The 70,840-nt window shown below is 49.6% G+C and overlaps 2 protein-coding genes across 2 annotated transcripts; both read left to right on the top strand.

The window, feature by feature from the left end:
- Positions 1–28,308: 28,308 nt before the first annotated feature.
- On the top strand, positions 28,309–33,946 carry LOC148812630 (interferon-induced very large GTPase 1-like). The gene has a single exon (XM_088908549.1). It carries the CDS (start codon positions 28,549–28,551, stop codon positions 33,271–33,273), a length of 4,725 nt encoding a protein of 1,574 aa, XP_088764675.1. The 5' UTR covers positions 28,309–28,548; the 3' UTR covers positions 33,274–33,946.
- Positions 33,947–37,072: 3,126 nt separating this feature from the next.
- On the top strand, positions 37,073–66,352 carry gnl1 (G protein nucleolar 1). The gene is made up of 12 exons (XM_088908570.1): positions 37,073–37,301; positions 41,945–42,104; positions 42,424–42,560; positions 43,220–43,371; positions 44,282–44,353; positions 45,159–45,366; positions 47,220–47,318; positions 50,072–50,275; positions 50,909–51,087; positions 56,224–56,386; positions 56,585–56,725; positions 65,812–66,352. Exons 1-12 carry the CDS (start codon positions 37,229–37,231, stop codon positions 66,069–66,071), a joined length of 1,848 nt encoding a protein of 615 aa, XP_088764696.1. The 5' UTR covers positions 37,073–37,228; the 3' UTR covers positions 66,072–66,352.
- The last annotated feature ends 4,488 nt before the right edge of the window (positions 66,353–70,840 follow it).

Raw genomic sequence — 70,840 nt, 5'->3', positions numbered from 1 at the left:
TTTGTCATTTGTTTGACACTGCAATACGAAAACAAAATATTAACTTTCATTCATATGCTGATGACACTGAAATATACATTTCGTTTACACCTAACGACAACTCGTCTATTATCACTTTATTTAATTAAATAAATTATTTAATGAAGTAAAGACTTGAATGTGTGAAAAATGTGTGTTACTCAACTCTGATAAAACTGAGGTTCTGTTGTTTGGAGGCTACAATACTGATCGGACTGCTATAACTTCAGCACTTAACTCAAAATTTGCCTCAAAGACTCTTGTTTAACTCTCATGTTAAAACAGAATCAGAAACATGCTTCCTACAGTTAAGAAATATTGAAAAAGAAAGACAGTTTCTCTGCGCTCAAGACAGAGAAATTAATACATGCTCTTGTAAACAGCAGGTTAGACTACTGCAATGCCCTACTATCAGGGAGGGAGCACCCACCACTCTTTCAACACCTTACAGCGAATTCAGAATGCAGCAGCAAAAATTGTTATTAGGAGCAGAAAATACGACCATATAACCCCCATACTTAGCTCTCTTCATTGGCTTCCTGTCAGGTACAGGGCGGACTTCAAAATCCTTCTACTTACAAGGCTCTCAGAGGTCAGGCACCTGTCTATCTAATGGAACTGATTAATGTTGACCATCCAAGTCGCCTGCTTAGATCACAGAAGGTCTTCTGCAGGTCTTCTTCATATTCCACACATTAATAAAAAAACAGTTGGCAGTAAAGCCTTTAGTTACAGGGCCCCTAGCTTATGGAACAGTCTCCCACCCCATGTTCAGGATGCCGAGTCAATCTCAGTGTTCAGATCTAGACTGAAGACCCATTACTTCAGCCTACTCACACCTTACATCATAGCCTGCTGCCACCATGGCTGCTGGTGCTGCTGTACATGCTATTGTGTGTTGCTGTGTTGGCCCACCAGGTAGATACATTTGTTCTGACCAAACTATCCTACTCTCCTCCTAACATGTCCAGATGGTGCCCGGGCTGGGTACCATCTGAGTTGGATGCTGCATCACTGCCGTGTATCCAAGAGGGACATTATGGATATAGCTATCGTTTAGGAGGAATTTACTGGTCTTCAGAGATCTGCATAGAGTACTAACACACAGTAGACATGATGGATGGATGGATTAATACCCTCATCGTTTCCTTTTTTTTAATTATTAATTGACTTTGGACCCCTAGAGTTTTTTTTCTCCTTATTAAGGAGTTTTTGGTTCCTCTCCTCCCTTGTCTTCTGGTCTTCTGTTCTGTATTAACAAATCGCATTTTTAAGCGCCTTGGGGCAAACCTTGTTGTGAAAGGCGCGATATAAAAATAAATTGAAATGAATTTTTTGAATGAGTGACGAAAGAGGTATGTAAACTCTGCTGAGGCCACTAAATGAGGACCTCGGTTTATCATCCGCAGGCAAAGGTAGCATTTTAATAAACATTAAAAGGTTAAGCTGTTACTGTTACTGATTTTTCTGTCTGCTTTCAACGAGGTCCCTCAGTTACCTACAGATTTATTTTCTTATGAGCTATTGTATTTTGGGACATCTTTTAGTTCTGCTCAATATTTCAAAAGATTTGTGAGAACAACAGCTCTAATTAAACATGAAACAGATGAGAGAATGTGAGAAAAAGAACAAAGGAGAACTTTCATAATCATCAGGCTACTTTATGACAGCTTCAATCTCTCAACTCTTTGTCAACCAAGAAAGTCTTCATTACATATCATATATATTGAGGTGAGAAAATAAGTACAACCCCTTAAGATTTAATGGTTTACCCTTTTTAGACATATTTGCAGAGTAACTGGCAGATTTGTGTTTTGCCTTTACGAGCAAATTATTTGGATTTTCTTGAACATGCAACAGCACAATGATCCAAAACACACAAGCCAATGACATCATGGCTCAAAAAGGAGAAATGTTTTAATGGTCAAATCAAAGCCCAAACCTAAACCACATAAAGATGGCCAGACCGAAAGAGAACTGTCCATATGAGCTCTCAAACGTTACAGAGCTAGAGTGGTTCTAGGCGATGTGAAGAAATGTTTAATTAATGCTATTGCAGCTCGAGTGTGCCACTCAAGTCACTGCATCAAAAGGTGTACTTACAGCATACTGTATTTTCACACAAACACATTGAATGCTGCTGACTTTTTAAATAAATAATAACGAAGTAGAATTTTTGTGTGTTGTATGTCAAATGAGGGTAGGTTTATCTACTATTTTAAGTAAATGTCAAAACAAAAATATAATATTCCTTCTCTTTTGTGGGATTCAACTTGAAATACTTTATCACTCAGTAGGCTGCAACTCCCTACTACCTTTTCTGCTTTTCCACAAAGCTCCAGTCCAAGCCAGTCTAGGTTCTAGTGTTACCACCTGTTCGGTAATATGAATGAGGACCCTATGCATCAGTGGGGAGGAGAGCAGAGTGATGAAGCCAATTCATAGATGGGGATTATAAGGGTGGCCTGATTGGTAAAGGCCAAAAGGAAGTTTAGCCAGGACACCAGGATAACACCTACTCTTTTTTCAAGAAACACGCTGGGATTTTTAATGACCGCAGAGAGTTGTGACCAATGTTCCCGCTAAGTTGTGCGCACACACAAAGGTTATAAAATTGGCGCACAGAGGAATTTGAATTGCGGACAAAAAATCCAATTCCAAAAAAATATGATAATAATAAAACAAAAACGGTGGCCATCAATTGAAAATTGCAAAACTGAGACTGGCTGCGAGAGGCCTAACTTGGCTGTGTGCATTATTCTTGCTACTCGATGTAGTTTGTTTTCACTGGGACATATTTGTGCACACAGGTCATCAAGAATTAGAGGGAACATTGACATTGTGACCTCAGTTTCACGTCTCACCAGCCCCTAATACCTCTTCCACCAGCAACCTTAACTTTCCCAGGAGTACTGACCTGGCTCACTCCTGCTGAGCTTCAGTGGGCTGTCAGTTGTGTGTATATTGCAGGGTGATATAGCTGCTGGCTTAAGCCAGCTTTGAATCAATTACATATGTAACTGGAAGCTTTGAGAAGTGAAAGAGTTAAGGCTGATACCATTTGGATACCAGCTGTAGGACAGATGGGGAAGGAACCCATTTCTGTAGCGGCCTAGGCCTGTGCATGGGACAAAATAGGGATGAACAAATGCAGACTGACTCCATGCACCCTTGTCAGCAAGGCGGAGTAGGACTCAGTGACTGCAAAAGAAGCATTAGGGTGAAGGGAAAGACTGTAGGTGCAGAAGGCTGGATGTTGAACCAGAAACAGGAAGAGAGAAGACGTAAGGGAAGAAAATGGAGCAAGAGAGAGTAGAAAAAGAGAGAGAAGGGAGGAATAGTTGCCATCGTTGCTGGGAGATTCTTGAGGTTTGATGACATCAGGAGGCCTGAAAGAAAAACACAGATCTGCTGTCTTTTGAGTGAAGCATTAAGGCTGAAGAGACAAGAACAACGTTTGTACTGGACAACGGCCAGCAACACTTAACGTGAGATATAAATCTGACAAGGACAAATATACAAATATTTGTTCTCTATAAACAACACAATCTACTGTACAGTATGTGTAAGGTGATGAGATGTGGGGCACAGCTGGTGGTTAGACCCTCGCTGCCAGTCTGCTGCACTCCTGACAATCCTGTGTGAGGTTCTCCTGACTGGGCACAATCAACTGTGAAACTACCAGATCTGTGAAGGACCTCCTAGACTTCACCTAGACTTCACCACAGCAGGCTGTAACTGTGGTGGACTGTGATATCAGGAAGTCGAGCAATGCATCTTTCTCATCCTTTTTCCCTCCAGTCCTCCTTACCCTACAATTTTCTTTGTATTTATTTTGTGTTCTACCACCCTTGGATGATTTTCCTTTGTTAAGGTTCCAGTGATAAACTAGGAAGTGAATCTCCCTGTTTGTAACGCCTCTTGTCTACAGCCAGGATTTCTAAATTAGGGCTTGCAGTGAGGATGATAATGACAATCCTCATTAAATCCTCATTAAAACTTTACGTCCGACTGTAAAGCAATGGTTGAATAAGACATATCTCATTGTTTTATCATTGTTATATCTCAACTGTGGTTGCCATAATCCTGGATTAACTCATGAGAATCTTGTTCAAAAGATCATCAAATTGTGACATTAAAGAATCTGATTATCATAACCCATTTATGTATCCGGGTAGCTTTCAATTATTTTAATGCACTCCCCTCTGAGAAGGATAGATGGAGAAAAACAATGACGGAAAAACTGTCAGGAAAACAATTAAAGGAAAATTAAGAATATCAATGCTAATGCCATCCAGCCGCCAATGAAAACTGACAACGCTTAGATTAGCAAATACATTATCATTCCAACTTGCAAAAGTTGGTTATAAACTGTAATTGTCACGCCCAGTACACCTAGAGGGCGCTCTACTTCTCTCCTGTTCCTAGTTCCCTGTGATTATTCATGTCTTTCTGGTGTGTCTTGTTGTGTAGCCAATTGACTTCCTGCTTCTGCTCTGCTCCTTCACTCTGCACTGAGGTTCAGATGTCCTGAAACACTCAGCTGCCCTGAGACCCGCTTAGCACCAGGTCGCCCCACGTCCGCTACCTGAGGGCATAGGTTTCTATACGGCATTCCCTGAGCAGCTGAGCCCGGGCTAACCCCTGTCTGGCCGCTACGCATAGGGTCTTGATCACTCTCCTGCCATTCCACGGTTCATCCCCGCGAGCGTTTTTTTTTTCCTTTTTGTTTCCTGGCTTTTGGATTTTCTTTTCTTTACTCCTGGTTCTGGGCTTCCATGCTCCCTGCTCTTCCCTGTCCGTTGTGGGTTATTTCTTTCACGTGTTGTTTGTTTCCCTGTTCCTTCAAGGTTTCTATCCGTTGCGTGTTTTACCTCTGTCCCTGGCTCCCACGCCCTCTGGTCTCCCTGGCTCTGGGCTCTCATGCCCCCCGGTCTCCCTGGCTCTGGGCTCCCATGTCCTCTGGTCTGGGCTTCCATGCCCTTATGTGTTATTTGTTCTCCTGTTCCATCAGGGTTTATTTTCATTGTTGAGATTTTTTGCTTGTTTGGTCTGGTTTTTTGTCTCGCTCCTCCGGAGCCCAGTCCGGCCCCCCATTCCTCTACTCAATAAAGGTGTTTTACCCCGGAGGAGGGGGTAGCTCTCAGCCGTGGGCTCCCAGAGGTTTCCTTTCAGTTAAATGAGGTTTTTCCTCCCCCCAGTGCTTTGCAGCTCTTTTTTTGGGCATCAGGAGCCGCCCTTGAAGGGGGGGCGGTGTTTTGTCACACACAGTACACCCAGAGGGCACTCTACTGATGTAATTAGTGGTGTAGATGTAGGGTGTAAATGTGATCAGGTGTGCGGTGATCTGGTAAGAAGCCAATCTGACTCTTGCTCAGGACATTGTGTTCAGCAAGGAAGACCAGTATTCGTGTATTTAGGATACTGCAGAATACCTTCCCCAGGTTACTGTTCACACAGATGTCCGGTAGTTGTTGGGATCGAGTTGATCTCCACTCTTATAGATGGGCGTGATCAGTCCTTGGTTCCAGGCCTCGGGGAAACATCCAGCTGTCATAATGAGATTGAGGAGTTTGAGCAGGGCTTGTTGCAGCTTCGAGCTGCTGTGTCTCAGCATCTCATTTATGACTCCATCATGGCCACAGGCTTTGCGTGGTCTGAGGGCCTGGAGTTTGTCCAAGAGCTTCTTCTCATTGATCAGGGATCTAAGGGGTTTTGATTGCCTTTAATAGCCAATTCCTGATTCCTGAAGTCTGATTTATTTGTATTTGGGAGCATTAGGTACTGTCTTGGGATTATCTTCTGGAGCTGAATTGTGATGTAAACCCCCTAGAATAAAAGGATTAATCTGTAGTTTTGCCAAGCACAAACTGAAGGGCTCATGATTCTGAACACTTGAATTACTTGTACTAGTAACCTAAAGTGTGGGGCAACATTTATACTGTCTACTGTAAATACTTAACGGCTAATATAAGTGACTATTGAAGTATGTTTAAGAATCTGGATACAATGGGAAACTCTTGGCTTGTGTCAACATTACCAGGTCTCAGAGCATCAAAGCAAAGAGATATTTGCAGATATTCAGTCATCAAAGTAATCATGGAGTTTTCCTCAGAATGCCTTAGTTAATTGTGTTCTTGGTAAGCCACAGAGTGTCACCAGTAGCACTGCTTAAAAAACAAACAGGTGCAGAGAAAGGGAGAGAGACGAAAGACACAGAGCAGGACAGGAGAGGAAGACTGAAGGTGAGAGCTCCTTCTCCAGATCATCTGGAATGACTGTAAGAGGTGTTAATGTGACCAGTAGGGGGCGCTCATCCTCTGGTTTGTGTGGGCCCTAATGCCCCATTGCAGTAAGGGGACACTATACTGTAAATAAAGTGTTGTCTCATGATCCAAGTGGTTGTGGTGGAGGGGAGTCCCCGTTACCTGCAGAGTGCTTTGAGTGGAGTGTCGAGTGAAGTACAATGTAAGTGTAGGCAATTAGTTTTTATCTGTAATAATAATAAATGCCACAGAAACATACTGAAAGACTGCAGACACTTAAGTGAGCACACTGGTCATGTGCTTTTCTGGATAGGCTGCATTGTATTTGCCTACATTTCAGTTGGCTTCCCTCTCCCGAACATTATCTCAGAACTCTCCATCGTTGACATCAGCCTCTAAAGCATTAGTAGGTGCGATACTGATGACTCATTTCTACAGTATATAATTTAAACATGGGTTAGTGTATTGTTTGTTGGAGTTTGGTTAAATGTTACAATAAGTTTCACAGTGACATAGCCTTAAAATCATTACTGTAATATTAGTCATATGCTGCTATTTCATTCAAAACTTTCTCATGAGATCTAATGTTGGCTTAGTACAGTACTTAATTGCTTAATTGCAAGAGTGGTACTGTACTAATTTAGTCCTGTTCTTTAGGGTCCTCTAGAGGGCAGCAGATAGCACTTTGATTTCTTTGCAGTGGAGAGGATTTTCAGCAAGGAGCTGGGGACTGTCTTCAACCTAGCACAGCTCTTGTTGCTTTATTTGTGAAATATTGAAGCAGTAATTCATTGTTATATACATAATATATTCCACACTTTCAAAGCAAAACCAAGAAAAAGTAAATAATATAAAGAAACATGGAAAGATAAAGCCTTTACTATGGCAAACCTACATTGAATTAGGTAATCAGATTCCTAATAAGTCACTCAATTAGTTGGCTGGAAACTGTCTGGGTGCAATAATAGTGTTTCACATAATTTCAGAATAAATTCATCTGTCTCCGGTCCAGTGGCTGAGATTTGAGAGCATGTCTCTGTGTCCACAATACCCATCGCTCTACTAAGAGGCCTGAAAATAAAATCCCAAGTCACTCATGGGGCTTTTAACTCAGCACAAAGTAAACCTGCAGGCATGTGTCAAAATATCTTGCACTCTCTTACTAGCTGTGCTAAAACTCCCTAATGTTTCTGAGAACTTACAGCCTTTCTCACCATTTGACATGTGTGAGTACATGCAGGATGTGCAGACTACAGCCCTAAGTACAGACATAATAACCACAGAGAAACATGCCACACGATGTGCTTCCCTTTCTCTGAGAATGAAAGTGAAACAGGAGAGGTGTGTGACAGTTACAAGCCTACTGTCTACCTTTTAGTATTTTGTAGTTTACAATCATATTGAAAACCCTGCACTTGTCTAGTTTGAAATGTAATCTTCCATGTGCTCTCTCGGTTTTGATTTAATCTAAATCTTTTTCCATTTAATATGCTGCCTGTGGAGGATGTGCTAATTCTTCTTTGAACTGCACTTAATTTGCTAAGTGTACCAGAGTGCCTGGTAGGAAGACACCCTCTCTCTGATGTTTCAGACAGGATTAACAATGCAGCATTTAACTCCTATCAGCATTTGCTAAACATCCTCAGGATCCTCAACATTTAGAAATACATGATCAGTTATACCACAGCTGCTCTTTCTTAGGTCATCTCCCTGCATCTAAAAGCTTCAGGTCTCCAGCTCATGATCAGAGTCTTACTGTCCTGTCTCTACTAGTTCTCCTCATCGGCTGGGCTGGTGTGGGGTCAACAGATTGTGCTTCTTCTCATCATTGTTTTTATTAGAACTTTTCCTTCACATATTAATATCACTGTTATCAGGTTCAACAAGTGAGGATTGTGGAACTTTTACAGTGCAATTAACAGGGCTGACTGCAATACTAAACTCTGATCTATAGTGAAGGACATGGAGAAGTCAATCAAGTGTCTCAAGGTCACTCACCCATCTAGATGAGCACTCAGTGTCCCCCAGGTGTTTGATACCCTGTCACTCTGAGAGACCTGTGACAGCTTGGAGCTCTCACTGGTGTCTGTGCCAGCATACACACAGTTACACCGAGCTGGGACTGTCCTGCAGGACAGACACACTGCTGCGGTCTCCCAGCTCTTATATACAGTACAGATACATGTATACAGGAGACAGTCAGTGCAGATTAAGTCTGTATTGAGCTCCATACAGACAGTAACACAGAGCTGGGACTGTCCTGTAGGACATCCAGAGTCCTGTAAGCTTGCAGAATTTGTGACATGGAAGCAGAATGGAGAATGGAGCCTGGCCTTTATTTACCCTTACAGTAGGGCACTTGGGAACAGCAGTCATTTATACAGCAGAGCACTAAACTTACAGGAGAAGGTTTGCAAGAGGTATCTTGTTCAAAGGGTGCAGATATCAGATTATAAAGAGAGTTCCTCACCTGTTCAGAGTACAATTGTGTAGAGCATCATGTAGATATTGCAGAATTACTATCAGGGAAAATCTTGAAATTAAAGTAATTTGTGTCAGTCCACTTCGCATTAATATCTGACATTCCTCAGTAAAACCTGGACATTCTGGTACATTTCAATTTCTGACAACTGTATTCAAATTAGGATGGTTTTGAAATCATGGTCTCAGGGACCTTCTTGACTTTGCCTGTAGCAGACGAGGAAAGGAATTCCAGTATTCACAAGCAACAGGAACATTATTAAAGTGTAGCTCGGGGTGAGGAGTGTCAGTCTGTATTCACATCTTGATCTAGCTGTGGTTTAAAGACAGCACTGTGAAATATTTTGCAGGGCCCTTTTCTATTCAGGGGAACAGACTGTGTTCTGTCTTAGCTTGTGTCCTCCCTGAGCCCTGCTGTGACCTGTGTGGTTATGTCCTTGGTGCGACAGGTACGGACGTTTCTGAGCTGGCATGGCTATGTTTAGTCAGGGTCTCTAGGAGTCAGGGCTCTGATGGGAGTGTTTTTGAATTTTTCTGTGAATAGAGAAGTACGCTGCACAGGGTTAAAACAATGACATCATGTCAGACAGGAGGTCAGAGAAGAGAAGAGGCTGGCTGATGTTGATACAGCTATAGTTAGGCTCTGTCCTCACTCTGTATGGCTAGTTTCTGGAAATGTCCCTATGGCCATGTAGACACTCCTCTGGTCGACCAGTTAAGGCCAAAGTAAACAGCCATTCTTGACATACTGATTGCTTTAAACATCACATCTTCTAACCTGAGTGTGAGGAGGTGTGGGTTTTGACGTTACATCTGAACGGGAAGGCCAGGCGTTTCCCTGTATAAGACCTGTCAGACCACCATGAAGCAGGCTTGCATCCTGAGGTCTGGCTGCTTGTGCTCATAAATGACCAGCTCTGTACACGACACTTGTCCATACTGCCCCTTTGTGCTTGTTTCTCCCTTTCTCTTTTGTTCAGATGTGTTATTTGGTCCTAATGCTCACAGAAGGAAGCAGGAAGATCGTCTGCTGAAGCCTTTTCTTCTTTTCTTCTTTCCTTTCTGCACTGAGAAAGTTTGTTTCTCAGTTAGGTTGGTGTGTTGGACTGCAGTATATTGAGACAGAAAAGAGAAGGTTTTTGTTTTCTTTCTCTTTGAAAAAGGGGCAATAAAGGCCAGTGTTTCTTATATAAAACGTCCTTGTTTTTGTTTTATGTTTCAGCTTGTGTTATACCTGTGACATTATAACAGACCCAGGGCTGAGCCCATAACATGGTGATTTCCAAGAACAGTCAGATATACCCATTCATTTTACTCTGTCAATATAGCATAATTAAAAAATATATATTTTAACACTGAAATGTATTCAAGAAAATTCTACATTTTAGTAGTTATTACTTAAAAGGTAATGGGAATGCCCTATACGAATTTAGAACACAAATTGTGGCAAGCTGTAGTGATCTGTTCTTACTCATTGGCTATTTCTTTAAACTGTATTTAGACATTTTTGCCATTTGTAGAAAATGAGAAAGCCACTTTTAGTGCTTCTTATTGTATATCTGTGTGACAGTTTTCAATCACATGTTCTCAGTCCCCTTGTGTGTAATCAGTTACTTGTGAAAATGAGTCCACAAAAATACACCCTCTCCCCTGGTTAAGTAAGGGTTCTGTCTGGCAAGACAGTTGCAGGTGAACCTTTCTTAGTCACACAGCAGCAGCTGCTATTGCAATCCATTAGGCAGAGAGAGAAAGGAAACTTTGTCCTTTAAACAGGGTGAGCAGTACTTAAGTAGGGTGAGCCGTACTTCAGACACTTGCATGAAAGCAAAGAGAGACTAAAGTGTTAAAGAGCTGGAGATAGCAGATCACTCACTCTGCACTATTCTTTTACAGAAGGACCTACTTGATCTCTGTAATGTGAACTCTCCTCTCCTAGACAATTTCATTATCTGACTCACAGTCAAGTCTTGAGTGACCCAGGAGAGAGAGTATACAGTACATACAAATCATCTCGAATCTTTAACGGTGGCATTAAATTTCATCACAACAGCTAAGAAGAGGTGAGCCAAGCTTGTTTTCCTGGGTGCGATTATCATTTCACACTTGCAACCATCTTGCAACAACATGGGGACGACATAGACAGCATGGTGGACTGTGTCACTGACTACGTTAACTTCTGTGTAGCCAACACCATCCCCACCAAAGACGTACACTGCTTTTCCAATAACAAACCCTGGATCACCAGCGACCTGAAGGCTCTTCTGAATGACAAGAAGAGAGCCTTTAGGAGGGGAGATAAGGAAGAGGTCAAGCGTGTACAGAGGGAGCTAAAGCAGAAGTTAAGAGAGAGCAAGGACGCCTACAGGAAGAAGGTAGAGGACAAGCTGTAAAGGAATAGGGTGAGAGATGTATGGAGCAGCATGAGAGAGATCTCTGGCTTCAAACAGGCTGGGGGTGCAACAGAAGGGAACCTGGAGATGGCCAACGAGTTGAACCAGTTCTTTAACAGGTTTGATTCTGGGTCCTCTGTGGCGCAACACCCATCCCCCCACAGCCACACGCTCCCTAACCCTTCACAGCTGCGACTGCCCAATACCTCCTCCATCCCCCCACAAACATGGCCGCCTACAGCCACAACCCCCGACGGCTACTCACCCACCCATCCCCCACAGCTGCCACTCTCCAACACCTGCAGCACTGAAAGCGCTATGAGCACCATCCCCCAGGCCAGGCTGACCATCACGGCTGACCAGGTGAAGAAGGAGCTGAAGAGGCTGCACCAGGGTAAGGCCACAGGACCAGACAACGTCTGTCCCAGAGTTCTGAGGGCCTGTGCTGATCAGCTGAGCGGAGTGCTCCAGCGACTGTTCAACCTGAGCCTGCGCTTGGAGAGAGTCCCAGTGCTCTGGAAGACATCATGCCTGGTCCCGGTACCAAAGAAAGGGAGCCCCCCTGTCTTCAACGACTACAGACCAGTTGCACTGACTTCTCACATCATGAAGACACTGGAGAGGCTGGTCTTATCCCACCTGAGACCCCTGGTCAGCTCATCACTGGACACCCTACAGTACACCCTCACACCTGAAGAAGGCTCCACGGCCGAAACGTTGTGTTCTCTTTCTTCTTTTTTTCAGCATGGAATAAACCTATTACTTGTTCCTTTGCACCCTACAGTTTGCCTACCAGCCCAGTGTTGGTGTGGAGGATGCGATCATCTACATGCTGCAAAGGGCCTACTCACACCTGGACAGGGCTGGCAACACTGTAAGGATCATGTTTTTCGACTTCTCCAGTGCCTTCAATACCATCCAGCCCTTACTTCTAAGGAGGAAGCTGGAGGAGATAATAATAATAATTGCTTATCTGGACAGTCCACTCAAAGCACTTTAAAGGTAACGGGGACTCCCCTCCACCACCACCACTGTGCAGCCCCACCTGGATGATGCGACGGCAGCCATAGTGCGCCAGAACGCTCACCACACACCAGCTCTCAGTGGGGAGGAGAGCAGAGAGATGAAGCCAATTCATAGAGGGGGATTGTTAGGAGGCCATGATTGGTAAGGGCCAATGGGAAATTTGGCCAGGACGCCGGGGTTACGCCCCTACTCTTTTCTAGAAACACCCTGGGATTTTTTAATGACCACAGAGAGTCAGGACCTCGGTTTTACGTCTCATCCGAAGGACGGCGCCTGTTTACAGTATAGTGTCCCCGTCACTACGATGGGGAATTAGGGCCCACGTGGACCGCAGGGTGAGAGTGCCCCCTGCTGGCCCCACTAACACCTCTTCCAGCAGCAACCTTAGTTTTTCCCTGGAGGTCTCCCATCCAGGTACTGACCAGGCTCACACCTGCTTAGCTTCAGTGGGTTGCCAGTTGTGAGCTGCAGGGTGATATGGCTGCTGGCTGAGATGCAAGTCACTGACTACCTGACTGGCAGACCACAGTCTGTGAGACTTCAGAACTGTATCAAGGGTGGGCAGGAGGAGGAGTACAGAGGACTGGTCAGCAGCTTTGTGGAGTGGTGTGGGGAGAACCACTTGGAACTGAATGTTACAAAGACAAAGGAACTGGTGGTAGATTTCAGGAGGAAAAAGGTCAAACCTACTCCTGTCTACATCCGTGGAGATGGTGGACTCGTACAAGTACCTGGGAGTGCACATCGACGATAGACTGGAATGGTCTAAGAACATCGAGGCCATCTATAAGAAGGGACAGAGCCTACTTTAATTCTTGAAGAGGCTCAGGTCCTTCAATGTGTGTAGTAAGATGCTACACATGTTCTATCAGTCGGTGGTAGCGAGCGCCATTTTCTACGCAGTGGTGTGCTGGGGCTCTGGGACTAGAGCAGTGGATTCCAAAAGGCTGAACAAGCTCATCAGGAGAGCAAGCTCCGTCATTGGGTCTGACCTGGACCCCTTGGAGGTAGTGGCTGAGAGGAGAATGAGGTCCAAACTAGAGGCCATCATGGACAACTTCTCCCATCCCCTCTATGACAGGCTTGCAGAAATGAAGAGCACGTTCAGCAATAGACTCATCCATCGACGGTGCGACAGGGAGCGCTACAGGAGGTCATTCTTGCCGTCTGCCATAAGACTGTACAACGCATCCACCTTGTGTCTGGGCAGAGGCAACATCGACAGTGACCTGTTTCTGGACTAAACGCATCTACACATCTACTGCTACATCTGTTCTCTTTCTTTTTCTTTTCCCGTTTACAACCGTATTTTGTGCAATATATGCCAGGGACCTGTGCAATACATTTATATCTATATTTACATCTATATCTATATTTACATCTATATTTATATTCATATGTGTGATACGATTTTTCTGCATACTGTTCTGTTCTAGTTTGTTCTTTGTGCGTCCGGACTGTGAGTAACTCTTGTATTGTATTGTATGTATTGTACTATTATTATTGTATCATTCGTTACACTGTGGCTGTGTTGTCTGTGTAAAGCTGCTGTTGCACTGCAGTTTCCCTCACGGGATCAATAAAGTATCTATCTATCTTCTTTATAAGACTGATTGGCTGTGAACATCCCACCTCATGCCCGATCATAGTGTCATTCTAGTACTGGGATTGTCAGGCTGATGTGACGAGTCTACACTCAAACAGCTCAGACTGCAGGAATATCAGTGGGAGGTGTGTCACAGTGGGCTCTCTGTATATGTAATAATTAGGATTTACTTTAGTGTGTAATATTAGTTTCATATTCCGTTAGTTTTTGCCTTGTGCTTTGAAATCAACGTTCCCTGTAGTGTTGGATATTGCTACAGTTCTCAAGGACTTTAAATGGGACATATTTCTGAAATTCCTCAGTTCTCTTTACTATATGTACACACAGCTTTCTATTATTAAAATTGCAACCTATACTATATATTCTGCTTCTACAGCTAAAAGAGATAGTTATCACAGTGTTAAAATAACTCCAATTGTTTGGCTGACAGCAATGCTGACCTTGTGGGCAATTGTATATGATTGAATGTTACACTGTCCTTCCCAAAACTGTGCATTACTGTTTTCCTGTTTGAGTGATTTGCTAACAGATAACTTTCTTGCTTGTCTTTATCCAGCTGTAAATCAGTGGTAATACTGGCTCCTGCTACTAAAATAAACCACAATTAAAGATGTACCTTCAGACCTGTTGTAATTATTTGGATGTGAACATCCTAGTCGCACCATTCAGTAGTGTTGGGATTGACTTACCCTGATGAGTGAAGACACAGACACAGTACAGACAACATGCCTTTGTTATGGTACAGTTTGTTATTGAGATTAGTAAGATTCAAATTGAGCTCATGAGCCTGGAAAGGTTACCGGCATTAAACTCTTTGATTGGCTTTATGATCAGTGTTGTTTTGAGAAGCGGTCCCTTCACTCACAAGTTATCGGACTGAGATAAGAACTTGATGAAGACAACTAGGATGACCTTCTCACTTCCCAGACATTCTTGTATTTGACCTGATTTTGCTCTGAGAAAACCCAAACCATCACATTGAGGGTTCAGCGGACATGTACAGTAGTTTGGACAATGTAACAAGTAAAAGGTTTATTCCATGCTGAAAAAAAGAAGAAAGAAAACACAACGTTTCGGCCCTGGAGCCTTCTTCAGGTTTGGACAATGTGCTCAGGAAGCATGCTGGCCAAGCTCCCCTCTGGCTGTGTTCAGAGTTTTACTGACCTCTAGTGGTCTGAAGTGGAAACACATTTTCCTCTTTAGGCTTTGACTTGCCTACAGAGCCTTGCAGGCGTATGCCTCAGTCAATCTGGAGATAAAGCTTTTCAGTGTTGATGAATCTCCTTGTTAGTATGAAAGCCCAAGCCAAGAAGGACACAACAGCTCATATTAAAAATTTGTACACGCAGCACAACGTAGTGGACATGCAGGGTACATCACTGTAATGATTACAGTATTATTGAGGTAGGGTATATCATGTTAAATATTTTAAATGGGCAGGGCAGGACAGCTTCATCTCTCACTTCATCCTAATGGCCCAGGTCTCAGCTCAGATTGCTTCAGTGTAGCTCAGCACCTGAGACCCCAGAGTATTCTTTCCATTACAGGTGAGTCTCAGTGCTTCTCAGGCGAGGCTCAGAACAGCACCAGCACCCACCTGAAAAATTCAAACACTGAAGAAAACCTGCAGGCATTAATATGTGGTCTTACACAATTCACAGGATTAGGAGACTCACTCTCATCACCTGAGCAGCGTGCTGAAAGAAAACTGTCTTTCTGACAGGAGCAGAGCAGTTGTAAACGTCTTAAAAGAAACGTCTGCTCACCTGTTGTTTATAAAACTGCTGCTCCTCACAGAAAGGAACAGCATGTTCGCACCCGTCAACAAGACTGGGCCTGCTCAGTCCTGGGAAAGGAGACCAGCAGAGGGTGCTCTTCCCTGTGAAGCAACATGTCCAGTCCAATGCCCCAGGCTGACGCTGTGTCGTCTTATAAATCCAAGAAGATATGAATTTTAAAGGGAACACAGACATTTCACTCGATTGACTTAATAGATACTGACTTTAATATTTGCCAATGAAAAATGAATTTGTTTACTGGCAAGATAGTTGTTAACACCGTTACTCGATACCGATATTAACAAATGTTGCAGTCACTCAATGTGTTCTCTAAATAATAAAAAGACGGTTGTACAAGAAATTTCAACATACCAGGTATGATGGCAGTGTTTTGCTTTAAAGCAAGTTTATTTTTCTCCGGAATTTCTCCCAGTGCTTTATCAAGATGAAAGGTTGAAAGTTAAAGGAGAGATCCAATTACTTATGCTCTGTTCTGGTCATAATGAAACTCGAAAGTGAAAGGAAATGTGTGACTACATATATAACTCGAGAGCGATCATCTCCTCTGCCACATCCCCAGAGCGGCACGACAGAGGAGGAGCGGAGGATACAGGTAAGATGATCAATTTCAGACTCAGCACAGCTCTTAGACAAGCAGCCATCGTGACGAGCAGATGGCTTTAAATACTTCTGAGTTTCCAGGCCAGGATTTAGCGCGCCCACCGTTAACTGACATCATTCTGACGTGATGTGCAGTAGCTGTTCTCATCTCCGTCTTTAAACAGAGGCGCATAAAGCAAAGCGCTGAAAACGATACAGTTAGCAAAAGCATGAACCTGTTGAATGAATACATTGGCACTAACTGTTGAATGCCGTGTCCGATTCAGACTGAAGACCCTCTTGAATCAGCACAGGTCCGGCTGCAAGAAGCACTTTGAAACCGGGCGGACTGTCGAAGTGAGGAGGCGCAGTGATAGTGTTATCTCGATAAGAAGGGGAACATCAGAGCGGCTCAGCCCTCATCTGGACCCGATCAGATGAGGTCAGTTGCGCTAAAGTGAGAAGTGTAAAGAAATAGAAAAACATTTTTTTGCGGAAAAAATACACGTTTCCTGCTTGAAAGTAGCTGTTTCACCGCGAAAAGAGGGGTCTTCTTGGTAAGTAAAGGGTTGCGTCACGCTTTTCTACTGAACTTTTAAACTGCCCAGGAACATCTCTAGCCCTATTCCACCGCTTTTAGGAGTTGGCTGGTAATAATTTTAGGATTAACGGTGAAATTTCCAAATGTATTTTTTTACTGAAGGTACTGTACTGAATGCTTAATGACAAGAAGTCAATTTCTTCGAAATAAAGTACTACGTCATGTTCAAACACTTCGAGCCTAATTAAACTCTACCTATATAAGAAAAGGCCATCTTATGTCATTTTCGAAAGCTTTGAAACTGCAAAAAAAAATTGTCACTTCTCAAATTTCATATTAAAGATTTGAAATCGGACATCAGTTTTATTTCCTTCTCTTTCTTTAAAAGCTTCTCTTTACATTTTTAAACCAAACTTGAATTATTCACAGTGCACGGCTGTGCCGCACTGCAGTTTTTCTTTAGTTAATAAAAGTTAATTGTGTCTCACCCAGGTGGGGCAGTAAAAGGTTAACGTGGCGTGTGAAGCATTTGCGCTTTTCACAAAAATCGTGATCTTTAAAACGCCTGTGGTTAGAAGACTATGTCATTTTTCGCAACCTTATTGACATCTGGAACATCGTGTCTCATAAAGAGACGTTTTAATATGCGGACGTTATGAAAACCCGAGGAAAAAAACGAACCGGAACAAAATAAAAGTTTCAAATTATTACTAAATTAATGATCAGATACATTATTATAGTTTCAGTGGTCTTTTTAATACCACTTTGTTATTCTCGATTATAATGATAATATATACAATTTTAAGACTGGTTGTAAAGGCCTGTCTTGAATTGCCCCATTGGGATACAGTATTTTGAATTGTATTGAATTTATCCGATTTAACAGTTTTTTTTTACCAACACTGTTGACAGTATTCAAATTCGCTCATTCATATTTTCAGTTCATTTATTCAACATGTTGTGATATATAAAAATAATTTTTAAATGAGTCTTTATTTGTTAAAAAACACATTCTTTGACAGGAAATGAAACACCGACTTCTGGGTTAATAGCCAAGCACCCAGTCCACTGTGCCAAAGCGTCATTTAGCAACACTGCTGAAACAGACAGGTTAAACGTATTCACGAGCAAACAAGTCAAAGAAATGAATGCAGATGTTCACAAATAAAGTGGAATACAGTAATACTTCTAAATCTAACTATCTAAATATATTATCTTTAGATCCTTAAATTAATATTATTAAGTTCTTTACATATTATATTCACTATTTCGCAGATTTAAAAAGAACAAGTTTTTTTACTGCAATAACGCGTGCAAGTATTAATAGAAAGGGTTAAAACATTATAGCTTTTTTCTAAAGTATGTAAACTTAATATTGTCAGAACAAGCATGTCCAAACTTTTCCAAAATAACCACAATAAGTGACCGGGTGAAAGACTTTGATACATAAAATGTTTATGAAGAAAGTGGGATACTGTTGTGTATTTTTTATTTAAACTTCCACTACCAGACATATACAGTTTGTATTATATATTTATATTATATATTTATATTCCTAAATTAATATTGTTTATAGACATTATGCTCCTGTTAGTTTTATGCTCATACCAAATTTACCAATACCAAAATTTCCCTTTAGTTGCAAGATTGCAAATTAAGCGGATTTAAACATGCACAGTACAGGGATTAAATGATGCAATCGTTTCACTAACAACTAATGCACCACAAGTGCCAACTGTCGATCTTCATCATTTTGAATAGGTGCATCTGTAGACTGAGGAGGGAGTACTGAGTAAGTCAAGTCCTGGCAGCCGAGTAAACCATCCACTGAGTGTAGTTGTATAATAAACCAATAATACAGTATATCTATCAACAGTAAATGATTTGTGTATATAACAGACACAGTTCACCTGGAACTTGTTTATTATATCACTTATATTTGTATCTGCCCTAGACCCCAGCTTGAGAAACACTGCCTTAACAATTGCATGTTTTGGCTGAACCTGTTGAACCCTACAGTAATTTCTATGTGGAATGGATGTGCCCTAAATGTCTTCAATCACCTTGGAAAGAACAGACGTTCAGGCCTGCTTCAGGGTTTCAATTCAGGATTACTCCTTGCGAATGAAGTCTGAAACTACAGATAATGTCTTACTCTGTACACACACTAGAAAGACATACAGATGCAGCCATTCAAAATGGGTGAGGTATTTCGCGGCATACCGCGACACGCCCACCGGGGTATCACGCGGTTCACGTGTGTCACGTGACTAACTATCCGGCATCGCCTTGTAAACCCGCCAGGGGGAGCTTAAACTCTCATGTACAGCATTTGAGCCTTTAATTTTGAACAGTGTATTACAGCATGTTAATCATCAGTCATTAAAATGTTGGTATATTTTATGAAAGCAAGATTGCTCAGTTGGACAAAAGTACACAACCTACCTTTATCAGAAATATTTATGCATCAAAGCCTTTACTGAAGATATTACTAATAGTATTAATAATGGATGACTTTGGACAAGCTGTATACTCAAAGTATAATTTCTTTAGCACATTTGTACAAGCACTTGAAATCTGTCCAAGCCATACTTTGTCAGGCATTTTGTTTTACTTCAACGGGCATAAAAACTTCGTTGCTTTTAACAGGGCATTTCATAATTTCTAACTACGAAAATGATTTAAAATGCGACACCTATCATTCAACTAGAGCTTAAAATATCACAAGGAAAAATACACACCGGTATTCCATTTCTCCCTAAACATTTTAAGCATCGAAGTCTTTAACTAACGTGATACCGGAGTCAACAAGCATACTTTTAGAATTTGATTAAAAGGGAATATAATATGGAATCGCGTATCTCAAGAATTTAATAACGGTGTGATTATATCCGTGTACTGCGGCAGGGCTGTGTAGGGCTGTTTCGCCTGCCTGCTCATGCGAGCTGTCTTGTAGCCGACTGGTCTAGGTGCGTGCCTACCAACGGGCAGGGTGTGTGCTCGAATCCAGCTGGTGCTGAACCTTCCAGTTTTATTTATTTATTTTTTAATCACGTAACATAAACATATTACCGTATGCAAACTGTACTGTATACAATATGTATATGTATATTTAATGTCTTAACTGTGCCCGTTTAAGTATTGAATATTCATATCTAATTTTACCACTGAAGGGAAATCTTAACATAAACATACAGTATATGGCTGGTCTCGGTACTTTAAAGAAAACATACACACCAGTATTCCATTTCTCCCTAAACATTGTAAGCTTCGAAGTCTTTAACTAACGCGATACCGGAGTCAACAAGCATACTTTTAGAATTTGATTAAAAGGGAATATAATATGGAATCGCGTATCTCAAGAAATTAATAACGATATAATTATATTCATGTTGCAAAAGAACTGCAACGGACATAAAAACTCCCTTGCTTTTAACAGAGCGTTCCATGATTTCTAACTATGAAAATGCCAGGTGAAAGGATTTGTAAACATATTTTGTTAAAGCAAGTCAGTTTTTTCTGCAACACATAAAATACATTTTTCCAGGAAAGTTTAGCCTTTGTCACTAATGAAACCACTAAATAAAGACATAAATATAGAAATCTTAAGATTTGTTTTATTTAATGTTGGTAGCAGGATGAACTGTCAGTGTGTATATTTTGTTCGCAAAGTTGCTGCAAGATGTTAACAGTGAAAAGGGTATTTAGAAATGAGTTATTTCAAGATGAAAAAGAAAACATACACGAAACATGGTTTCATTACGACCAGAATCGGTCTTGAGATATTTTTAACTTGATTTACAGTATTTGAGAGGTATGTCTTAACACCGATACTACAGTGCTTAAGTACTGCTCACGTATATGTTTCTAGGTTTATATTATGCATTTCATACGGTCAAATTACTTTTGAGCAACTAATAAGAAGCGCGAAACGGTATGCATTTTACTTTCGTTTTGTGCTGGGACCCGTGGATTGATTAGAGATATCAAGTACATACAAGTCATTTTTTAAATGTTGTAGTTCGTCTTGAAAAAATGTTACGAGTACATCATCTATCAACAATCACACAGGTTCTGTTTCCATATTGCGGATTTTGGTTAGGTATTATCAAATCCAGTGGCGCTGTTAGTTTACTGAGTCCCATGTCACATGGTCTGTGATTGAAACCTGTAAAACTGGTTTAATTCGTCACAGCCAGCACTCTTCAGGTGTGAGGGTCTTCTGCTCAGAATGAAATGCTAAAATGTTTGTGTATATTCTAATGGTAGTGGGGGCAGGGTGTGTGGGAACAGGTTTGGTTGAAATTGCATTAGAGATCTATGTTCTTCACACCTGAAACATTTTCTCTGAAAGCATTTTCTTCGCAGTTTAACCGATCTTGTTACAGCATGTTACAGTTTACTATTATTAACCATATTAATTTTAAGTGCTTAATGTAAAATCTTGTAAAAATATATTTTCATTGTTCAAATATACATTAAGTCTGACTATCATATAATAAGTTAAATACAAAACTAAAGAAAAAATAGGGTTAAATATAATTCAAAATATTTTGCTAACAATGTTAACTGTTTATGAATAATAAAATGTATTAACTAAGGAGTAGGATGGCACAGTTGTTAGTATGTTTTTTGTTTTGTTTCTTTTTCATAAATACAACAGTAGTACCTGATGTCTCAGTGGCTTTCAAAATGAAATTATGCAATAAATAACCACATGTAAGACTCTGATGCTTAAAATGTTTAGGGAGAAAGTGGAATACTGGTGTGTATTTTTTCTTTAAACTACCAATACCAGCCATATACAGTCTGTAACGTAGGGATTTCTGTATGTCTTTATTTAGTGGTTACATTAGTGACAAAGGCTAAACTTTTAGCTTCAGTAACATGTACATATCTCCCCTTTTTATAAAACGACATGGTTGAAAACTGTTCCAGAGCCACTGTTGTTTCATCAGTGAAAAGTACATCATGAAATGCCTCTCCCTGTTCAATCCACTGGAAAAAAGAAAAGGAGCATAAAGCTTCTGATGGTCATAAACGATATTCATTTAGGAGCAGCATCAGAGGTATGTTTTTAACAGCACTGCATTGGAGAGAATACCATAGTGTGTTTTTTTTTACTCCCTGGCGGAAACTGGCTTCCAGAAGAATCAGTATGGCTCAGAGATTAAATAAAACTTCACTCGCACCAAACAAATGTATATTTCTAAATATCACAACATGATCGAATTTAAGTCATTTTAATAACAATGAATAGTCACATATGCGTTACAATATAAACATTTATATTGATTTAAATCGCGTTTAAATCACCTTTATTTAAAACCCATAAATAAAGCTGATACTGTTTAGACTTTCAATTATTTAAAACTGTATTAAAGCAGCACGATACACAATGCAACGTAAATCGCTATCTTTGTCTTCTGTGTAATAATGTTCACCTCTCTGTCCAGCAAATTTACAGGTTAAAAACAATACTGTTAGGCTGGGAAAACGATTTTTTTTTAAGAAATACAAAATGAGATATAATGATATGTTCCGGCTTAGACATTAACGAAGAGCATAACGCGTGTACTGTATACACTGCAAGTACAACCCCCCTCTGCAGGAGTGCTGGCTGTGACGAATTGAACCGGTCTCACGGGTATTTTCAAAGTAGGAGGCGAGATTTCCAGCGAAAGACACCTCCCCCCCCTCAAAAACCCAGTAAGTACAGTACTTACTAGTTAAAGGCTAGGCTCCCGACTACGGCGAAAGGAACCCTTCTTTCATTAGAATACAATGAACATATTTTAGCCCTGAATGAATTAATAGCAAACATGGTTTACATAAAAGACATTTTTCCAAGAAAGTTTAGCCTTTGTCACTAATGAAACCACTAAATAAAGACATAAATATAAAAATCTTAAGATTTTTAAAATACATGACTTTGCTAAAATTTATTTGAAAATAAAAACAATTACAACCGCCAGGGGAGAGAGAGAACAGGGGAGGGATGTCGGTTTTGCATAAGGGGCGGGGCTATGGAAATGAGGTCTGTTTGGGAATGTGTAGTTACATGTTCTGGCTGTTTGTGAATTATCGTTGTTGAGTATGGAGTGTTGAGGTATTGATTTTGTGTAATGCTTTATGTTGAAAATTGAGGTGGATTTTGTTAATGATAAACAGGATAAACTGGGATGGGAGGAAGGTTTGGTTTTGCATAAGGGGCGGGATTATGATAATTGGAGGACTTTGCGAGAGTAAAATGGTTTGATATATTTGATTTTGTATTGTGGTTGTTATCTATGTTTTTGGTTGGTATTATGTTTATATGGTTGTTTTTGTTGGTTGGTTGTTATTATGGTTATTAATAATACGATCTATAGTTGAAATCTGAGCCTAAATAAAAAGAAAAAGCAAGTGATTAGGTTTATGAGCAATCTAATTACTTATTCGTTTAAAACGCTATATAAAATAAAGTTTATTATTAATTTGCTGCACAGAGCGGTGAATATTATTATGCATAAGACAAAGATAACGATCCTGATCAGTTTAGAAATCTGTGTACGCTGTAAGGTTTTTACTTCTTAAACTTTTAAAATACACGTTTTGAATAGAAAGAAATCCTCTTCCTGTTACAGTATGTATAGCAGACCAGCACGTCTTTTTTCTCCAATCAGAGGGGTGTCAGATGGTGTCAGCCAATCACCATTCTGCGTTGGGTAGCAACGGGTGACTGTTCTCAGGCGGAAGATGTAAACAGCTTAATGTTCGTGTTAAATAATTTTTTTTAAATTCAATTAAACGGGCACAATTAAGACATTAAATATACATATACATACTGTATACAGTACAGTTTGCATACGGTAATATGTTTATGTTACGTGATTAAAAAATAAATAAATAAAACTGGAAGGTTCAGCACCAGCTGGATTCGAGCACACACCCTGCCCGTTGGCAGGCACGCACCTAGACCAGTCGGCTACAGTCAGCTCGCATGAGCAGGCAGGCGAAACAGCCCTACACAGCCCTGCCGCAGTACACGGATATAATCACACCGTTATTAAATTCTTGAGATACGCGATTCCATATTATATTCCCTTTTAATCAAATTCTAAAAGTATGCTTGTTGACTCCGGTATCACGTTAGTTAAAGACTTCGATGCTTACAATGTTTAGGGAGAAATGGAATACCGGTGTGTATTTTTTTCTTTAAAGTACCAAGACCAGCTATATACTGTATGTTTATGTTCCAAAATTAATATCGTTTATGGCCTTCACACGCGTTACAGTATGCTCCTATTCTTTTTATGCTCAGCTACTAAGATTTCCCTTCAGTGGTAAAATTCAATACCTACAACGGGCACAGCAAAGACGTTTACTGTCTTTCTACGACAGACCAACGGACCACGAGTGCCCCTGTCGGTCAACCAATCACGTACTGCGGTGCCGCGCGTCATCTTGCGTCATACTGAGCGACGTCACCTGCGGTATGTGTCTGTAGCGCGCACTTTGAATGGCTGCATCTGTAGGAACAAGTAATAGTTTATTCTATGCTGAAAAAAAGAAGAAAGGAAACACAATGTTTCAGCTGTGGAGCCTTCTTCAGGTGTGAGCTACCCACCTGAACTACTAGAAAGACATATCCTACAGAGAAATGACAAACACATTTCATTTTCAAAAGACAATTTCTCAAGTTGTTACTTTGAAATACAAAGACTAGTTAATCAGAATTGTCTCATTGATTTAAGTCTACTTTTAAATAAACTCCTGCCAAACCAACACCATTTTTACCAATAGAGAATTTGTAAGGGATTTTGATACACTTTATACTGGTCACATATGAGTAATTATGACTAAAAATGTGCTAATTGTTAAATTACGTAAAGCACGGCCACCACATTTCTCAGTAAAGTCACTATGGGCTTGTGAGAAAAGGTGGTCAGACCCTATGCGGTGCTGAGAGAGTAGGTAGTATAGGAGGTTGGCAGACTTGGTCGGGTTTCTGGAGAGTCTGGTCGAGAGCATACAAACCCAAAAGATGCTAGGCGGAGACGAAGTCGAAGCCAGAGACAGAGCAGGGTCAGGTATCCAGAAGCCAGGTCAGAAAGGTATCCAAATCCAATAGCCGCTAGACAGAAACGAAGATGAAGCCGAAGACAAACAGGATCGAAATCCAGAAGTCTGATCAGTAAGGTTCGCGCACAAGAGAAAGGCTAAAGTCGATCTCAACAGTGAGCGAGGACTGAGAGGAATGAGAGGGTATAAATAGGTAAAAAGGGCATGAGCTTAACTGGGGCGCAGGTGTTGATGCCAAGAGGTGCACGCAGGAATTAATTATTAAATTATTGTTATTTTGCAATTAAGAATGAAGAATACGTTTAGGGAGTTGTAATTAGAGGTGAAACAAAGGGATCTGTATATGGATCTTTAAGTTCAAACAGGAGTGCTCCTGTTACAGATCCCTGTGGTCCCTCCCTAATTATGTCAACCCAGCTTTGTGTTCGCCCCTTGTCTGTACCCCATTTCCTGTCCTGTAACAGATTCTTACACATACTGCCTTGAAGGTCTTCCGCCTGCAATCTGAGAATTAACTTCTATGAGGATCTTTTCCAAGTCTAAACGTGCCATATCAGATAATCTGTGTGCACCCATTACAGCTATTGCTTGTTTAATGATCTCCTAGGGCTTTAGTTTATAGTCTATAATTTGCAAGAGGTTCTCACAGTTAAAAGACAGTATGGAGCTTTTCATTAGTGAAAAGAGTGGAAGTGGAAGATGCTCCTTGAGAGACTGTAAGCTGAAGATAAAAGATTAGGGGTGATGGCAGTAGACTATTACTAAGATTTTCCTTACAATACAAGAGGAAGTAAGAGGTCCAGAATCAATGTACATAAGAGGAAAGGTTGTGAGAGCAAAATGCTATCTGGAGTTGACCATTGTACTATGAACAGGATTTTGAGTCAGCTGGAGGTAGTGATGGAAAGGGTGACTCAGGGGAACACAAGATCTGAAAAGGGGGGAACTGGAAAGGGATGGTGTTAGAATCCAGGGCTAAGATCTTTAACACTGGAATTGAGGAGAAGGAGGTAGGATGCAGGACAGACCAGAGACCCAGGAGATGGCAGCAGGGCTGAGATCAGGTTTAATTTGTTCAACAAGAATTATGCCGAAATTTCAGCAACCTCTTTTTCATTCACAAGGACAAAATTCTCACAAATGTAATCCACAATAATGACGAGGAAGACTAAATTGCTTTACATTTTTGTTTGAAGTGAATTAAGATGAAACTAAATGAACTGTCTGACTAAAAGTCTTACTGAAATTATTTTCCTCACAAGGGATTCACCGTTTGTACATTTATGATTCTGGCAAACATTGGGCTGGTACACGGGTATAACCCCAGGGCTGCAGCTGTCTGTGGGCTGTGTAGTGCCTCAGTTCACCGCTTTCTCTCCTGTTTCTTCTGTTTGTGGTTCTCCATGCTTTCTGCTGAAGAAAACAATCTGGCAGCACTTCATTTGGGGAAAGCAAACAGGAAAAGCTATATATGTAAAAAACGTTCTTAAGAAACAAAAGCAGAATACAGCTATGCTATGAGTTAAATTAAGCAAAACTGAAGTGCACCCAGGCACATCTGGACTGACTGGAGACGACCATTTATACATTGTAGCTACTCAAGAAATAATTAACTAGAAACCTAAACAAGAGTTTGCATATTGGAAAATTACTAATCGTCTTGGCTAGAGTTTAACGTGCGAGAAGTAAGTTATTCTTTCAAAACGTGAGTGTTGTTTGAATATGTATATTTTCAGCTTTATAGTGGCGCTCTGTCAGAAATGACATTCTTGTTCAGCATGACATTAACATTTGGGCTGCTCTTAGACTACGGTAGTTTCACAACTGAACTATTATGGGAGTGTAAAAGCTAGTGCTGAATAATAGCATACTAGTGAGATAAAGAATGTATACATACTGTAACTTGTCCCATCCGGTTTTAATACTTTAAGTAACTCATGCAGTGATTTTCATACAGTCATTGCAAAAGCAGTATTGGCACAGGCCTCTTCTGAATACATTTGTAATATTGCTTTGAGTCTTTGAAAAAGTTACTTTAAAATAAAAAAGTACGGAATTAGTATTAACAGTGCCTTAATAGATGAGGACAGTTTTATAATGTTACGCTCCACATCCCTCTTCTGGAGGGCGCTCCTACCCATTTCGGTTATGATACATTTCCATTATTTCCTGGTGCGTCTCGTCTGGTTTTGGGTTAAAAGCCTAGCGTCTCTGCAGTTCTGGGCTCAGTATTCGAAAGATGGACTATTTTCCATCTTTTCCCCGGCGTCCTGACCATCTGAGTCTGGGATTCAGAGCACCTGGGCCCGTTGTTTTTAGTTCTTGTTCCGGTGCCGGTTCCGACCCGGTTCCCTCTTTTTAACCCTTTGTCTTGGATTTCCTTGGACTTGGTTGCTTCCGCATTTCCCCCGTGCACCAGCTCGCTACAGTCACCGCCCCCTGTCTTGTCAGCCCATCCTAACCCCGCTGTACCTTCCTCCCACGTCTTTTATGGATGATACCATTCGCATAGGGTCTTTAATAATGCACTCCTCGGGAGTCAAAACCGGCTCCCGTGACACATAAGATGTCTCTGTACACATCTTCCTAAATGAACAATAAATCTGAAACACAAAATACAGTAAGCGACTGATTGCATACAGTACGTGTTCATACCCTTTACTTAGACACACCTAAATAGGCTCTAGTGCCTTTGTTGAATGGAGACTACCTGTGTACAAATAGAGCATGTCACATGAGCTCAGGATAAGTATAAATATATCTGAGAGGTCCCACGGTTGATTAATATATCATGAATACAAACTTTTAAAGTAAATCGGGGATAGGGTTATTAAAAAGCACCAATCAGAGGAAGGGTATAAGAAAACTTTTCAAGGCATTACATATCCCCAAAGTAAAGTCCAGTTTATATACTGTATATATATATATCTATCTTCATTCTTTGGCAGTTCAGTAATATTGCTATAATTTTACAGAAACAAACTAAACTTTAGCTTCTTTCTTTGATAATGTTACAATTTTTAGGAATTACAGTACTTAAATGTCTGAACTACAGTCAAATGTTCAGTACCAATTATTTATGTATTATGTCCAGTGTATGTATTACATGTGTATGAGTCTTTCAGTAAAAAAAATAATGGAGAGTGAATAGTGAAGTCTAGTTTCCTTCTGAAACGTGTGTACAGCAGTACAGGGATGTCTGGCCTGGATAGAAAATGTGGACCAGTTATATTTCCTCTTCTTAGGGTGCATTTGGTTATTAGCTGTGACCCAAAAACTAATTCATACACCTTACCTTTTTTGTTTTTCAATAACCTAGGTGAGGACAGTTGACCAACAGGAGTATTTTAAGGAGAGAATCAACCGGATCAGACAGGACGTTAAAGAGCTTCAGGAGTTGCACAAGGAAGGCAAAGTTGGAAACAGTGCTCAGGTGAAGGAACTGGAAGATCACATTCGCTCGGCCCTTGATGTCCCCCAGGAGTGCTGGGTACCTGCTGGACATCCTCTGAAAGACCTGGTGGGTGATCTGTTCAAACAGCTCTGCCTTCTGGAAGACACCTCCCTGTCGCCCCCTAAGGACTTCTGCCCGGACAGGGAAAGACTTCAGTAAGATCTCAAGTCTATTATTGAAACGGAGGATAGAAAAAAGAACAGAAGATATTATTAAAGACCAGAAGACTTTAGCTACCTTTAGGGAGATTATTTTCTCAGAGCAAAATCACTCAGGTTATAATTGATACAGCCCTCATTAGAGGTTGGCCGTCTCCCAAACACAATGGAAGAACAATACAGTAAGGCCTTTATGAACCTGCTACAGAAACTTGGGCTCAAGGATTCACATCGCAGAACACTGATGAAGACCAATGTGCTTGTTATCAATACTTTGTCATTCAGTGCCACTGAGCCAGAAACAGAGAACGAGCTGTACCTTCACTATCTCTATAAGCTCATGATGTTGGACTACAATTATTGGACCTTGTTTATTGAAGTTCATGAGACCACTGAACCAAAGCAAAAGTCAAGTGATACCAAAATATGCAGTGATGACTTTTTCAGTCCTGCCATCCAGAGTTCAAATCCCTGCGACAACACTTACAAGGAATCTTCTAAAGTGACACACATTCACCCCATGGACGTCCACATGGCTGTGTTCCACTGCTCTGATGACTTCCTGAGGCAGTACCTCTTCACCAAGCTCTCCACCTGTCAGTTCGCCTTACCCCTCCTGGTGCCCAGCCCCGAGACTGGGGCAGTGGAGCTCCCTCTGTGGGCCCTGAGGCAGGTCAAGAGGTCCTGGTGCAGTAAGGAGCCCTCAGAGAGCAGCAGCTCTGTGAAACACAACTGCAGGGACATGTTCAACACTCCAGTGCCAACGGTGTCCTTCATCGGGCTGGGATCGTCCTCCATCTCCAAATCCCAGATCCTGAACAGCGTCGTCAGCCCCAAGAGACACAGTGTGTTTTTCCACCGGCACTGCAGGGGCAGCTCCCCACACCGCCTGCTCATGGACGGGGTGGTGGAGATCGCCTGGTACTGCCCAGGAGGCAGGAAGGATGACGTGTTCGACAGCTGTGTGGCTTTCCTGAACCTTCACGGCGACGCCAGCAAACACCCCGAGCAGCTGCAGTTTCTCCAGGAGGTCAGCACTGTCAATGTGCTTCTGATCCCAGAGTCTCCACTGGAGGGAGAAGAGAAGAAGACAGCTGAGGCTCTTGTCAAATCTCCTGTCCCCCTGATCTGTCTGTTTGCTGGACAGAGTAAAGTCCCTCCAGGAAACAATCCAACCAAGGTGAGACTGGCAGCCAAGAACAGGAGTGAAGCATACCTAACTAAAGAAATAATATCAAACATTAAACACTGTATCTCCACTGTGAAAAAGACCTCCAGCCTGCAGACATACTTACAGGCAGCGAGACGACAGCAGTTCAGGGTGGATGAAGACAGTGAATTCTGTACAGAAGGGAAGGAAAAGGCCCAGGTTTTGCTGCAGCTGTTGAAAGGGGAGAGATTATCAACCCTGAAAGAGACTCTGTTGCCTCTGCAGGGGGAGCTGTGGCACAGGTGGTGCATGAAGGACAAAGAACAGTATCATCTGAACAACAAAGCGAACAAAAGTATTGAACAGCAGCTGAGCGAGATCAGAGCTGAGAAAAGAGCCCTCCGTTGTGAGCAGCTGAAGAGAGCTTTCCCTCTCCATGACTTCATGAGATCTTTCCTGCAGTGTTTAACTTCTGCAGATCCACACGACACCAAGCTGTTCATGCTGCACTGGCTGGGGATGTATCTAGATGAACTGACTGCAGACACGCTGAGTGAGCTTCAGGAGAAATACCACTCCACTTGGACAAAACTGAGACTGAAAGACAAGAGTAAGGACAAGGAGCAGGAAATGAAACTGCAGAAGGACCTGAACACCATATCTGGACAGATTAGTGCTGCAACTCTCGGACTCCAACACCTCATGAGAGAAACCGCTCAGCTCTATGAGGCTGTTCAATCAGAAGGAGATGGTCTAGAAGAGTACAGACAGTTTGTCAGTGTCCTTCCTGCTGTTGGAGCAGAGATGCTGATTTCAGGACATCCGCTGGAGCTGATGGACGGAGATGCTGCCCATGTGCCTCTGGTGTGGATTGAGGCCGTCCTGGACAAGCTCACTGAGAGACTTGGAGACAGAAAGGTGTTTGTCCTCTCTGTGCTTGGAGTCCAGAGCTCAGGAAAGTCCACTCTGCTGAACACGATGTTCGGGCTGCAGTTCACAGCGAGTGCAGGCAGGTGCACCAGGGGAGTGTTCATGCAGTTAGTGCGAGTGAGTGAGGAGGTCAGAGCCCAGCTGCAGTATGACTTTGTCCTGGTGGTGGACACAGAGGGGCTTCGGTCACCAGAGCTCAGTAATAAAACCACACTGAGTCACGACAATGAATTGGCAACGTTTATTATCGGGATTGGCGACATGACTGTGATCAACATCATGGGAGAGAATCCCTCTGAAATGCAGGACATTCTCCAGATCTGTGTCCAGGCCTTCCTGAGAATGAAGTCTGTTCAGATCAAACCAAGTTGTATTTTTGTGCACCAGAATGTTGCAGAAGCTTCAGCAAACAGCAAGAATATGGAGGGAAGGAGATGTCTTCAGGAAAAACTGGATGAATTGTCCCGCATTGCTGCCAGGGAGGAAGGCTGTATAGTTACTGGCTTCAGTGATATAATCCAGTTCGATGTGGAGTCACGGGTTTTCTACTTCATGAACCTTCTGGAAGGAGACCCTCCGATGGCTCCTCCCAACCCCTCCTACAGCCAGAACGTCCAGGAGCTGAAGATGAAGCTCCTCAGTGTCGCTCGATGGCAGCCGGGAGTGAAGTTTCCCTTACTGTCCGAGTTTAAATTACGGATCAAAGATCTCTGGAACGCCCTGCTGGGGGAGAACTTTGTCTTCAGTTTCAGAAACACCCTGGAAATGTTGGTTTACAGTAAACTGGAGGACAAGTACGGAGAGTGGTCATGGAAGATGAGGAAACGAGCCCTGGAGATCCAGAACAGACTGAGCAACCAAATTAACAAAAATATAGTTCAGGCTGTGACACTGTCAGATCTGATGAGAGAATTTGAGAAAGTCTACAAACCACTGACAGCTGAAATCGAGAAGTATTTTAAAGAGGAAAAATACCAGGAGATCTTAATTAAGTGGAAGGTGAATGTTGATAAAAGATTTGAAAGCCTGAGGAATGAGCTCATCGAAGAAACCAGAAAGCAGAGCAATGAACTGATCAGACTGAAGAAATGCCGATCAGAGCTGAACAGGAAGAAATCAGAATACGAAGCAGAACTGATTAACATGAGCAGAGACCTGGCGTCCAGACTGAAGAAGCAGAAGCTCAGTGATGAGAAAGCGAAGGAGGAGTTTGACAGACTCTGGGAGTGCTGGGTATTCAGAGTGTCCTCAGAGCTGCCCCCTGAGGAACAGCTGGACATCAGAGCCACAGTGCAGAACATCCTGCTGGAGAAATTCAAGAACCAGGGAGATGTCCTCAACAAGATTGTGAACAGAGAGAAGATGTTCCAGTTCAATAAGAAAAAACACATCAAACAGAGCTGGGCAAGTTCTGTATGGAATAGAGTTACTTCTCAAGACCCACAGTGGGAATCTCATGGGAATGAACTCACTCAGCAAATACAGAGAGCTGTTAATCAATACATTAACAGGAGAGAAGAGGAGAAAGTGGATTTCAATGACAACTTCATCCATGAAATATTGGGAGAGATAAAAAAGAAAATAACTGATTATGTAAATCAGTTCTTTACAGGACAAACAATATTCACAAAGGAGTATGAGTTTGAACTGTCTGTCTATCTGTGCACCACAGCAGTACCACGGTTTGAGAAAATACACACAGCCTTCAGGAGAGCCAACGATCCTCTGACTTACCTGGAGAGTAAGAGGGATCAGTACCTCAACTGTTTTATGAGCTTCTGTAAAGGAGCCTCATCTGTCACATTCTTTGTAGATTTTCTGTGCAGATGCCTCAAACCTGCGATCCAGCAGGCAGCATGTGATAAGACCTGTATCCAGATCACAGATGAAATGAAATCTAACTACCCTGCTTTCAGTGGTAACAGATCCAACCTGGAGAACCACATTCTGAGACACCTCGCTGAGCAGAAGGACTTTGATTCCTATATGGAATATATTAACCATCCAAAGGGTTATTTTGAAAGGTTTATCAGGGAACGTGTTGAGAGATACTGTAGAGACAACAGAGATCAACTGAGAAGGATGTTAAACACCAATCTGAGTGACCTAGTACAGCAGGTTTTAACAGTGAGCACTACTGTCACTGCAGCTGTGAGAGAGAGACATGCTGGCGCCATCTTGTGGCTGGATGAGTTCTGTGCAGCACTCAGTGATCACATGGTGCTCCACAGACAAGACTACAGAAACATAGAAAACGAAGACATCACAGACCTGCAGTTCCTCAGAGAAACGATGGCCGGATCACTTTGGGAGATACTGGAAAATTTTCAGAAAGAAAGCAGCAGCACTCCTGACCTTGACTTAAAGATGTTCAGACGCAGACCTGATGAGATTCTGTGTGAGGCGCTCAGTGGCTGTTGGGAACAGTGTCCCTTCTGTACAGCCATCTGCACAAACACCATCCCTGGTCATAGCTCTGATCACAGTGTCCAGTTTCATCGTCCTTTAGCTTTGAGTGGACAGAGTGATATTTTACTGACTGACTTCTGTCCCACTTTAGTTTGCAGCAACAGGACATTCAGACCTCCTCATAGTATGAAATCTGTTCCCTATAAGACCTACAGAGCAGCAGGTGAACCTTACAGCAGGTGGAGCATCACACCAGATGAGAGCGAACAGTCCTACTGGAAATGGTTCATCTGTACTTTCAGGTCACAGCTGGAGGAGAAATTCAGGTCAGACTTACAAGGTAGAATCCCCTCTGAGTGGGGAAGAATTACAAAGAGCTCAGTACTGAAGGAACTCCGTTAGGGTACATCTGGAAAAAGACAGGAACCTTCTCTTACTAAGCCTTTCTCACAGCATCCAGACAGATACGTGCTGATCACAGATAGTGTGGGTTCCAATATTAAGGAAAATGAATGCTCCTAGACAGTCAAAGCTTTTCAGTGTGTTTGAAATAAACCATTTTTAATTAAAGTAAAACATTTACCTTTAACAAATGCGTATGAGATTCTTGTATATATTTACTCCTATGACTAGTTTCTCACGGTCATGTGAAAGTTTAAATCACAGGACAGAGTGATCGCCGAATTCCTCTTCCGTGATCGTGTCAGCAGTGTTCTGTTATTGTTAATTACTGCTGTGCATTACAGCTCAGGCAGTACAGCGCCCTGAACCGCAGGAGATGAACAGGCAGACCAGCAGCTGTCAGGGTATCTGGGACTGGCAGTCCGAGGAGCCTCGTCTGTAGGTCTGTAATCAATGAGAGCGATTAGTAACCTGCTGGGGTGTCATGGGGCCCGGGGTCCCCTGTGTCTGTTGCTGACCCCAGGGGAGAGGAGTAGGTTAAGCACTTCTGTGTTGTAATATTCTTCAGTAACTGTAGTAATAGAGGTGATGCGAGAGATGATAATTCAGTACTCATTTGAATAATAGTCCTCTGGGCGCTTCTGATGCCTTTTCAGGGATGATATTGATCTCCTGGTGACACTGTCCCTGACATGCACTTTCATCCTGTGAATAAACTCTGTTTAAATAACCTTTTGTTTCGAGTCCTGAAATGTCAGGGAGGTTTCAGGCAACAGATAAAACATGGGTTTGAGAAATGAAAAAGCAGCAGGGAGGTGTGGCAGCTAGCACTGTCACCTCATAAGGACCCAGGGTTCGAGTCAGTCCCTCCCCTGTCTGTGTGGAGTCTGCATGTTCTGTCTCGTTGACACTGGCTTCCTGCAGGTAATCCATTCTTAAGCTCCAGAAGACACTTGGGTTTCTCTACCTTGTCCCCCGGGAATCTGACTGTAATGGGGATCTCTCTCTGGTGGAGTGTCACAGTACCACACCCCCTCAGTTAATTTTCTCCGGTACCCCAGTGTCCCTCAGAGACAGGCTGGTGGGGTGATATTATCTGTCTTACAGCTTCGGGATATGAGTGTCAGTCTGTGTGAAGTCTGCGCGTTCCCTCTGTTGACAGGGGATTTTGGATGTTGACGGCCGTCCCTGGTCTCCGTGGCCTTGTGACGGACTGGTGGCCCCTGTCCCATAATCCTCTCTCGGGGCTGCCCTGTGTGGTTCCAGGCGTCAGTGGAGGGTGGGGCTGTGTTTGGCAGACGGCCGAAGTCACTTACCTGTGGGCAGGAGGGTATTGAAAAGCTGTCTCCATCTTTTGTCCAACCCATGGAGCTGCAGTCTCCATTCACATCTCTCATCCTATAGCGTTAATCCCGCATGGGCAGGGTCCACTTGTCGGCACGCCCGTCTCCATTTGCTGGTTTGAACCAAATCTTTGAGCCGACGTTGCCATTAACTGCGACCGAGAAATACTCCATGGGAAATTTGGCCAGGACGCCGGGGTGACACCCCTACTCTTCTCCAGAGACACCCTGGGATTGTTAGTGACCACAGAGAGTCAGGACCTCGGTTTGACGTCTCATCCGCAGGACGCGCCTGTTTACAGTCCAGTGTCCCCGTCACTATACTGGGGCACCAGGACCCACACAGACTGCAGGGTGAGAGCGCCCCCTGCTGGCCCCACTCACACCTCTCCCAGCAGCAGCCTCAGTGTTTTCCCAGCAGTCTCCCCTCCAGGTACTGGCCAGCCCCACACCTGCTGGGCTCCAGTGAGGGTAGCTGGGAGCTGCAGGGTGACAGGGCTGCTGGCTGCAGTCTCCACTCACATATTTTCCACAATCCTCGACAATCCTGTGATTGCAGCTCTGAGTGGAGTGTCCAGGAAAGCGCTACAGAAGTGCGAGGATATTATTGTTATTAAACTCGTGGGAGACCTGCAGCTGGTAGAATGTGTTTTATCTTGTGTATATGGGTCTCTTTTTATTATTTATTGTCGTTGTCACGCAGTAAAGCGCTTCGAGAAGCCCCCTTTAAAGGCGCTATATAAAATAAAATAAAGTGTATTATTATTATTATTATTATTATTAGAAAACGCACACAAACACGACCCGTCCTCAGCTGGACCCGCAGACCCACACGAACCGGACCTGTCGAGCCTGCGGCGGGTTTGTACTGAAGCGGAGTGAATCCGGCCCGTCGTCATGGAAACCGGACCGCCCGAACCGCCCGTCTCTACCCTCCCCTGGCTGGTCTAATAATAATAATAATAATAATAATAATAATAATGTACTCGGCCGTCTCTCTCTCAGCCGTGTCCGCCGGTCCGGGGCAGCTGGAGTCTCTCTGAGAGCCTGTCTCTCACTGCGAGTCTCTCCGTGTCCACACTCCTGTGGACAGCAGGCCAGGCCGCTCTTCCCCTCAGGAGAGGAGGACGATCCAGACTCACGGCTGGGAGTTCAGTCTGAGTTTTTATTCTTTTCTTTTCTTTTTTATTTTTATTTGTGGTATTTTAATGGCGCGCTCGCGCGGAGCTCCGGGGGGACCGTTAGGATTCAAAAAAGCCGGCGCGCGCGCCCGCTGCCGTTATAACCGCTCGAGACGGAAAACTCGACTGAAGAGACGATTAGCGCCGCGAGGAGTTTCAAATCTACAATAGAGATCAATAATAATAATATATACAGGTACAATAGAGATCTAGGGAATATATCTACAGATACAGAGACAGTACAGATACAGTCCTGCCACTGGGAGGGGTTTCAAATCTACAATAGAGATCAATAATAATAATAATAATAATATATATACAGGTACAATATATCTATAGATACAGAGACAGTTAACACTGTGTGTGTGAGTGTGTACGTTTCTGTGTGTAGGTAAGTGTGAGTGAGTGTGCAGTGTGAGAGAGACAGGAGATAGAGAGACAGAGCTCAGTGACCTGAGTAAAGTCAGGACAGAAGGCTCTACTGTACACAGAGAGGGGTGGGAGGGGGGAACAAACTGATACCCTGGCCTCTCTCCAGACACAGCTGGGTGAGCTCCTCCAGTCAGGACAGGAGGCTCTACTGTACACAGAGGGGGGGTGGGAGGGGGGAACAAGCTGATACCCTGGCTTTTCTCCAGACACAGCTGGGTGAGCTCCTCCAGTCAGGACAGGAGGCTCTACTGTACACAGAGGGGGGGTGGGAGGGGGGAACAAGCTGATACCCTGGCTTCTCTCCAGACACAGCTGGACGAGCTCCTCCAGTCAGGACAGGAGGCGCTACTGTACACAGAGGGGGGTGGGAGGAGGGAACTCAAATCCTCAGAAGTTACTGACCCAGTTAAGCCAGTGGAAAGCTGTAATATTAATTATAACCACACTGCAGGCACCGGTCCAGAACTCGGGAAACTGGATTATTTCTGCCTGCGTCTGATTAGTCCCGATCCCGTGTTTTTGCGTGTTTATCTCTCACAGGCAGCCAGCGGGCAGAGAGAGAGACACATGAGTCACTCCGGCGTCTCTCCATAACTGCGGGCAAACCTCCCGGCTGCCAGCCCTCAACATGGCCGCCGGGGTGACACTCGCTCGTTCCATCACCCGCAACGGGGGGGGGGGAGACCTTGGCCATCGGGGTCAAAATCCCAAACCGGCAGCCAAACGACACAGTCGTGAAGCTCAGCCTCTGCGAGCAGAAAGGCGAGAAAGGCGGACGCTCCCGCTTGGAGTGTCTTGAGCCCTGGTGGTTCCCCCCCTCCCCCCGTCTCTGGGCGGATGGTCGCGCCCGCCCGCTCTTTGCCAGCAGTAGACATGGCGGCGCGCAGCTGCGGACCGGAGCGGCGCTGAAGTTTCGGGGCGACCGGGGGAAAAGCGGGGAGTCTGTTCGCTCGCTCGCACGCCTGAGAGTTTCGGGGCTCCAGCCGGAGGGGGGGAAAGATGCCGAGGAAGAAGCCGTTCAGCACCAAGCAGAAGAAGAAACAGCTGCAGCACCGGCGCGGGAGAAAGAGGGGTGAGTGAAGTTTCATAACTGGGGGGGGTCCCCCCAAAAAGATGAGGAGAGCTGGCGGATCGGGGGGTACCCCAGAGCTCGGGTTTCAAGGGGGGGGGGACATTTTTAACGAGCTTGTTGGTGGCGGTGAGTTTCCTACTCCGCGGCGCCACACTCGCCGGCGAGACGAACAAACTTTTTACATTTTATTTTTTTAAATATATTTAAAAAGCAAACAGTTTTCGACCATTCCTGCTGCAGCAGCAGGGCGGAGAAGGAGGCCCGAGTCGGGGATTTGAAATGTGAAAGCATCTCGTTATTCAGCATAAAACTCGCGTGTGTGCAGAGACGGTAGGCGACCACCAGGAGGCGCTGTTGTCACTGGTGCTGGTCAGTACAGATCAGGACACTGTGTGTGAGAGTAGGGGTGTGACCCCAGTGTCCCGACTGCTGGTCAGTACAGATCAGGACACTGTGTGTGAGAGTAGGGGTGTGACCCCAGTGTCCCGACTGCTGGTCAGTACAGATCAGGACACTGTGTGTGAGAGTAGGGGTGTGGACCCCAGTGTCCCGACTGCTGGTCAGTACAGATCAGGACACTGTGTGTGAGAGTAGGGGTGTGACCCCAGTGTCCCGACTGCTGGTCAGTACAGATCCAGGACACTGTGTGTGAGAGTAGGGGTGTGACCCCAGTGTCCCGACTGCTGGTCAGTACAGATCAGGACACTGTGTGTGAGAGTAGGGGTGTGACCCCAGTGTCCCGACTGCTGGTCAGTACAGATCAGGACACTGTGTGTGAGAGTAGGGGTGTGACCCCAGTGTCCAGACTGCTGGTCAGTACAGATCAGGACACTGTGTGTGAGAGTAGGGGTGTGACCCCAGTGTCCCGACTGCTGGTCAGTACAGATCAGGACACTGTGTGTGAGAGTAGGGGTGTGACCCCAGTGTCCCGACTGCTGGTCAGTACAGATCAGGACACTGTGTGTGAGAGTAGGGGTGTGACCCCAGTGTCCCGACTGCTGGTCAGTACAGATCAGGACACTGTGTGTGAGAGTAGGGGTGTGGACCCCAGTGTCCCGACTGCTGGTCAGTACAGATCAGGACACTGTGTGTGAGAGTAGGGGTGTGGACCCCAGTGTCCCGACTGCTGGTCAGTACAGATCAGGACACTGTGTGTGAGAGTAGGGGTGTGACCCCAGTGTCCCGACTGCTGGTCAGTACAGATCAGGACACTGTGTGTGAGAGTAGGGGTGTGACCCCAGTGTCCCGACTGCTGGTCAGTACAGATCAGGATACTGTGTGTGAGAGTAGGGGTGTGGACCCCAGTGTCCCGACTGCTGGTCAGTACAGATCAGGACACTGTGTGTGAGAGTAGGGGTGTGACCCCAGTGTCCCGACTGCTGGTCAGTACAGATCCAGGACACTGTGTGTGAGAGTAGGGGTGTGGACCCCAGTGTCCAGACTGCTGGTCAGTACAGATCAGGACACTGTGTGTGAGAGTAGGGGTGTGACCCCAGTGTCCCGACTGCTGGTCAGTACAGATCAGGACACTGTGTGTGAGAGTAGGGGTGTGACCCCAGTGTCCCGACTGCTGGTCAGTACAGATCAGGACACTGTGTGTGAGAGTAGGGGTGTGACCCCAGTGTCCCGACTGCTGGTCAGTACAGATCAGGACACTGTGTGTGAGAGTAGGGGTGTGGACCCCAGTGTCCCGACTGCTGGTCAGTACAGATCAGGACACTGTGTGTGAGAGTAGGGGTGTGACCCCAGTGTCCCGACTGCTGGTCAGTACAGATCAGGGCACTGTGTGTGAGGGTAGGGGTGTGACCCCAGTGTCCCGACTGCTGGTCAGTACAGATCAGGACACTGTGTGTGAGGGTAGGGGTGTGACCCCAGTGTCCCGACTGCTGGTCAGTACAGATCAGGACACTGTGTGTGAGAGTAGGGGTGTGGACCCCAGTGTCCCGACTGCTGGTCAGTACAGATCCGGGACACTGTGTGTGAGAGTAGGGGTGTGACCCCAGTGTCCCGACTGCTGGTCAGTACAGATCCGGACACTGTGTGTGAGAGTAGGGGTGTGACCCCAGTGTCCCGACTGCTGGTCAGTACAGATCAGGACACTGTGTGTGAGAGTAGGGGTGTGACCCCAGTGTCCCGACTGCTGGTCAGTACAGATCAGGGCACTGTGTGTGAGAGTAGGGGTGTGACCCCAGTGTCCAGACTGCTGGTCAGTACAGATCAGGACACTGTGTGTGAGAGTAGGGGTGTGGACCCCAGTGTCCAGACTGCTGGTCAGTACAGATCAGGACACTGTGTGTGAGAGTAGGGGTGTGGACCCCAGTGTCCCGACTGCTGGTCAGTACAGATCGGGACACTGTGTGTGAGAGTAGGGCTGTGACCCCAGTGTCCCGACTGCTGGTCAATACAGATCAGGACACTGTGTGTCAGTGGATGTTATTTTGTGCTTTTGTAGTTTTCAGCTATTGAAATCTTGTGTTTACACAAAGGATTTAATCCCCTAGAATGCAGCACAGTTCAGTCAGCTTTTTCTGTTTGAATTCAGACACCCTGTATTAACAGTGCACTGAGTGTGTCAGTGTGTCTGTATTAACCCCTCTCTCTCAGTGCAGTGTTCATGTACTGGAGTGTCCAGTCAGTGTGTCTCTATGAACCCCTCTCTCTCAGTGCAGTGTTCATGTACTGGAGTGTCCAGTCAGTGTGTCTGTATGAACCCCTCTCTCTCAGTGCAGTGTTCATGTACTGGAGTGTCCAGTCAGTGTGTCTGTATGAACCCCTCTCTCTCAGTGCAGTGTTCATGTCCTGTAGTGTCCAGTCAGTGTGTCTGTGTGAACCCCCCTCTCTCTCAGTGCAGTGTTAATGTACTGGAGTGTCCAGTCAGTGTGTCTGTATGAACCCCTCTCTCTCAGTGCAGTGTTCATGTACTGGAGTGTCCAGTCAGTGTGTCTGTATGAACCCCCCTCTCTCTCAGTGCAGTGTTCATGTACTGGAGTGTCCAGTCAGTGTGTCTGTATGAACCCCCCTCTCTCTCAGTGCAGTGTTCATGTACTGGAGTGTCCAGTCAGTGTGTCTGTATGAACCCCTCTCTCTCTCAGTGCAGTGTTCATGTACTGGAGTGTCCAGTCAGTGTGTCTGTATGAACCCCCCTCTCTCTCAGTGCAGTGTTCATGTACTGGAGTGTCCAGTCAGTGTGTCTGTATTAACCCCTCTCTCTCTCAGTGCAGTGTTCATGTACTGGAGTGTCCAGTCAGTGTGTCTGTATGAACCCCCCTCTCTCTCTCAGTGCAGTGTTAATGTACTGGAGTGTCCAGTCAGTGTGTGTGTATGAACCCCTCTCTCTCTCAGTGCAGTGTTCATGTACTGGAGTGTCCAGTCAGTGTGTCTGTATGAACCCCTCTCTCTCTCAGTGCAGTGTTAATGTACTGGAGTGTCCAGTCAGTGTGTCTGTATGAACCCCTCTCTCTCTCAGTGCAGTGTTCATGTACTGGAGTGTCCAGTCAGTGTGTCTGTATTAACCCCTCTCTCTCTCAGTGCAGTGTTCATGTACTGGAGTGTCCAGTCAGTGTGTGTGTATGAACCCCTCTCTCTCTCAGTGCAGTGTTCATGTACTGGAGTGTCCAGTCAGTGTGTCTGTATGAACCCCTCTCTCTCTCAGTGCAGTGTTCATGTACTGGAGTGTCCAGTCAGTGTGTCTGTATGAACCCCTCTCTCTCAGTGCAGTGTTAATGTACTGGAGTGTCCAGTCAGTGTGTCTGTATGAACCCCTCTCTCTCTCAGTGCAGTGTTCATGTACTGGAGTGTCCAGTCAGTGTGTCTGTATGAACCCTTCTCTCTCTCAGTGCAGTGTTCATGTACTGGAGTGTCCAGTCAGTGTGTCTGTATGAACCCCTCTCTCTCTCAGTGCAGTGTTCATGTACTGGAGTGTCCAGTCAGTGTGTCTGTATGAACCCCTCTCTCTCTCAGTGCAGTGTTCATGTACTGGAGTGTCCAGTCAGTGTGTCTGTATGAACCCCTCTCTCTCAGTGCAGTGTTAATGTACTGGAGTGTCCAGTCAGTGTGTCTGTATGAACCCCTCTCTCTCTCAGTGCAGTGTTCATGTACTGGAGTGTCCAGTCAGTGTGTCTGTATGAACCCTTCTCTCTCTCAGTGCAGTGTTCATGTACTGGAGTGTCCAGTCAGTGTGTCTGTATGAACCCCTCTCTCTCTCAGTGCAGTGTTCATGTACTGGAGTGTCCAGTCAGTGTGTCTATATGAACCCCTCTCTCTCTCAGTGCAGTGTTCATGTACTGGAGTGTCCAGTCAGTGTGTCTATATGAACCCCTCTCTCTCTCAGTGCAGTGTTCATGTCCTGGAGTGTCCAGTCAGTGTGTCTGTATGAACCCTTCTCTCTCTCAGTGCAGTGTTCATGTACTGGAGTGTCCAGTCAGTGTGTCTGTATGAACCCCTCTCTCTCTCAGTGCAGTGTTCATGTACTGGAGTGTCCAGTCAGTGTGTCTGTATGAACCCCTCTCTCTCTCAGTGCAGTGTTCATGTACTGGAGTGTCCAGTCAGTGTGTCTGTATGAACCCTTCTCTCTCTCAGTGCAGTGTTCATGTACTGGAGTGTCCAGTCAGTGTGTCTATATGAACCCCTCTCTCTCTCTGAAGGTGAGACGGGCTCGGGTCCCAGCAGTCGCAGCTGCAGTGTCGAGAGGCCGGAGGACCAGTCGGACACGTCGGACAGCGAGTCTCTGTCCCTGGAGGTCCAGCACATCAATCAGCAGCCTCAGTCCCGCCAGAGCAGAGACAGGGGCCATGACCCCAACAGGTGAGCACACCTGTCCTCACTGCGGTCCCCCTCCGCCTCTCTGTGTGCACAGGCAGAGATTGACTGACAGACAGACACACACGCAGAGCAGAGCCCCACACTCACTCACTCACTCACACACTCAGAGCTGAGACTGTGGGGGTGTAGGAGGTGGGATTGACAGCAGGGTCCCTGGAGAAACAAACATGCAGACTCCTCACAGACGTGCTCGAGACTGGAACACCTAAGACCCAGGAGACTTGGTCTCTGTGTCTCCGTCTCTGCTCTGACGATCAATTCTCCTCTCTCCTGCATGTGCGTGTCTCTCTCTGTGTCACAGGTACCGGCTACACCTGGAGAAGGAGAGCCGAGAGGAGGTGGAGAGGAGGAAGAGGATGGCCCAGGAGAGGAAGCTGCAGCCGTTGTCTGAGGACCAGCTGGAGATCGACATCGAGGACGTCTACCGGCCCGGCTCAGGTGAGTCCAGCTTGGGAAAGCTTGTTCCCCCCTCCTGCCCCTCTCTGTGTACAGTAGAGTCCCTGTCCTGACTGGAGGAGCTCACCCAGCTGTGTCTGGAGAGAAGCCAGGGTCTCGGCTTGTTCCCCCCTCCCACCCCTCTCTGTGTACAGTAGAGCCTCCTGTCCTGACTGGAGGAGCTCACCCAGCTGTGTCTGGAGAGAAACCAGGGTCTCGGCTTGTTCCCCCCTCCCACCCCTCTCTGTGTACAGTAGAGCCTCCTGTCCTGACTGGAGGAGCTCACCCAGCTGTGTCTGGAGAGAAGCCAGGGTATCGGCTTGTTCCCCCCTCCCACCCCTCTGTGTGTACAGTAGAGCCTCCTGTCCTGACTGGAGGAGCTCACCCAGCTGTGTCTGGAGAGAAGCCAGGGTATCGGCCTGTTCCCCCCTCCCACCCCCCTCTGTGTACAGTAGAGCCTCCTGTCCTGACTGGAGGAGCTCACCCAGCTGTGTCTGGAGAGAAGCCAGGGTATCGGCTTGTTCCCCCCTCCTGCCCCTCTCTGTGTACAGTAGAGCCCCCTGTCCTGACTGGAGGAGCTCACCCAGCTGTGTCTGGAGAGAAGCCAGGGTATCGGCTCCAACTTTCCTCTCTCCGCCCTCTTTCCCTCCCTCTCCCTACAGTTCTGGATTTTCCCAGGAGACCGCCGTGGGATTATGGGATGTCGAAGGAGCAAGTCCTGGCGAGGGAGGAGAAAGCATTCCGGGAGTATCTGGACAGCGTGTACAAGCAGTACCAGCCCTCCGAGCTGAGCTACTTCGAGCACAACCTGGAGGTGAGGGGGGATTGGTGCTCGGTAGTCTGTAGGTCTGGTCTGACCTACGTTCGATATTCTGTTCGTCTTGTCTGATAAATTATATTCTGTGTTTTTTTCATCCAGTCTAGCTACCTGGTGTGCTGTTAATTTAGTCTGACTGCTTGTATTCGGTATTTTGTTGGTTTAGTCTGTTCCATGTTCTGTTGGTCTAGCCTGAAAAGTTATATTCAGAATTTTGTTGGTTCAGTTAGTTCTGTTAATTTAGTCTGACTAATTCTGTTCGTCCGGTCGGTATTCTGCTATTCTGGTCTGTCCTCCGTTTGATATTCTGTTGGCCTTGTCTAAATAATGAGATTGTGTATTCTATTGGTCCAGCCTTTGCTGTTAATTTAGTCTGACTAGTTCAGTATTATGTACTTCTGGTCTGTCTAGTTTTTTTCGGTGTTCTGTACGTCTGGTCTGTCTAGTTGTGTTCGGTACTCTGTTGGTCTGGTCTGCCTAGTTCTGTTCAGTGTTCTGTTGGTTTAGTCTGACTAGTTCTGTTCGGTATCCTATTCGTCTGGTCTGTCTAGTTGTGTTCGGTACTCTGTTGGTCTGGTCTGCCTAGTTCTGTTAAGTGTTCTGTTGGTTTAGTCTGACTAGTTCTGTTCGGTATCCTATTCGTCTGGTCTGTCTAGTTGTGTTCGGTACTCTGTTGGTCTGGTCTGTCGAGTTCTGTTCGGTATCCTATTCGTCTGGTCTGTCTAGTTGTGTTTGGTACTCTGTTGGTCTGGTCTGCCTAGTTCTGTTAGTAGTTGCGCAAGCAGTGGCCAGAATATTAGGAGCCCTTGCGCGGAGTACCGCTGAGCTCCCTGGACTGGCTCCAGCCGCTCGCTCCTTGAGCTGCGAGTCCTGGGGCCTGAGCCCCCTCCCTCTCTCGGCCCCACAGACCTGGAGGCAGCTCTGGAGAGTCCTGGAGATGTCGGACATCGTCCTGCTCCTCACCGACATCCGGCACCCGGTGAGCCAGCCTCCGCCGCAGCCCTCCTCTTCCTCTGCCTCTGCCTCTTCCTCTCTCCCTCTGCCTCCTCCTCTCTCCCTCTGCCTCCTCCTCTCTCCGTCCTCTTCCTCTCCCTCTGCCTCCTCCTCTCTCCGTCCTCTTCCTCTCTCCCTCTGCTTCCTCTCCCTCTGCTTCCTCCTCTCTCCCTCCTCTTCCTCTCCCTCTGCCTCTTCCTCTCTCCCTCTGCCTTTTCCTCTCTCCCTCTGCTTCCTCCTCTCTCCCTCTGCTTCCTCCTCTCTCCCTCTGCCTCGGTCTTTCCCTCTGCCTCGGTCTTTCCCTCTGCCTCTTTCTCTCTCCCTCCTCTTCCTCTGTCTCCTCCTCTCTCCCTCCTGTACCTCGGTCTCTCCCTCCTCTCCTTCTGCCTCTTCCTCTCTCCCTCTTCCTTTCTGCCTCGGTCTCCCCCTCCTCTTCCTCTCTCCCCCTCCTCTTCCTCTCCGCCTCCCTCTACAACGCTCCTGCTCAGATCCGACCCGGACGACTCCGGTGTCACTCGACGAGCGGGGAGGGTAGCGGCAGTGGCCGTGCCGCTGTCCCGACGCGAGGAAGCGGGACTGAACCTCCGGGGATGAGAAGACACCCGCCAGACCAGACGGCGATGCAGCTCGTCGATCCCGGCCCGTCGTTCCTCGTGCGTCTCCTCGCACGACTGAAACACGTCGCTGTAGTCGCCTCGGAGGTGCTCCCGGCTCCTCGCTTGGCCGGGCCAGGAGAGCGCTGCCAAGCCCGTCCCCCCCGACCCCTGACCCCTGACCCCTGGCCCCTGCAGGTGCTGCACTTCCCGCCCGCCCTGTACGACTGCGTGACCCGGGAGATGCGCCGGAGCCTGGTTCTGGTGCTGAACAAGATCGACCTGGCGCCGCCGGCCCTGGTGGTGGCCTGGAGGCACCACCTCCGGGCCCGGTTCCCCGAGGTCCGGGTCGTCTGCTTCACCTCCTACCCACAGCGGCCCGGGGAGGGCCTGGACCCCGGGGCAGGTGGGGCTGGACCGGACCGGACTGGACTGGCATCTCTAAGACTGGAGAGGACGACTGGGCTGGGCTGGTGTCTGTGGGTCTGGACTGGACTGGACTGGGGTCTGTGGGTCAGGACTGGACTGGACTGGACTGGTGTCTGTGGGTCAGGACTGGTCTGGACTGGTGTCTGTGGGACTGGACTGGACTGTACTGGACTGGTGTCTGTGGGTCTGGACTGTACTGGACTGGTGTCTGTGGGTCAGGACTGGACTGGTGTCTGTGGGTCTGGACTGGTGTGTGTGGGTCTGGACTGGACTGGAATCTGTGGGTCTGGACTGGGCTGGACTGGTGTCTGTGGGACTGGACTGGACTGTACTGGACTGGTGTCTGTGGGTCAGGACTGGACTGGTGTCTGTGGGTCTGGACTGGTGTGTGTGGATCTGGACTGGACTGGGGTCTGTGGGACTGGACTGGACTGGTATCTGTGGGTCTGGACTGGGGTCTGTGGGACTGGACTGGACTGGAGTGGACTGGAGTGCTGTGGACAGGGTAGTCTAACCCTTTGCCCTGTGTGTCCCCTCAGTGCTCAAGAGGAGACGCAGGAGACGCAGGGGGGGCTGGGGTCTGTGGGACTGGACTGGGGTGGACTGGAGTGTTGTGGACAGGGTAGTCTAACCCTTCGCCCTGTGTGTCCCCTCAGTGCTCAAGAGGAGACGCAGGAGACGCAGGAGACGCAGGGGGTGCTGGGGTCTGTGGGTCTGGACTGGACTGGAGTGGACTGGAGTGCTGTGGACAGGGTAGTCTAACCCTTCGCCCTGTGTGTCCCCTCAGTGCTCAAGAGGAGACGCAGGAGACGAAGGGGGGGCTGGGGTCTGTGGGACTGGAGTGGACTGGAGTGTTGTGGACAGGGTAGTCTAACCCTTCGCCCTGTGTGTCCCCTCAGTGCTCAAGAGGAGACGCAAGAGACGAAGGGAGGGCTGGGGTCTGTGGGACTGGAGTGGACTGGAGTGCTGTGGACAGGGTAGTCTAACCCTTCGCCCTGTGTGTCCCCTCAGTGCTCAAGAGGAGACGCAGGAGACGCAGGGGGGGCTGGGGTCTGTGGGACTGGACTGGGGTGGACTGGAGTGTTGTGGACAGGGTAGTCTAACCCTTCGCCCTGTGTGTCCCCTCAGTGCTCAAGAGGAGACGCAGGAGACGCAGGGGGGGCTGGGGTCTGTGGGACTGGACTGGACTGGACTGGAGTGCTGTGGACAGGGTAGTCTAACCCTTCGCCCTGTGTGTCCCCTCAGTGCTCAAGAGGAGACGCAAGAGACGAAGGGGGGGCTGGGGTCTGTGGGACTGGAGTGGACTGGAGTGTTGTGGACAGGGTAGTCTAACCCTTCGCCCTGTGTGTCCCCTCAGTGCTCAAGAGGAGACGCAGGAGACGCAGGGGGGGCTGGGGTCTGTGGGACTGGACTGGGGTGGACTGGAGTGTTGTGGACAGGGTAGTCTAACCTTTCGCCCTGTGTGTCCCCTCAGTGCTCAAGAGGAGACGCAGGAGACGCAGGGGGGGCTGGGGTCTGTGGGTCTGGACTGGACTGGACTGGAGTGCTGTGGACAGGGTAGTCTAACCCTTCGCCCTGTGTGTCCCCTCAGTGCTCAAGAGGAGACGCAGGAGACGCAGGGGGGGCTGGGGTCTGTGGGACTGGTCTGGACTGGACTGGGGTGGACTGGAGTGCTGTGGACAGGGTAGTCTAACCCTTCGCCCTGTGTGTCCCCTCAGTGCTCAAGAGGAGACGCAGGAGACGCAGGGGGGGCTGGGGTCTGTGGGTCTGGACTGGACTGGAGTGCTGTGGACAGGGTAGTCTAACCCTTCGCCCTGTGTGTCCCCTCAGTGCTCAAGAGGAGACGCAGGAGACGCAGGGGGGGCTGGGGTCTGGCTGTGGGGCCGATGGACCTGCTGAGGGCCTGTGAGGACATCACTGAAGGGAGAGGTGCCTCGTTACTGCTAATCAGCACTCATTAACACTGGGTCATTAACACTGTGTCATTAACACTCCTGGATCATGAACACTGACTCATTAACACTGGATCATGAACACTGCTGGGTCATTAACACTGTGTCATTAACACTCATTAGTACTGCTGCACCGTCCTGCTGCCCAGAGCCTCATGAACACTGCTGGATCATTAACACTGTGTCATTAACACTCATTAGTACTGCTGCTAGTCCTGCTGCCCAGAGCCTCATGAACACTGGATCATGAACACTGTGTCATTAACACTCATTAGTACTGCTGCTAGTCCTGCTGCCCAGAGCCTCATGAACACTGCTGGATCATTAACACTGTGTCATTAACACTGTGTCATTAACACTCATTAGTACTGCTGCTAGTCCTGCTGCCCAGAGCCTCATGAACACTGGATCATGAACACTGCTGGATCATTAACACTGGGTCATTAACACTCATTAGTACTGCTGCTAGTCCTGCTGCCCAGAGCCTCATGAACACTGGATCATTAACACTGTCTCATTAACACTGGGTCATTAACACTCATTAGTACTGCTGCTAGTCCTGTGGCCCAGAGCCTCATTAACACTGCTGGATCATGAACACTGTGTCATTAACACTCATTAGTACTGCTGCTAGTCCTGCTGCCCAGAGCCTCATTAACACTGGGTCATTAACACTGTGTCATTAACACTCATTAGTACTGCTGCTAGTCCTGCTGCCCAGAGCCTCATGAACACTGCTGGATCATTAACACTGTGTCATTAACACTCATTAGTACTGCTGCTAGTCCTGCTGCCCAGAGCCTCATGAACACTGGATCATGAACACTGACTCATGAACACTGCTGGATCATTAACACTGTGTCATTAACACTCATTAGTACTGCTGCTAGTCCTGCTGCCCAGAGCCTCATGAACACTGGATCATGAACACTGCTGGATCATTAACACTGTGTCATTAACACTCATTAGTACTGCTGCTAGTCCTGCTGCCCAGAGCCTCATGAACACTGCTGGATCATTAACACTGTGTCATTAACACTCATTAGTACTGCTGCTAGTCCTGCTGCCCAGAGCCTCATGAGCACTGCTGGATCATTAACACTGTGTCATTAACACTCATTAGTACTGCTGCTAGTCCTGCTGCCCAGAGCCTCATGAACACTGGATCATGAACACTGTGTCATTAACACTCATTAGTACTGCTGCTAGTCCTGCTGCCCAGAGCCTCATGAACACTGGATCATGAACACTGTGTCATTAACACTGCTTGGTCATTAACACTGTGTCATTAGCACTCCTGGATCATGAACACTGACTCATTAACACTGCTGGGTCATTAACACTGTGTCATTAACGCTCATTAGTACTGCTGCTAGTCCTGCTGCCCAGAACCTCATGAACACTGGATCATGAACACTGCTGGGTCATTAACACTGTGTCATTAACACTCATTAGTACTGCTGCTAGTCCTGCTGCCCAGAGCCTCATGAACACTGGATCATGAACACTGCTGGATCATTAACACTGTGTCATTAACACTCATTAGTACTGCTGCACCGCCCTGCTGCCCAGAGCCTCATGAACACTGACTCATTAACACTGTGTCATTAACACTCATTAGTACTGCTGCTAGTCCTGCTGCCCAGAGCCTCATGAACACTGGATCATGAACACTGTGTCATTAACACTGCTTGGTCATTAACACTGTGTCATTAACACTCCTGGATCATGAACACTGACTCATGAACACTGCTGGATCATTAACACTGTGTCATTAACACTCATTAGTACTGCTGCACCGTCCTGCTGCCCAGAGCCTCATGAACACTGGATCATGAACACTGCTGGATCATTAACACTGTGTCATTAACACTCATTAGTACTGCTGCACCGTCCTGCTGCCCAGAGCCTCATGAACACTGTGTCATTAACACTGCTGGATCATGAACACTGACTCATGAACACTGTGTCATTAACACTGCTGGATCATTAACACTGACTCATTAACACTGCTGGGTCATTAACACTGTGTCATTAAAGCTCATTAGTACTGCTGCTAGTCCTGCTGCCCAGAACCTCATGAACACTGGATCATGAACACTGCTGGGTCATTAACACTGTGTCATTAACACTCATTAGTACTGCTGCACCGCCCTGCTGCCCAGAGCCTCATGAACACTGACTCATTAACACTGTGTCATTAACACTCATTAGTACTGCTGCTAGTCCTGCTGCCCAGAGCCTCATGAACACTGGATCATGAACACTGTGTCATTAACACTGCTTGGTCATTAACACTGTGTCATTAACACTCCTGGATCATGAACACTGACTCATGAACACTGCTGGATCATTAACACTGTGTCATTAACACTCATTAGTACTGCTGCACCGTCCTGCTGCCCAGAGCCTCATGAACACTGGATCATGAACACTGCTGGATCATTAACACTGTGTCATTAACACTCATTAGTACTGCTGCACCGTCCTGCTGCCCAGAGCCTCATGAACACTGTGTCATTAACACTGCTGGATCATTAACACTGACTCATTAACACGGCTGGGTCATGAACACTGTGTCATGAACACTCCTGGGTCCTGAACACTGACTCATGAACACTGTGTCATGAACACTCCTGGGGGGATAAATTAGCGCTGCTGAGTGGTTCATTGACAGTGAACACTGCTCCTGGGGGGTTCGTGACCAGTCTCTCCCCGCGGCTGTCCCAGTGGACCTGACCAGCTGGCGCCAGAAGATCGAGAGGGACGCGGTGGCGGCCGGGCGCCAGCAGGGGGCAGGCGGCTCTGAGGAGGAGGAGGAGGAGGGCGAGGAAGGGGCCGTGCTGGTGGAGCACCACAGCGACGTCGCCATGGAGATGGCCAGCCCCTCCCAGGAGCGCTACAAGGACGGGGTCCTGACGCTGGGCTGCGTGGGTAAGAGGCGTCCAGCCAGCTGCCTGCGGGGGCTGCAGGGGCCACAGGGGTGAGACAGCCTGTCTCTCTCTCCTCCTGCCCGTCTCACTCTCTCATCTCTCACTGCATGAGGCAGGAGCAGGAGACAGGTCGCTCAGCTCTGTCTCTCCTCTCTCTCACACCCCTGTCTCTCTCTCCTCCTGCCCGTCTCACTCTCTCATCTCTCACTGCATGAGGCAGGAGCAGGAGACAGGTCACTCAGCTCTGTCTCTCTCTCACTCCCCTGTCTCTCTCTCCTCCTGCCCGTCTCACTCTCTCATCTCTCTGAATGAGGCAGGAGCAGGAGACAGGTCACTCAGCTCTGTCTCTCTCTCCTCTCTCTCACACCCCTGTCTCTCCCTCCTTCTTCCTGTCTCACTCTCTCGTCTCTCTGAATGAGGCAGGAGCAGGAGACAGGTCACTCAGCTCTGTCTCTCCTCTCTCTCACACCCCTGTCTCTTCCTCCTTCTTCCTGTCTCACTCTCTCATCTCTCTGAATGAGGCAGGAGCAGGAGACAGGTCACTCTCTCCTGTCTCACTCTCCCTCCTGTCTTTCTCTCCTCTGTGAATGAGGCAGGAGCAGCACAGACAGCTCACTTGTCTCTCTCTCTCCAGGCTTCCCCAACGTAGGGAAATCCTCTCTGATCAACGGACTGGTGGGCAGGAAGGTGGTCAGTGTCTCCCGGACTCCCGGACACACCAAGTACTTCCAGACCTACTTCCTGACGCCCACAGTCAAGCTGTGTGACTGTCCAGGACTCATCTTCCCATCACTGGTGGACAGACAGCAGCAGGCAAGCAGTGTGTCTGTATTAACCCCTCTCTCTCTCTCTCTCTCTCTCTCTCAGTGCAGTGTTCATGTACTGGAGTGTTCAGTCAGTGTGTCTGTATGAATCCCTCTCTCTCAGTGCAGTGTTAATGTACTGGAGTGTCTCGCTGGTCAGTGTGAGTGTCCTGTAGTGTCCAGCCGGTCAGTGTGAGTGTCCTGTGTTGCAGGTCCTGGCCGGTCAGTGTGAGTGTCCTGTAGTGTCCAGCCGGTCAGTGTGAGTGTCCTGTGTTGCAGGTCCTGGCCGGTCAGTGTGAGTGTCCTGTAGTGTCCAGCCGGCCAGTGTGAGTGTCCTGTGTTGCAGGTCCTGGCCGGTCAGTGTGAGTGTCCTGTAGTGTCCAGCCGGTCAGTGTGAGTGTCCTGTGTTGCAGGTCCTGGCCGGTCAGTGTGAGTGTCCTGTAGTGTCCAGCCGGTCAGTGTGAGTGTCCTGTGTTGCAGGTCCTGGCCGGTCAGTGTGAGTGTCCTGTAGTGTCCAGCCGGTCAGTGAGTGTCCTGTGTTGCAGGTCCTGGCCGGTCAGTGTGAGTGTCCTGTAGTGTCCAGCCGGTCAGTGAGTGTCCTGTGTTGCAGGTCCTGGCCGGTCAGTGTGAGTGTCCTGTAGTGTCCAGCCGGTCAGTGTGAGTGTCCTGTGTTGCAGGTCCTGGCCGGTCAGTGAGAGTGTCCTGTAGTGTCCAGCCGGTCAGTGTGAGTGTCCTGTGTTGCAGGTCCTGGCCGGTCAGTGTGAGTGTCCTGTAGTGTCCAGCCGGTCAGTGTGAGTGTCCTGTGTTGCAGGTCCTGGCCGGTCAGTGAGAGTGTCCTGTAGTGTCCAGCCGGTCAGTGTGAGTGTCCTGTGTTGCAGGTCCTGGCCGGTCAGTGAGAGTGTCCTGTAGTGTCCAGCCGGTCAGTGTGAGTGTCCTGTGTTGCAGGTCCTGGCCGGTCAGTGTGAGTGTCCTGTAGTGTCCAGCCGGTCAGTGTGAGTGTCCTGTGTTGCAGGTCCTGGCCGGTCAGTGTGAGTGTCCTGTAGTGTCCGGCCGGTCAGTGTGAGTGTCCTGTGTTGCAGGTCCTGGCCGGTCAGTGAGAGTGTCCTGTAGTGTCCGGCCGGTCAGTGTGAGTGTCCTGTGTTGCAGGTCCTGGCCGGTCAGTGTGAGTGTCCTGTAGTGTCCGGCCGGTCAGTGTGAGTGTCCTGTGTTGCAGGTCCTGGCCGGTCAGTGTGAGTGTCCTGTAGTGTCCGGCCGGTCAGTGTGAGTGTCCTGTGTTGCAGGTCCTGGCCGGTCAGTGTGAGTGTCCTGTAGTGTCCGGCCGGTCAGTGAGTGTCCTGTGTTGCAAGTCCTGGCCGGTCAGTGTGAGTGTCCTGTAGTGTCCGGCCGGTCAGTGTGAGTGTCCTGTGTTGCAGGTCCTGGCCGGTCAGTGTGAGTGTCCTGTAGTGTCCGGCCGGTCAGTGTGAGTGTCCTGTGTTGCAGGTCCTGGCCGGTCAGTGTGAGTGTCCTGTAGTGTCCGGCCGGTCAGTGTGAGTGTCCTGTGTTGCAGGTCCTGGCCGGTCAGTGTGAGTGTCCTGTAGTGTCCGGCCGGTCAGTGTGAGTGTCCTGTGTTGCAGGTCCTGGCCGGTCAGTGTGAGTGTCCTGTAGTGTCCGGCCGGTCAGTGTGAGTGTCCTGTGTTGCAGGTCCTGGCCGGTCAGTGAGAGTGTCCTGTAGTGTCCGGCCGGTCAGTGTGAGTGTCCTGTGTTGCAGGTCCTGGCCGGTCAGTGTGAGTGTCCTGTAGTGTCCGGCCGGTCAGTGTGAGTGTCCTGTGTTGCAGGTCCTGGCCGGTCAGTGTGAGTGTCCTGTAGTGTCCGGCCGGTCAGTGAGTGTCCTGTGTTGCAGGTCCTGGCCGGTCAGTGTGAGTGTCCTGTAGTGTCCGGCCGGTCAGTGAGTGTCCTGTGTTGCAGGTCCTGGCCGGTCAGTGAGAGTGTCCTGTAGTGTCCGGCCGGTCAGTGTGAGTGTCCTGTGTTGCAGGTCCTGGCCGGTCAGTGAGAGTGTCCTGTAGTGTCCGGCCGGTCAGTGTGAGTGTCCTGTGTTGCAGGTCCTGGCCGGTCAGTGTGAGTGTCCTGTAGTGTCCGGCCGGTCAGTGTGAGTGTCCTGTGTTGCAGGTCCTGGCCGGTCAGTGTGAGTGTCCTGTAGTGTCCGGCCGGTCAGTGTGAGTGTCCTGTGTTGCAGGTCCTGGCCGGTCAGTGAGAGTGTCCTGTAGTGTCCGGCCGGTCAGTGTGAGTGTCCTGTGTTGCAGGTCCTGGCCGGTCAGTGTGAGTGTCCTGTAGTGTCCGGCCGGTCAGTGTGAGTGTCTTGTGTTGCAGGTCCTGGCCGGTCAGTGTGAGTGTCCTGTAGTGTCCGGCCGGTCAGTGTGAGTGTCCTGTGTTGCAGGTCCTGGCCGGTCAGTGTGAGTGTCCTGTAGTGTCCGGCCGGTCAGTGTGAGTGTCCTGTGTTGCAGGTCCTGGCCGGTCAGTGTGAGTGTCCTGTAGTGTCCGGCCGGTCAGTGAGTGTCCTGTGTTGCAGGTCCTGGCCGGTCAGTGTGAGTGTCCTGTAGTGTCCGGCCGGTCAGTGTGAGTGTCCTGTGTTGCAGGTCCTGGCCGGTCAGTGTGAGTGTCCTGTAGTGTCCGGCCGGTCAGTGTGAGTGTCCTGTGTTGCAGGTCCTGGCCGGTCAGTGTGAGTGTCCTGTAGTGTCCGGCCGGTCAGTGTGAGTGTCCTGTGTTGCAGGTCCTGGCCGGTCAGTGTGAGTGTCCTGTAGTGTCCGGCCGGTCAGTGTGAGTGTCCTGTGTTGCAGGTCCTGGCCGGTCAGTGTGAGTGTCCTGTAGTGTCCGGCCGGTCAGTGTGAGTGTCCTGTGTTGCAGGTCCTGGCCGGTCAGTGAGAGTGTCCTGTAGTGTCCGGCCGGTCAGTGTGAGTGTCCTGTGTTGCAGGTCCTGGCCGGTCAGTGAGAGTGTCCTGTAGTGTCCGGCCGGTCAGTGTGAGTGTCCTGTGTTGCAGGTCCTGGCCGGTCAGTGTGAGTGTCCTGTAGTGTCCGGCCGGTCAGTGAGTGTCCTGTGTTGCAAGTCCTGGCCGGTCAGTGTGAGTGTCCTGTAGTGTCCGGCCGGTCAGTGTGAGTGTCCTGTGTTGCAGGTCCTGGCCGGTCAGTGTGAGTGTCCTGTAGTGTCCGGCCGGTCAGTGTGAGTGTCCTGTGTTGCAGGTCCTGGCCGGTCAGTGTGAGTGTCCTGTAGTGTCCGGCCGGTCAGTGTGAGTGTCCTGTGTTGCAGGTCCTGGCCGGTCAGTGTGAGTGTCCTGTAGTGTCCGGCCGGTCAGTGTGAGTGTCCTGTGTTGCAGGTCCTGGCCGGTCAGTGAGAGTGTCCTGTAGTGTCCGGCCGGTCAGTGTGAGTGTCCTGTGTTGCAGGTCCTGGCCGGTCAGTGTGAGTGTCCTGTAGTGTCCGGCCGGTCAGTGAGTGTCCTGTGTTGCAGGTCCTGGCCGGTCAGTGTGAGTGTCCTGTAGTGTCCGGCCGGTCAGTGTGAGTGTCCTGTGTTGCAGGTCCTGGCCGGTCAGTGAGAGTGTCCTGTAGTGTCCGGCCGGTCAGTGTGAGTGTCCTGTGTTGCAGGTCCTGGCCGGTCAGTGTGAGTGTCCTGTAGTGTCCGGCCGGTCAGTGTGAGTGTCCTGTGTTGCAGGTCCTGGCCGGTCAGTGTGAGTGTCCTGTAGTGTCCGGCCGGTCAGTGTGAGTGTCCTGTGTTGCAGGTCCTGGCCGGTCAGTGTGAGTGTCCTGTAGTGTCCGGCCGGTCAGTGAGTGTCCTGTGTTGCAAGTCCTGGCCGGTCAGTGTGAGTGTCCTGTAGTGTCCGGCCGGTCAGTGAGTGTCCTGTGTTGCAAGTCCTGGCCGGTCAGTGTGAGTGTCCTGTAGTGTCCGGCCGGTCAGTGTGAGTGTCCTGTGTTGCAGGTCCTGGCCGGTCAGTGAGAGTGTCCTGTAGTGTCCGGCCGGTCAGTGTGAGTGTCCTGTGTTGCAGGTCCTGGCCGGTCAGTGAGAGTGTCCTGTAGTGTCCGGCCGGTCAGTGTGAGTGTCCTGTGTTGCAGGTCCTGGCCGGTCAGTGTGAGTGTCCTGTAGTGTCCGGCCGGTCAGTGTGAGTGTCCTGTGTTGCAGGTCCTGGCCGGTCAGTGTGAGTGTCCTGTAGTGTCCGGCCGGTCAGTGTGAGTGTCCTGTGTTGCAGGTCCTGGCCGGTCAGTGAGAGTGTCCTGTAGTGTCCGGCCGGTCAGTGTGAGTGTCCTGTGTTGCAGGTCCTGGCCGGTCAGTGAGAGTGTCCTGTAGTGTCCGGCCGGTCAGTGTGAGTGTCCTGTGTTGCAGGTCCTGGCCGGTCAGTGTGAGTGTCCTGTAGTGTCCGGCCGGTCAGTGTGAGTGTCCTGTGTTGCAGGTCCTGGCCGGTCAGTGTGAGTGTCCTGTAGTGTCCGGCCGGTCAGTGTGAGTGTCCTGTGTTGCAGGTCCTGGCCGGTCAGTGTGAGTGTCCTGTAGTGTCCGGCCGGTCAGTGAGTGTCCTGTGTTGCAGGTCCTGGCCGGTCAGTGTGAGTGTCCTGTAGTGTCCGGCCGGTCAGTGTGAGTGTCCTGTGTTGCAGGTCCTGGCCGGTCAGTGAGAGTGTCCTGTAGTGTCCGGCCGGTCAGTGTGAGTGTCCTGTGTTGCAGGTCCTGGCCGGTCAGTGTGAGTGTCCTGTAGTGTCCGGCCGGTCAGTGTGAGTGTCCTGTGTTGCAGGTCCTGGCCGGTCAGTGTGAGTGTCCTGTAGTGTCCGGCCGGTCAGTGTGAGTGTCCTGTGTTGCAGGTCCTGGCCGGTCAGTGTGAGTGTCCTGTAGTGTCCGGCCGGTCAGTGTGAGTGTCCTGTGTTGCAGGTCCTGGCCGGTCAGTGTGAGTGTCCTGTAGTGTCCGGCCGGTCAGTGTGAGTGTCCTGTGTTGCAGGTCCTGGCCGGTCAGTGTGAGTGTCCTGTAGTGTCCGGCCGGTCAGTGTGAGTGTCCTGTGTTGCAGGTCCTGGCCGGTCAGTGTGAGTGTCCTGTAGTGTCCAGCCGGTCAGTGTGAGTGTCCTGTGTTGCAGGTCCTGGCTGGTCAGTGAGAGTGTCCTGTAGTGTCCAGCCGGTCAGTGAGTGTCCTGTGTTGCAGGTCCTGGCTGGGATCTACCCCGTGTCCCAGATCCAGGAGCCCTACAGCTCGGTGGGGTACCTGGCGTCTCGAGTGCCCGTCCCGGCCCTGCTCAAGCTGAGACACCCCAGTGCGGAGGGGGGGTCAGAGGAGCCCCCCTGGACAGCCTGGGACATCTGCGAAGGTAATCGCCCCCCCCCACCCAGCGCTTCCCATGAGCACCTGCGGCCTCGGTCCCGCCCCCCTCTGGCTGCTGATGACGGTTAATCACAGACAGGGTGGGCGCGACCCCTGACCTCAGGAAGTGTCCTCAGGGACCCAGGAGGAGGGGTCTGGCCCTGCCTGTCTCACTCTCTCTCTCTCTCTCTCTCTGCCCCTCCAGCCTGGGCGGAGAAGAGGGGCTACAAGACGGCCAAGGCCGCCAGGAACGACGTCTACCGCGCGGCCAACAGTCTCCTGCGCCTGGCCACCGACGGCCGGCTGTGTCTGTGCCTGAGGCCCCCTGCCTTCAGCACACAGAAGGGTAGGGCCCGTCTCTCCCTCTCCCTGACCGCTGTGTGTCTCCAGTCTGACTCACCCTGACCCCTCTCTCTCTCACCCTGACCCCTGTGTGTCTCCTGTCTGACTCTCCCTGACCCCTCTCTCTCTCTCACCCTGACCCCTGTGTGTCTCCTGTCTGACTCTCCCTGACCCCTCTCTCTCTCACCCTGACCCCTGTGTGTCTCCTGTCTGACTCTCCCTGACCCCTCTCTCTCTCACCCTGACCCCTGTGTGTCTCCTGTCTGTCTCTCCCTGACCCCTCTCTCTCTCACCCTGACCCCTGTGTGTCTCCTGTCTGTCTCACTCTGACCCCTCTCTCTCTCACCCTGACCCCTGTGTGTCTCCTGTCTGTCTCTCCCTGACCCCTCTCTCTCTCACCCTGACCCCTGTGTGTCTCCTGTCTGTCTCTCCCTGACCCCTCTCTCTCTCACCCTGACCCCTGTGTGTCTCCTGTCTGACTCTCCCTGACCCCTCTCTCTCTCACCCTGACCCCTGTGTGTCTCCTGTCTGTCTCACTCTGACCCCTCTCTCTCTCACCCTGACCCCTGTGTGTCTCCTGTCTGACTCACCATGACCCCTGTGTCTCTCCTGTCTGACTCTCCCTGACCCCTCTCTCTCTCACCCTGACCCCTGTGTGTCTCCTGTCTGACTCTCCCTGACCCCTCTCTCTCTCACCCTGACCCCTGTGTGTCTCCTGTCTGACTCTCCCTGACCCCTCTCTCTCTCACCCTGACCCCTGTGTGTCTCCTGTCTGACTCACCCTGACCCCTCTCTCTCTCACCCTGACCCCTGTGTGTCTCCTGTCTGACTCTCCCTGACCCCTCTCTCTCTCACCCTGACCCCTGTGTGTCTCCTGTCTGACTCTCCCTGACCCCTCTCTCTCTCACCCTGACCCCTGTGTGTCTCCTGTCTGTCTCACTCTGACCCCTCTCTCTCTCACCCTGACCCCTGTGTGTCTCCTGTCTGACTCTCCCTGACCCCTCTCCCTCTCTCTGACCCCTGCGTGTCTCCTGTCTGACTCACCGTGACCCCTGTGTCTCTCCTGTCTGACTCTCCCTGACCCCTCTCTCTCTCACCCTGACCCCTGTGTGTCTCCTGTCTGACTCTCCCTGACCCCTGTGTGTCTCCTGTCTGACTCTCCCTGACCCATCTCTCCCTCTTCCTGACCCCTGTGTGTCTCCTGTCTGACTCTCCCTGACCCCTCTCTCTCTCACCCTGACCCCTGTGTGTCTCCTGTCTGTCTCACTCTGACCCCTCTCTCTCTCACCCTGACCCCTGTGTGTCTCCTGTCTGACTCTCCCTGACCCCTGTGTGTCTCCTGTCTGACTCTCCCTGACCCCTCTCTCTCTCACCCTGACCCCTGTGTGTCTCCTGTCTGACTTACCGTGACCCCTGTGTCTCTCCTGTCTGACTCTCCCTGACCCCTCTCTCTCTCACCCTGACCCCTGTGTGTCTCCTGTCTGACTCTCCCTGACCCCTGTGTGTCTCCTGTCTGACTCTCCCTGACCCATCTCTCCCTCTTCCTGACCCCTGTGTGTCTCCTGTCTGACTCTCCCTGACCCCTCTCTCTCTCACCCTGACCCCTGTGTGTCTCCTGTCTGTCTCACTCTGACCCCTCTCTCTCTCACCCTGACCCCTGTGTGTCTCCTGTCTGACTCTCCCTGACCCCTCTCCCTCTCTCTGACCCCTGCGTGTCTCCTGTCTGACTCACCCTGACCCCTGTGTCTCTCCTGTCTGACTCACCCTGACCCATCTCTCCCTCTCCCTGACCCCTGTGTGTCTCCTGTCTGACTCACCGTGACCCCTGTGTCTCTCCTGTCTGACTCTCCCTGACCCCTCTCTCTCTCACCCTGACCCCTGTGTGTCTCCTGTCTGACTCTCCCTGACCCCTGTGTGTCTCCTGTCTGACTCTCCCTGACCCATCTCTCCCTCTTCCTGACCCCTGTGTGTCTCCTGTCTGACTCTCCCTGACCCCTGTGTGTCTCCTGTCTGACTCTCCCTGACCCATCTCTCCCTCTTCCTGACCCCTGTGTGTCTCCTGTCTGACTCTCCCTGACCCCTCTCTCTCTCACCCTGACCCCTGTGTGTCTCCTGTCTGACTCTTCCTGACCCCTGTGTGTCTCCTGTCTGACTCTCCCTGACCCCTCTCTCAATTCAATTCAATTCAATTCAAGGTGCTTTATTAGCATGACCGATGGGTACAATCAGTGTTGCCAAAGCAAACAAAAATAATCAAATTAACATGGTACAAAACAAAAAATAGAAGTAAAATAAAACCTACAGACATGTTACAGACATTTACAACAAAGAGATATGATAAAATATTGACATATACTGTAGGCGGCTGGAGCATTATTGGGAGACAGACTCACTGTTCCTCAGGCTGGGACAGGAGATCACATACTGGGCTGCCAGTTCAGCTGAGTTCCCTCCTCCCTCTCCCAGTAGGATTGGGACCCGTTGTGATTCTGGCAGGTGTGGGAACTCTGGGATTAGATTTCTGAATTTAGGGAAGAATGTTTCTCTAATCCCAGAGTATCTGTCACAGTGCAGTAGGAAGTGCACCTCTGTCTCTATTTCTCCCCGCTGGCAGTGGGAGCACAGCCTGTCCTCTCTGGACAGCCAGGTCTGCCTGTGTCGCCCAGTTTCTATGGCCAGGTTGTGGTCACTGAGCCTGTACTTCGTCAGGGTCTGTTTCTGTTTGTTATTTTTTATTTTGGTCAAATATTCAGCTAGTGTGTATTGTCTGTTTAAGGTTCTGTAACATTCCAGTTTATGTTGTGTTTGTGTGTGTGTGTCCCAGTGTGTGAGATATTGCTGTTTGATCTGTGCTGTGATGTGGTTGAGTCTGGGTTGTGGTGCTCTAGCAGTGCTGTCCTGAGGCTGGTTGTGTGTTGTGTGTGTTGTGCTGTGATGTGGTTGAGTCTGGGTTGTGGTGCTCTAGCAGTGCTGTCCTGAGGCTGGTTATGAGTTGTGTGTATTGTGCTGTGATGTGGTGGAGTCTGGGTTGTGGTGCTCTAGCAGTGCTGTCCTGAGGCTGGTTGTGTGTTGTGTGTGTTGTGTTGTGATGTGGTGGAGTCTGGGTTGTGGTGCTCTAGCAGTGCTGTCCTGAGGCTGGTTGTGTGTTGTGTGTGTTGTGCTGTGATGTGGTTGAGTCTGGGTTGTGGTGCTCTAGCAGTGCTGTCCTGAGGCTGGTTGTGTGTTGTGTGTATTGTGCTATGATGTGGTAGAGTCTGGGTTGTGGTGCTCTAGCAGTGCTGTCCTGAGGCTGGTTGTGAGTTGTGTGTATTGTGCTGTGATGTGGTGGAGTCTGAGTTGTGGTGCTCTAGCAGTGCTGTCCTGAGGCTGGTTATGAGTTGTGTGTGTTGTGCTGTGATGTGGTTGAGTCTGGGTTGTGGTGCTCTAGCAGTGCTGTCCTGAGGCTGGTTGTGTGTTGTGTGTGTTGTGCTGTGATGTGGTGGAGTCTGGGTTGTGGTGCTCTAGCAGTGCTGTCCTGAGGCTGGTTGTGTGTTGTGTGTGTTGTGCTGTGATGTGGTGGAGTCTGAGTTGTGGTGCTCTAGCAGTGCTGTCCTGAGGCTGGTTGTGTGTTGTGTGTGTTGTGCTGTGATGTGGTGGAGTCTGGGTTGTGGTGCTCTAGCAGTGCTGTCCTGAGGCTGGTTGTGTGTTGTGTGTGTTGTGCTGTGATGTGGTAGAGTCTGAGTTGTGGTGCTCTAGCAGTGCTGTCCTGAGGCTGGTTGTGTGTTGTGTGTGTTGTGCTGTGATGTGGTGGAGTCAGGGTTGTGGTGCTCTAGCAGTGCTGTCCTGAGGCTGGTTGTGTGTTGTGTGTGTTGTGCTGTGATGTGGTGGAGTCTGAGTTGTGGTGCTCTAGCAGTGCTGTCCTGAGGCTGGTTATGAGTTGTGTGTATTGTGCTGTGATGTGGTAGAGTCTGGGTTGTGGTGCTCTAGCAGTGCTGTCCTGAGGCTGGTTGTGAGTTGTGTGTATTGTGCTGTGATGTGGTGGAGTCTGGGTTGTGGTGCTCTAGCAGTGCTGTCCTGAGGCTGGTTGTGTGTTGTGTGTATTGTGCTGTGATGTGGTTGAGTCTGGGTTGTGGTGCTCTAGCAGTGCTGTCCTGAGGCTGGTTGTGTGTTGTGTGTATTGTGCTATGATGTGGTGGAGTCTGGGTTGTGGTGCTCTAGCAGTGCTGTCCTGAGGCTGGTTGTGTGTTGTGTGTGTTGTGCTGTGATGTGGTGGAGTCTGGGTTGTGGTGCTCTAGCAGTGCTGTCCTGAGGCTGGTTGTGTGTTGTGTGTGTTGTGCTGTGATGTGGTTGAGTCTGGGTTGTGGTGCTCTAGCAGTGCTGTCCTGAGGCTGGTTGTGTGTTGTGTGTATTGTGCTATGATGTGGTAGAGTCTGGGTTGTGGTGCTCTAGCAGTGCTGTCCTGAGGCTGGTTGTGAGTTGTGTGTATTGTGCTGTGATGTGGTGGAGTCTGAGTTGTGGTGCTCTAGCAGTGCTGTCCTGAGGCTGGTTATGAGTTGTGTGTGTTGTGCTGTGATGTGGTTGAGTCTGGGTTGTGGTGCTCTAGCAGTGCTGTCCTGAGGCTGGTTGTGTGTTGTGTGTGTTGTGCTGTGATGTGGTGGAGTCTGGGTTGTGGTGCTCTAGCAGTGCTGTCCTGAGGCTGGTTGTGTGTTGTGTGTGTTGTGCTGTGATGTGGTGGAGTCTGAGTTGTGGTGCTCTAGCAGTGCTGTCCTGAGGCTGGTTGTGTGTTGTGTGTGTTGTGCTGTGATGTGGTGGAGTCTGGGTTGTGGTGCTCTAGCAGTGCTGTCCTGAGGCTGGTTGTGTGTTGTGTGTGTTGTGCTGTGATGTGGTAGAGTCTGAGTTGTGGTGCTCTAGCAGTGCTGTCCTGAGGCTGGTTGTGTGTTGTGTGTGTTGTGCTGTGATGTGGTGGAGTCAGGGTTGTGGTGCTCTAGCAGTGCTGTCCTGAGGCTGGTTGTGTGTTGTGTGTGTTGTGCTGTGATGTGGTGGAGTCTGAGTTGTGGTGCTCTAGCAGTGCTGTCCTGAGGCTGGTTATGAGTTGTGTGTATTGTGCTGTGATGTGGTAGAGTCTGGGTTGTGGTGCTCTAGCAGTGCTGTCCTGAGGCTGGTTGTGAGTTGTGTGTATTGTGCTGTGATGTGGTGGAGTCTGGGTTGTGGTGCTCTAGCAGTGCTGTCCTGAGGCTGGTTATGAGTTGTGTGTATTGTGCTGTGATGTGGTGGAGTCTGGGTTGTGGTGCTCTAGCAGTGCTGTCCTGAGGCTGGTTGTGTGTTGTGTGTGTTGTGCTGTGATGTGGTGGAGTCTGGGTTGTGGTGCTCTAGCAGTGCTGTCCTGAGGCTGGTTGTGTGTTGTGTGTATTGTGCTGTGATGTGGTGGAGTCTGGGTTGTGGTGCTCTAGCAGTGCTGTCCTGAGGCTGGTTGTGTGTTGTGTGTGTTGTGCTGTGATGTGGTGGAGTCTGGGTTGTGGTGCTCTAGCAGTGCTGTCCTGAGGCTGGTTGTGTGTTGTGTGTATTGTGCTGTGATGTGGTGGAGTCTGGGTTGTGGTGCTCTAGCAGTGCTGTCCTGAGGCTGGTTGTGAGTTGTGTGTATTGTGCTGTGATGTGGTAGAGTCTGAGTTGTGGTGCTCTAGCAGTGCTGTCCTGAGGCTGGTTGTGTGTTGTGTGTGTTGTGCTGTGATGTGGTGGAGTCTGGGTTGTGGTGCTCTAGCAGTGCTGTCCTGAGGCTGGTTGTGTGTTGTGTGTATTGTGCTATGATGTGGTGGAGTCTGGGTTGTGGTGCTCTAGCAGTGCTGTCCTGAGGCTGGTTGTGTGTTGTGTGTATTGTGCTATGATGTGGTAGAGTCTGGGTTGTGGTGCTCTAGCAGTGCTGTCCTGAGGCTGGTTGTGAGTTGTGTGTATTGTGCTGTGATGTGGTTGAGTCTGAGTTGTGGTGCTCTAGCAGTGCTGTCCTGAGGCTGGTTATGAGTTGTGTGTGTTGTGCTGTGATGTGGTTGAGTCTGGGTTGTGGTGCTCTAGCAGTGCTGTCCTGAGGCTGGTTGTGTGTTGTGTGTGTTGTGCTGTGATGTGGTAGAGTCTGAGTTGTGGTGCTCTAGCAGTGCTGTCCTGAGGCTGGTTGTGTGTTGTGTGTGTTGTGCTGTGATGTGGTGGAGTCTGAGTTGTGGTGCTCTAGCAGTGCTGTCCTGAGGCTGGTTGTGTGTTGTGTGTGTTGTGCTGTGATGTGGTGGAGTCTGGGTTGTGGTGCTCTAGCAGTGCTGTCCTGAGGCTGGTTGTGTGTTGTGTGTATTGTGCTGTGATGTGGTGGAGTCTGGGTTGTGGTGCTCTAGCAGTGCTGTCCTGAGGCTGGTTGTGTGTTGTGTGTGTTGTGCTGTGATGTGGTGGAGTCTGGGTTGTGGTGCTCTAGCAGTGCTGTCCTGAGGCTGGTTAGTGTCGGTGTGGCTCAGGTCCAGCTGGCTCAGGGGGCTCTGTTTTGGGCTCAGCTCTTGGCCTCTCTCTCTCTCTCACCCTGACCCCTCTCTCTCACCTGTCTGACTCACTCTGGCCCCACTCTCTTTCTGTGACCTGTCTCTCTCTCTCACCCTGACCCCTCTCTCTCTCACCCTGACCCCTGTGTGTCTCCTGTCTGACTCACCCTGACCCCTCTCTCTCTCTCTCACCCTGACCCCTCTCTCTCACCTGTCTGACTCACCCTGACCCCTCTCTCTCACCTGTCTGACTCACCGTGACCCCTCTCTCTCTCACCCTGACCCCTGTGTGTCTCCTGTCTGACTCACCCTGACCCCTCTCTCTCTCTCACCCTGACCCCTCTCTCTCACCTGTCTGACTCACCGTGACCCCTCTCTCTCTCACCCTGACCCCTGTGTGTCTCCTGTCTGACTCACCCTGACCCATCTCTCCCTCTCTCTGACCCCTGTGTGTCTCCTGTCTGACTCACCCTGACCCCTCTCTCTCTCTCTCTCACCCCGACCCCTGTCTCTCACCTGTCTGACTCACTCTGGCCCCACTCTCTTTCTGTGACCTGTCTCTCTCTCTCACCCTGTCTCTCTCTCTCTTACCCTGACCCCTGTGTGTCTCCTGTCTGACTCACCCTGACCCCTCTCTCTCTCTCTCTCACCCCGACCCCTGTCTCTCACCTGTCTGACTCACCCTGACCCCTCTCTCTCTCTCTCACCCCGACCCCTGTCTCTCACCTGTCTGACTCACCCTGGCCCCACTCTCTTTCTGTGACCTGTCTCTCTCTCTCACCCTGTCTCTCTCTCTCTCACCCTGACCCCTGTGTCTCTCCTGTCTGACTCACCCTGACCCCTCTCTCTCTCACCCCGACCCCTGTCTCTCACCTGTCTGACTCACTCTGGCCCCACTCTCTTTCTGTGACCTGTCTCTCTCTCTCACCCTGTCTCTCTCTCTCTCACCCTGACCCCTGTGTGTCTCCTGTCTGACTCACCCTGACCCCTCTCTCTCTCTCTCACCCTGACCCCTGTCTCTCACCTGTCTGACTCACTCTGGCCCCACTCTCTTTCTGTGACCTGTCTCTCTCTCTCACCCTGTCTCTCTCTCTCTCTCACCCTGACCCCTGTGTGTCTCCTGTCTGACTCACCCTGACCCCTCTCTCTCTCTCTCACCCCGACCCCTCTCTCTCACCTGTCTGACTCACCCTGACCCCTCTCTCTCTCTCTCACCCTGACCCCTGTGTGTCTCCTGTCTGACTCACCGTGACCCCTCTCTCTCTCACCCTGACTCCTGTGTGTCTCCTGTCTGACTCACCCTGACCCATCTCTCCCTCTCTCTGACCCCTGTGTGTCTCCTGTCTGACTCACCCTGACCCCTCTCTCTCTCTCTCACCCCGACCCCTGTCTCTCACCTGTCTGACTCACTCTGGCCCCACTCTCTTTCTGTGACCTGTCTCTCTCTCTCACCCTGTCTCTCTCTCTCTTACCCTGACCCCTGTGTGTCTCCTGTCTGACTCACCCTGACCCCTCTCTCTCTCTCTCTCTCACCCCGACCCCTGTCTCTCACCTGTCTGACTCACCCTGACCCCTCTCTCTCTCTCTCACCCCGACCCCTGTCTCTCACCTGTCTGACTCACCCTGGCCCCACTCTCTTTCTGTGACCTGTCTCTCTCTCTCACCCTGACCCCTGTGTGTCTCCTGTCTGACTCACCCTGACCCCTCTCTCTCTCACCCTGACCCCTGTGTCTCTCCTGTCTGACTCACCCTGACCCCTGTGTCTCTCCTGTCTGACTCACCCTGACCCCTCTCTCTCTCACCCCGACCCCTGTCTCTCACCTGTCTGACTCACTCTGGCCCCACTCTCTTTCTGTGACCTGTCTCTCTCTCTCACCCTGTCTCTCTCTCTCTCACCCTGACCCCTGTGTGTCTCCTGTCTGACTCACCCTGACCCCTCTCTCTCTCTCTCACCCTGACCCCTGTCTCTCACCTGTCTGACTCACTCTGGCCCCACTCTCTTTCTGTAACCTGTCTCTCTCTCTCACCCTGTCTCTCTCTCTCTCACCCTGACCCCTGTGTGTCTCCTGTCTGACTCACCCTGACCCCTCTCTCTCTCTCTCACCCCGACCCCTCTCTCTCACCTGTCTGACTCACCCTGACCCCTCTCTCTCTCTCTCTCACCCTGACCCCTGTGTGTCTCCTGTCTGTCTCACCCTGACCCCTCTCTCTCACCTGTCTGTCTCACCCTGACCCCTCTCTCTCTCTCTCTCACCCTGACCCCTGTCTCTCACCTGTCTGACTCACTCTGGCCCCACTCTCTTTCTGTGACCTGTCTCTCTCTCTCACCCTGTCTCTCTCTCTCTCACCCTGACCCCTGTGTGTCTCCTGTCTGTCTCACCCTGACCCCTCTCTCTCACCTGTCTGTCTCACTCTGACCCCTCTCTCTCTCACCCTGACCCCTGTGTGTCTCCTGTCTGTCTCACCCTGACCCCTCTCTCTCACCTGTCTGTCTCACCCTGACCCCTCTCTCTCTCTCTCACCCCAACCCCTGTCTCTCACCTGTCTGACTCACTCTGGCCCCACTCTCTCTCTCTCACCCTGTCTCTCTCTCTCTCAGCTGTGTGGGAGGCGCACCCCGAGACGGCCGAGATCGCCGCCCTGCAGGCGGCCCAGCAGCACGGCGGCGCTGGGGGCTCAGAGGAGGAGGAGGAGGAGGAGGAGGCGTCGAGCTCCGGGCCGGAGGAAGAGGAGGGCGCAGGGGACGCCGACGCCGAGGACGAGGAGGAGGAGAGGGCCGGGGGGCCACGGCGGGGGGTGGGGGGCCGCCCCGCGCAGAGAAACATGTTCAGCCTGCTGGGGGAGGACGAGTGTCTGTGAGGGGGGGGTCCCTACTCCTCCTGAACTCCCACTATACCCCTCTCCCACGGCACGTTTATCCACTGACTTCCTGTACAGCCAACTCCTTCCTGGGGCGAAGGTCAGGGGCCGCCGGGGCTGCTGGGAGAGGAGGGGGCGCAGTCCCGCGGGCGGCCACAGGGGGCGCTGTTCTGGTCAGTGACTGGAGGGACCAGTGTGCGCGAGGGGGGGGGACTCTCTGGACCAGGTCAACATCGGCTTCCACACTGTGAGACTGGAACAATAAAACACTTCTGAATCACCGTCTCTTCGCCCGGGGGGCTGTTTCTCACTCGCTCGGCACTGGGGGGTCAGGGGTCAGGGCCCAAGGGGGGTCTGTTTCTCATGCGCTCACTCGGCGCTGGGGCAGGGGTCAGGGGTCAGAGGTCAGGGCCCGAGGGGGGTCTGTTTCACACTCGCTCGCTCGGCGCTGGGCCAGGGGACAGGGGGCAGGGGGCAGGGGTCCCACTGGCCTGTAAGGGGGGGGCAGAACTGGACACCCCCCCCCGTTTTCCAAACCGGTGATTTTGGGGGGAGCTCTTCGGACCCCAGTCTTCAGGCCTTCCTACTGGCCTGACTGGGGCCTTAATTGCACTAACGAGGTGAGGGAGTTGGGGGGGGGGTTATTGTGAGCTGCTGGTTCCCAGGTCCCAGTATCCTGTAGACCAGCGGTTCTCCGAGCTCCGTGGTCCGCGGAGCACCCACACCCCGGCACAGGCGCCCCCCTCCACTCCCCCCCCTGTAGAAATCATCCCCCGTCTGTGTCCTGAAAATGGTCTTGGTGGACCACCCTCTGAGAGCCACTGCTCTGTACCGCTCTCCCGCGATCGGTCGGCCTCGTGCAGACATCCGTACGATCACGCGGCAGTTCTTCAGGGCTGACGGGCTCCGGCCCGCGCTGTCACGGGTCATTAAAAGCTCAGCTGGAAGGAAGAGTGGCTGGTGTGTGTGTGTGTGTGTGTGTGTGTCTGTCTGTTGGGGGAGGCTCCAGGACTGGGGACCCCTGACTAAGCAGCCCGTCGATCGGGTGGGTTGCACTTTGCCAACCTTTCCCCTAGAGGGCACCAGGGAGACCAATTACTGCAGCTGGAGCTCAGAGCTCTTTACAAGGAAGGAATCCCACTGCCGCCATCAGTGTGCAGCTCTTGACAGGTCCTGGGGATCCCACTACCGCCACCAGTGTGCAGCTCTTTACAGGTCATGGGGATCCCACTACCACCACCAGTGTGCAGCTCTTTACAGGTCCTGGGGATCCCACTGCCGCCATCAGTGTGCAGCTCTTGACAGGTCCTGGGGATCCCACTACCGCCACCAGTGTGCGGCTCTTGACAGGTCCTGGGGATCCCACTGCCGCCACCAGTGTGCGGCTCTTGACAGGTCCTGGGGATCCCACTACCGCCACCAGTGTGCGGCTCTTGACAGGTCCTGGGGATCCCACTACCACCACCAGTGTGCAGCCCCACCTGGATGATGCTCCAGTCCTCTCCCCACACACCAGCTCTCAGTGGGGAGGAGAGCAGAGGGATGGAGCCAGTTCAGAGAGGGGGGTTATTAGGAGGCCATGATGGGTAAAGACCAGGGGGGTAATTTGGCCAGGACACCATTATATTATTACAATGTAATATGATGTTAGATGATGTAGTACACATTATGGAATGTATATTAAGAGAGAGAGGGAACCAGAACAAACAAAGGGAAAGTGAAACGGCCGTCCAAGTGATGACACTGCCACATCCAGTGGCCTTGAGCCTGTCCCGCAGAGGGGGCTCAGGGTCGTGCCCACAGCGTACACCACCTCCTGGCCCGGCTGGTGGCTGGAAACGTCCGGCGAGCTTCCGGCTTCGCTGCAGGAAAGCAGGAGCACGGGACGAGGGAAGCCGCTGCAGAGATTTATTTCTTTAAGGGCGGAAACAGAGTGTGGAGCCGACGGGACACTACTGTGGGACCTTTAGACCTACGAGAGGACTTTAATCTGTTTAATACCTGATGTGGACTTAAATATCTTCACACTGTTATGAAACCTTTTGCCCAGAATCGTCTCAAGCTTTGCAATAGACACTTCCACTACATGAAAGCCCTCCTCTGCTTTGTCGAGTCGCTGTCCCAGTAAGCTGCTGACGGCGTTGCCTTCGTCGTTGTTTCCGATGACGGCGCTGCCCTGCAGTTGACCCGGACTGGGCTCACAGACGTACTCCGGCACAGCCAGCAGCCCCTGGTCTCCGCTGATCTTCGGTTTCTTCGCGCTGGGCTGAGGCTCATCTTCGCAGGGGATGATCCCGGTCACAATGTAGACGGTTGTTCCAGGTCCACACTTGGATGGCAGCTGAGAGCGAACCGTGTTCTCGTAGCGTTTCCAGGGCCCCTGGTTGAACTTTGACGTCATGGGCACAGCGTTGGTCAGGGTGTAGGTGGCGCTCTTGTCCTCCTCCGATTGCTGGTGCATGTTGGGATTCAGGTGACCTCGGTGGAAGGGGTGACCCCAGTTTTCATTTACTTTCTTGTAGTCTTGCTCTCTGGCCTCCTGATTATGATCCCTCATACTGCTGCACCTCATCTCTTTATCATCCTTGTTCTGGTCCTCCAGCTTCAAGACAAAAACACACAACACAGGAGCTGTTAAGGGAGATCACTTTATTGGCCAGATACAATGTCTCGTATTAGAAATGTGTCTTTTCACAGACCCCAGCTTGCTCTCCATGAGACAGACACACAGACAGGGAGAGAAGCACTGAGTGACCCCTCCAGGACCAGGACTGGACAGCCCTGCTGCAGACACACACACTGACTGATCCCTCCAGGACCAGGACTGGACACACACACTGACCCCTCCAGGACCAGGACTGGACAGCCCTGCTGCAGACACACACACTGACTGACCCCTCCAGGACCAGGACTGGACACACACACTGACCCCTCCAGGGCCAGGACTGGACACACACACTGACCCCTCCAGGACCAGGACTGGACAGCCCTGCTGCAGACACACACACTGACTGACCCCTCCAGGACCAGGACTGGACACACACACTGACCCCTCCAGGACCAGGACTGGACAGCCCTGCTGCAGACACACACACACTGACTGATCCCTCCAAGGCCAGGACTGGACACACTGACTGACCCCTCCAGGACCAGGACTGGACACACTGACTGACCCCTCCAGGACCAGGACTGGACAGCCCTGCTGCAGACACACACACTGACTGACCCCTCCAGGACCAGGACTGGACAGCCCTGCTGCAGACACACACACTGACTGATCCCTCCAGGGCCAGGACTGGACACACACACTGACCTCTCCAGGACCAGAACTGGACAGCCCTGCTGCAGACACACACACACTGACCCCTCCAGGACCAGGACTGGACACACTGACTGACCCCTCCAGGACCAGGACTGGACAGCCCTGCTGCAGACACACACACTGACTGACCCCTCCAGGACCAGGACTGGACACACTGACTGACCCCTCCAGGACCAGGACTGGACAGCCCTGCTGCAGACACACACACTGACTGATCCCTCCAGGACCAGGACTGGACACACTGACTGACCCCTCCAGGACCAGGACTGGACACACTGACCTCTCCAGGACCAGAACTGGACAGCCCTGCTGCAGACACACACACTGACTGACCCCTCCAGGGCCAGGACTGGACACACACACTGACCCCTCCAGGACCAGGACTGGACAGCCCTGCTGCAGACGCACACTGACTGACCCCTCCAGGGCCAGGACTGGACAGCCCTGCTGCAGACACACACACACTGATCCCTCCAGGGCCAGGACTGGACACACTGACTGACCCCTCCAGGACCAGGACTGGACAGCCCTGCTGCAGACACACACACTGACTGACCCCTCCAGGACCAGGACTGGACAGCCCTGCTGCAGACACACACACTGACTGATCCCTCCAGGGCCAGGACTGGACACACTGACTGACCCCTCCAGGACCAGGACTGGACAGCCCTGCTGCAGACGCACACTGACTGATCCCTCCAGGACCAGGACTGGACACACACACTGACCCCTCCAGGACCAGGACTGGACAGCCCTGCTGCAGACACACACACTGACTGACCCCTCCAGGACCAGGACTGGACACACACACTGACCCCTCCAGGGCCAGGACTGGACACACACACTGACCCCTCCAGGACCAGGACTGGACACACACACTGACCCCTCCAGGGCCAGGACTGGACACACACACTGACCCCTCCAGGACCAGGACTGGACAGCCCTGCTGCAGACACACACACTGACTGACCCCTCCAGGACCAGGACTGGACACACACACTGACCCCTCTAGGACCAGGACTGGACAGCCCTGCTGCAGACACACACACACTGACTGATCCCTCCAGGGCCAGGACTGGACACACTGACTGACCCCTCCAGGACCAGGACTGGACACACTGACTGACCCCTCCAGGACCAGGACTGGACAGCCCTACTGCAGACACACACACTGACTGACCCCTCCAGGACCAGGACTGGACAGCCCTGCTGCAGACACACACACTGACTGATCCCTCCAGGGCCAGGACTGGACACACACACTGACCTCTCCAGGACCAGAACTGGACAGCCCTGCTGCAGACACACACACACTGACCCCTCCAGGACCAGGACTGGACACACTGACTGACCCCTCCAGGACCAGGACTGGACAGCCCTGCTGCAGACACACACACTGACTGACCCCTCCAGGACCAGGACTGGACACACTGACTGACCCCTCCAG

Source organism: Atractosteus spatula, assembly GCF_055471065.1.
Source record: "Atractosteus spatula isolate fAtrSpa1 chromosome 10 unlocalized genomic scaffold, fAtrSpa1.hap1 SUPER_10_unloc_2, whole genome shotgun sequence".
NCBI classification, from domain to species: domain Eukaryota; kingdom Metazoa; phylum Chordata; class Actinopteri; order Semionotiformes; family Lepisosteidae; genus Atractosteus; species Atractosteus spatula.
Note: the sequence above shows the minus strand (reverse complement) of the source record. Positions and strands in the feature narration are given on the sequence as shown.

Coding starts and splice junctions, on each gene's coding strand:
- LOC148812630 (XM_088908549.1), top strand. CDS start 28,549: ATGGAAGAACAATACAGTAAGGCCTTTATGAACCTGCTACAGAAACTT.
- gnl1 (XM_088908570.1), top strand. CDS start 37,229: ATGCCGAGGAAGAAGCCGTTCAGCACCAAGCAGAAGAAGAAACAGCTG. Junction 37,302..41,944: donor CCGGCGCGGGAGAAAGAGGG/GTGAGTGAAGTT, acceptor CTCTCTCTGAAG/GTGAGACGGGCTCGGGTCCC. Junction 56,387..56,584: donor AGCCTGGGACATCTGCGAAG/GTAATCGCCCCC, acceptor CTGCCCCTCCAG/CCTGGGCGGAGAAGAGGGGC.